General features: G+C 40.1%; 1 protein-coding gene across 3 annotated transcripts; it reads left to right on the top strand.

Annotated features, from left to right (window-relative positions):
- Positions 1-22123: 22123 nt before the first annotated feature.
- Positions 22124-64355, top strand: DCBLD2 (discoidin, CUB and LCCL domain containing 2). 3 transcript variants are annotated; one of them, XM_064721344.1, is made up of 16 exons: positions 22124-22426; positions 32597-32644; positions 39189-39416; positions 43122-43259; positions 44421-44472; positions 45834-45906; positions 48676-48809; positions 49463-49503; positions 51656-51871; positions 53090-53214; positions 56018-56165; positions 56566-56733; positions 57683-57776; positions 58152-58201; positions 59054-59191; positions 60281-64355. In XM_064721344.1, the coding sequence occupies exons 4-16, from the start codon at positions 43148-43150 to the stop codon at positions 60721-60723; spliced, it is 1794 nt and encodes a 597-aa protein (XP_064577414.1). In that variant the 5' UTR covers positions 22124-22426; positions 32597-32644; positions 39189-39416; positions 43122-43147; the 3' UTR covers positions 60724-64355. The 3 variants fall into 3 exon arrangements, with proteins under 3 accessions (XP_064577414.1, XP_064577409.1, XP_064577423.1); XM_064721339.1 differs by lacking the exon at positions 32597-32644; XM_064721353.1 differs by lacking the exons at positions 22124-22426; positions 32597-32644 and adding an exon at positions 26314-26353.
- Positions 64356-72089: the final 7734 nt, after the last annotated feature.

The raw sequence follows: 72089 nt of genomic DNA, 5'->3' as shown, positions 1-72089 counted from the left end.
CCAAGCTACAATCTCTTTTACTACAGTAGTCGTCTTTTTTGTTTCCCTTTAATATTAACAGAGTGTTTATTCCTTTACCCTCTTTAAACTCTGCCCAATCACAAAGCTGTTCCCCTAAAGGCTGCAGAGAAATCTGGAAAAATATGTGCGTTTTAATACTAGCTGTATGTCATCCAGGATCCCACTAGAGATGACACTATTACTTTTCAATGGCAAGAGCTGGTCACATGGGATGTTTTCATTATAATCAGCTGCAGAGAACTGGTTAGGGTGAGCTCATTTGCAGCTGAATATGTTTGAACTTTTGCCTTTCAGTACCTTTTTGTGAGCAGCACTCTCTCCAAGTGGATGTGTTAGGGAGTTAGGTTTCCTGTAAATGCCGAGATCTTAGAAAATGGCCACAGAAAATGAACATTGCAAAATAAAATAGAACTGAAGAATTATGATGGTGATTGAAGAAAAGTAGTTTCATCTGGGTTCTGTAGGAAAGGATTATTATGGTTTAAATATCTGATTTGATTTTAGTTTTCAATTCACAGAATTACTCAAAAGACTTCTTGAATCTAAGTCATATTACTCAAAGCAGATTCCACTTACACTGGCCGGCCATTATGCTGTGAGTCTCTTGGGAGATGCTGAGCACCCTTAACTCCTGTCTGAAGCTTCAAAAAATGGTCTTCTGTCACAGCTTTGAGAAACATATTACATCTGCTTCCCTGGAACAATTTCCAGACAATATGCATTTAACTGACTTTTGGTGAGGAATAAATGGAAATCTAGTGGCCTATCTGGTGCTGCCTTCAAATTAATTTACAGTGGTAAATAGATTTGCACTGGCACTCACTCACATGAAGAACCTGTCATGCAGCTCTTTGTTCACCCCACTAACTAGGCTATTAAACAATGTCTTTTGCCTTAATGCAGATTTTGCTGAAAAAACCATGACATTTTGCACATGGCTGGGCTTTAAGGTGGTTAATGGAATTAAAGCAAAGAACTCCCAGCACAGCAGGAAACCCAGATAACAGGAACAATTGTTTAGTCAGCACATTTCTGCTCCCACAGGAGCTGAGGCTATTTATCAGGGCCAAGGCATCCAGCATCCAGAGGCGTGAGAAGATGACAGCACAACAGCATTTCTCTGCACAACTGCCCTAGTCAAAGTTATTTACACATTCTGGAGAAACAATGCTTTTGAAACACATTTTCCCAATGCAGATGGGAAAATGTAGATAATGGATCCATGTAGTTGTCCTACTAAGCTTTCACAACAATTTGCAGTTTGGAAAGCAGCTGAGGCAGTTTATACAGTGCCATCCATATGGGTTGACCCTGGGTAATTTTGGAAAAGATGTATCAAAGGAAAAAAGAGGTTTACAGAGGGAAAGGATTCAAGTCTGGAAATTGTCTCTATGCAAAACAGATGCTTTCTTTCCCGCCTCCTCCCCCCTGCCACCCAAATTTAACAAAAAGTCAAATAACATTCCACAGTCATCAAAGCATGTTCTCTTATCAACAAGCTGGCTTTGAGTTAACAGCATACTTATTGATCTTTCTCTATTTCTTTACTAAACCAGGTCATAAAAGGTTAGAAATAACAGTTTTGTCTGAGTACTTTTATGAGTTAAAAGCATTATTTTGTGCTTAAGGCACTGGGCCAGATCTTTGAACATGTGGTTCAGATCCTGCTTTTCCTGTGTGACAATATATATTTGCATTTCAATTCCCCAGGTGCAAGGTGGGGATCATGTTGTTTTCTTGTTTTACAGAGGTGGTCAGTTCATGGAGTTATGTGAGTGCCTGCATGGCCCAGTTCAATGAAAATGTGACTTTAGGCTGTGTACAATGGTTGATTACTTAATGTTTTGATTATCCAGTCCCAGCTCTATCACTGTTTTCTGTGCCTTCAAATTATTTTTTCCAATATTGCCATTCATAATATGAGAAAAATGTTGCTTTCTTACTTCCAATGGCAGTTATTTGAATAAGTTGTTTACAGTGCTTCCAAAAACATGCTGTAAAGATGGAAATTATTTCAGTCATGTGAACTCCATCCACTAAGCTATCTTTTGGAAAGAGAGTCTGTTTTTTGCTGCTCCTGCTCATAGAGCTTCTTCCCTGTTGTTTCCTATACATGAAAAAGTCCATTCTGGCTTCACACATTACTATCCCCTAATTTTCAGATGTACAAATCCAGCTGCAACATCATGAAAGATGAGGAATGAGAAAATGATAGTTGCAGTCTGAAGTTGGCCAGAACTCAGCTAAGATTTTATCTTACCACTGCCTTTGGTGTCCAGGGAAAGGCACTGACCTGTGGGCCCTCTTCCAGCTCATGCCTAATTGGAGTGCTGGTCCTTGGCCAACAGCCCAGCAGAAAATCAAGTCATGAAACAGGAGAAGTTTTTGAGTCAGCTCCTGAAATAGGTGGAGCAGTCACAGGCAATGAAGTCTTTTTACCATCCACTCTGGGATACGTCTTTTCTTCCAAAGATTTCATTGTTTCTGTAGCTTCCTAACAGCTTTCCAGCAAGATTGCAATCTCAGTCTACAAAGCACCAGGAGATTGATTCTAGCTGAAAATTATCTGTGGTAAACAGACAAGTTTATGAGGACTCTACTTTTCTGTAAGGGAGCAGAGTTTTTTGAACAAATTCTGCAGACATCTCCTTTAGGCTGATCATTTCTGTTGAGAGTTAGTTGAGGGAAACCTACTAAATTGCTGCACAGGACCACAACTTTCCCAAATGTAAATATGCCGATTATCTGGTCCTGCTCTTATATCATAAGAATTTTTCCTTTCAATCTTTCACTGAAAATCACAGAATTATATTCTCAAAATTACAGATTCAAATGTTTTACAGTCTGTTTATAATGCAGTATTTCTGTAAACTGTGTGCTGGTTCTTTTACTGCCTCCTAACTGAAGGAGTGTGTTTTTCTGTGATGAGGGAATTCTTTTCACAGTAATGCAAGAAGGCTCAGCAAATTATGTTAATATCCTTCTTGAGACAAAAAAAAAAAAAAAAAAGGAAAGCAAGCAAGCAGGCTTTTGAAGAAGGATTCAGCTTTTCACTCCAGGATTCTAACTCAGAGCAATACACATTCTACAATTCCAGCCTTTTCCTGACAAATATAGAGCACACTGCTTTCTCTTGAACAAACATTCTCTAATAATTTATGCATGTCTATTTGCGTTGATTGAAATGATAAACTAGATGTTTTGAAAAATGCCTGGGATATCAAGAAATTGTATGCAGATCTGGTCATATGTTCTCTAGAAGAACAGCACAAGTTGTGGGGTTCCTCAGGATCCCACCCAAGGATAACTCAAAGTTTGTTCTGAAACAAGAAATGCTGAGGGATTTTTTCATGTTTCCCCTTATCCCTGGGGGAATAATTGCTAATAATTTTTTTGAGGTGAGTTTTGAAAGAAGATTATAAGATCATACAACACAACTGCTTATGTAGAACAGAATATAAATAGAAGACAACAGAGTGCAGCAGGGATTGGGAATGTGTGAATAAGTGCAGTGCATATTCAATAAGAGACAAAACTCCTTTCTCACCAGTCTAGAAATGTTTAGTAAACAATCAAGTGAGCAGTGCGGGGTGGGTCTAAGAAAAACCATTGCTTAGGAGCTGCTCTTAAGTACCACGCACAGTTTTTAGAAAGTCATGTCTTTCATCAAACTATCCAGAGGAAAACGTTTGTAATATGCAAACCAGTTTGGGTTTTGCTAGTTCTACCAGCTGGTCTAGAAAAAGGTCACTTCCTTTGTAGCCTATTGTAGCTACAGCAACACTGCTACATTTTAATGCTGTTAGGTACTCCTGAATCAGAAAGGGTATAAAGGACCGGCCTGTGAAATCTATGGACCTCCAGCAACTTCAGTGGAGTTTCTTTTTATTTACGTGAAGTAAATCAGGCCTGGGTCCTTCTTTGAGAGTACTGTTAAGGAGAGTTTCAGGAAGTTGTTTCAGAACATTGATCCAGATAGTTGTATAGATTTGAATGCATAAAAGTGGTGTGAAAGTATAATTAAAAACTAAGTATCTAGAAAGCTGATAAAAAGTAGATCAAGTAATAAAGTGTGGAGACAAATATTGTGAGCAGGCAGGACTTTTATATCAGAAATTCAGTGCAGAGAAGTTCATTCTCAAACATAGGTCAAATTTCATGATGCTTCCTGATAACATGGGAGGCAATCTGTGCCTGCATGCAATTCCTCACTTAGATAATACATAGGAAACACAATGATTTAAACTCCCAAGGCATCTGACCCTGTGTGCAGTTGTCTAGAAAAAAAATTATATACAAAATATTACCAGAGCCTTGTGTATATTGTGATTCCATAGCAATGGAATTTGCTGAAGATTTGTGGTCTTGACTCCTGCTTTTTATTAGTCATTATATAAAAGGGAATGGGAAGGAATTTGGAAGTTGTCAGGAAGTCTCTGTAGGGGGCACTTTGCAGACATCTAGTAAATGAACACAGATTCTAGAACAGGAACTGCACCTGAAGATGTAAATCATCATGCTAGATGCAACAGCTGTGATTAAAAGATAAAAAAATAAACCAACAAACACACACACACCTGAAAAGAAAAAAAAATAATAACCAAGAAAATGGGAGGTAATGACTTACAAAGTGAGTAACATTCAAGTGTGTATGAGTATTAAAATACCTTTAACAGTGCCAGCCAAGCATCATCAGTGTACTGAACTATGCTTTAGTGTTAACTGTGAGAAGAATGAGCTCTGATCATCTGGAAGGGATGGAAGGCAAATTTGGAAAGGAAAAATTCTCTTTAGAAATGGAACAATTAACCATCTCACTGCAGAGTAATCCTCTAACTCTGATTTGTAGTCATACTCATCCCATAAGCCCGGGCTGCCCCTGCAACCATTACAGAAGTTTATCCTGCAAACGTAACTGCCAACAGCTGAATATGAAAACAATATATTCTAATGAGTATGAAACTGAAGAGCTTCTTTGGACTATTTGAGTCAATGCTCAAAACATTTTTTGAGAAACTCTTACTCATCAAAATATAAATGAAAGAGTTGTGAGATTTCTAATATTCCAGAATGTTTCATACTGAGTTCTTAGGTACACATCTAACATGATGATTTTTAATTAATCAGATCTTACATTCTATTTAAATCTGACTTCTTTTAAAAGATTTATTTTAAATTTCAATTTGCAACTCTCATTTAGCATGTCTGAGATACATTCACTCTCCCTTCTGATAATATTTTGTGGTGTAAACAGAAGCCCAGATTGTTCTTTTCTCATTTTATTTTCATTTTGACATGTTTGTTGATTACCTTTACATAGTGGTTCCTCAGCTTGGGAAGAGACTTTAGAAACAGCATCCATGGCATCACGCCAGGGCGCATGTGCAGAGCCTGTGGGCCCAAGGAGGGGAAGATGAAGCCAACATAATGGAAGTAATCACTGTTAATCAAGCAGAGTTAATTACCAGCAGTCCAGTTGGTGAGCTTGGCACTGCACTTTACAAGGGCATGTCCTTCAATTACTTTCCCCATCTCTGCTGGAGGTTTTCTAAGAGTCAGTTTGTGATGTGTGGAAAGCACATTTGTGGATATGTCTCTGCCTTATTCTTCTAACCATGATTATAGGAATCTCAAATTTGACTGATGGCATTCCAGACTAGCACAGCTCCACTGAAGGAGCTGTCATTGTCTGGCCATGATTGGGTTAGTGTGTGTTTGGGGGACACTTGGCAGCTCTCAAAGTGAATACAGTTAGGTCAAGAAAGCTAAAACAGGGACCTGTTGCCTTGGGAAGGCAAAAGCCAAGGGAGCATCTGATATCATCAGTAGCCCATGTTCAGACACAGTCAGAGGATGTTGTAGAGTTTCCAAACTCACTCAAAATTGTGACTGAACACAGCCTAGACAAGAACTATTTGAGCCTCACCAGAAAAAGTTCAACTTAGATGAGAACTATAACAAGGAGTGGGAGTTCTACAGAACAATGCAAAGAGGTATTGAGGAGTCAAAGAACAAGTAATGAATTCACTAGAGCCCGAGGGGAAGCTAAACACTACTTACAGCTTTTTGAGGCCATAGAGAGTGTTTCAAACTGTCTGCATTTAAGTAGGCTCCTCAGTTCTAAACAGCAATGCCAATTTTAAAAATCTTTCTTCCTCTTTGCTTTTTTTGCTTTCCATTGGAAGAAAGTGAAGGGAAAAAATGTTGTGAGGTTCTATATAAAAACCTTGAGGTCCACAAAGTGCAATCACTTGCTATAGCAATAAGATTTATAAACAATATACATATAAATCTTATTTTATAATAAGATTTTATAAAAATCTACTCACAAACTGTTGACAGTCCTTTAAAAGCATAATTAATCTTCTTGCACCTTGTCCTGGTTTAGAGCAAATTTAGGAGAGAATCCCCAAAGGGGCTCCAGTAGGGAAGCAAATTCAATCGGCCCCTCCTCCCAACTGGTCCGGGAGAAAATACCTCCTTGGAGAAAAGTGGAAAAAACCTGCTTATTAAACAATAAAACCAAAACAATATTAAACAATAAAATCCCTTGCCACTCCAAAAGAGATGACAAACTGAGAAAACCCCATCCCCGGGTTGCAGCTCAGCTCACTCAGTCTCTGATCAGTCCCTCCAGCGCTGGAAATGTCACGGGCCAGGCCCGGCCTAGTGGGCCACAGATGCATCTGCCGGTGCTCCCCTGGGTGTTCAGTCCAGAGCAGGTTTCAAGAGGTCCAAAGAAAAGGGAAAAAACCACAGTCCAGGGAACTTCTTTGCCTCAGCTAGCTAAAAACTAACTAAAAAGCAAAAGAAGAGCTGTGTCCCGCTGTCTGTCCATCCGCAGACAACACAGTCCAGGAGCAGGAATATGGAGAGCGAGAGCAGTGTCTGGAAAAAAAATCTGTGCACTTCTTCTCTCCCCCCTTCACTCTTTGCAACAAGTCTTAAAGGTGCAAAACTTATTATTCAGCATAACAGAACAAGATGACTGAAGATAAAAGCATCAAACAGTCAACCCAGGACAGGAATATCAGAAATCCCGTTTGGTATGACTGCTCTGCTCTTTAGAAATCTTTTACCTCTGCTTTTCCCAGTACCATCTTGTGCAGTGAAGAACAAATTCCTCTTATCCATGACCTTAGATATTTGCTCATTTGAACATCACTCATTTAGGTACCTTATCCAGATAGGTTCTTCACAAATGTAGAATTCAGTCTCCTGAGCAGTCTAGGACCCCATCTCTGAAGGTGTTCTCTGTGTACCCAATTCAGATTAAGTTAATTCCTTTAATAATGGTGACCCATTCCAGGAGACATTTTATTATTTTAAATAAAATTAATTTAATATTTCTTCATCTCTGTTAAAATGTCTAATCTCTTAGCTGAGTAATACATTTGTCTTTTTCATATCTTCCTGTCAGTCATATCTCATAGTTAGGCCATTAACCTAACAAGCAGGTCATTGTCCCTGCCTTCAAATGATAAATTGCTAGCTTAAATGAGAAATACTTATTAGTCCTTTTAATTGTAGCTCATCACATTTCTATTACTCCAAGTTATAAAGCTCTCTTTCTTGTATGATCTTTTCCCGCTCCTTATACAACATTTTATCACTATACTGAAAATGCCTCCCTCTGTATCATCAGCAGATTTCATTAATTTTCTCCTATTCCTTGTGCCAAGACATCCATGAGAGTATTTTATAATACTGAGTTCCATAAACAGTCCTGGAAGATGGATCTCTGCAATCTTCCTTGAACTCTCAGTGATAAATCCTCATTCTCTCTTTCCCCTACTCTCCTTCCCAAATCCTCTTGCTATTACCATACTCATTTTTATTCACATAGTCAGGTAATTCCTATGCTATCTCATATCTTTTCCACTTTAATTTATGAGCTGTATGAGAATACTTTACAGAAGTCATGATAAATTTACTGTATTTTCTTTCCCTAAAAAAAGCTGATTGCTCTCTAAAACAATGGCAGCAGAATCCATTTCTTTCATAAACCCAAACTCTATTTTATCCTTGTAGAATATTTTCCTTTGCAACATGTTCTAAAGCCTTGTATACTATACTAAGTTTACAAGTGCATCAACGTGTACTTTCTGTATTCTTAAATTCAGAAGTTTGTTTCCTATACAAGATGGAAAAATAGCCCCCATTTTCTTTTGGTGTCTTCGGCAGATAATCATTCATTTCTGACTTACTAACATTGCACAGTGATCCATTTTTTAAACAAATAAAGTCTCCTTCCACCTCCCCTTTTTTTTTTTTTTTTTTATCTTTTGATAATTTGTACTTTGTTGCTATTTTTTCTCATCTCCAAGGCAGATTTTTTCTTAAGTTTTTGTTTATTTCTTGTTGTAATCTTCACCAGTTGTTGTAATCTTCACTGCAGTGTTGTTCTTGCCTCTCTGCTGGGGCTCTTCACCATTCTCTACAGCACAATTCTCAGGGACTCCTCCTGGGCTCTCGACCCAACCCTATTTATTCCAGTTCACAAGCTACAGCTGCTGCCCAACTAAGGACTTTGCAGCTGTAGCTCGTTTGGAGCAACTCAGACCCACACTACAATACAACATATATTCAGGCCCCCACAATTTCTAACATATTTTTTCAGGTAGCTGCTCATCCATTTACAGTAAGATCCCTTCTATAAGAGTTATGGAGGGTTTTTAAATTTCCTACTTACCAATCCTCCCAAACTTTCTCAACATTCAGGACTCCAAATTATTCTGTCCACCCTACTTCTCCAAATAGTTCTGTTTCTTTTATAAAATATCTTCCTTTTTTTTCCTAACACTTCTTTTTGGTTATCTACAATAATTTAATTTATATTGATCTGATGTAACTCATAGTCCTCAGACTCAAAATTATTTTATGCTACTGTTGTAGCATGTTGGAGCAAAGACACAATGCTTACTCAGCAGCATTTTTTTCAGTAAATTCTCAAACTTTTTCTTTCCTAAGCTAAATGAAAAAAATACAACAGAAAAGGAATGTATTTCTTCTATTAGAACAGCCCATCTTTCAGTTCATGTGATGGGCACTCTTTTTACCCAGTCTTTGATTTATAGTGAATAAGAGACTGATGCATTCAATATATAGTCTTTTCTCCACAATGAAAAAACATTATCTCAGTTTTCTTAAAGACATATTTTACCCATTCCAGTAATGCCCACTTTATTCTTTGAGGCTAGAGCCCTGCCACTTGAATAATCCTGATAATTTTCAATGGACTAAGTTTTGGGCATAATATTCTGAGAAGACATAAGAGAATCAGGTCCTAAAAAAAGGCAGTGATGGTTGCTGAGGGATGTGAATTTTTATTGTATTGCAAAGGAGTGTGCTAGTAATTATGGAAAGAAATTCAGGTTAAAAAAAGGATATCAGCAAAAAATATACTAAGACCAAAATAACTACAGTCTGGAGACATCTTCTGAAGGGAATCTTGAAACCAGAAAAGTCTTGGACTTTCAAAAGCAGGTTTGACAAAGCAATAGAATAGGGCCTATATTTTTAAGATGGCTAGCAGAGACTTTTTCCATCTGTAGCTTCCCTGTGTAGCTTCCATGTGTCTGTCTTCTCTTTCCCTGACAGATGTTCTACTCCTCATTAAATAACAAAGTATCAGTTCCTTTTACTGATTTTTCCTCAGTTTTCACTCATAATATAACCCCAGATTTAAATTGATGCTGCACTGCTTTGATCTATTCCACTGAAATTAATTCTAGGTAATTTTTCTCTCTGATGTACAGTTCCTCTCCATGGCCCAGCAAAGGAGGGAAAGGAAGAAAAAAATGCTACCTGCATTTTAACAGTTCTGTGAATGAAACCAACATACATTTAATCACAGCTTGCAGCCTGTGGATAGGACTCAAAACAAGGTGTTTTTTATTCATTGTGTTTAATGTCACACACAGAAGTTTGAGGCACCAATGGCAGGTGATCAATTTTTTCTAAACTACTTCCCATATCTCTAATTTCTTTATGATCTTTTTCTGTACATTGTCAGACTTACATGCATTGCCCCCTCAAATACAGGGCTGGAGTCGTTCATCTCTCAGGGTTAACTAATCCATCATTAGATGAACACATGCAGATCCACATGAAATATTTGGTTTGAAAGCCAAGATTTTACAACAGTTTTTGAAATTTTATTCACTTGGACAAGCTGATTAATGGTGTCAGCAGTGTTCATTTGCTTTGCAACACATACTGAGCAGATGTTATATCGGCTTGTTGGCCCACACTGAGCATGAAGGGGTAAATCCTTTGAGACCTTGCTTTTATTACTAGGTCACTTACCAAAAAGTTAATAAGTCTGTTTTATACATAAACATGATGTTGATTAAGCTATTTTGATTCAGTTCTTCTGGGAGCACTTTATATTAGAAGCACAGGGTCAAAACCTGGCATGTCAGACTAGGCAAAACATTGGCTCATTGTAAGGGTAATCTTTTCTGTGAAGGTTTCCTTGTTGAGCCAGTTGTGGGGTGCTGTCATTACAGTTTGCATTTTTTCTCTCAGGAGGCATGCAGGTAAATGCTGTAGGGAGAGGTAATGTCTTTTCATTAAGGAAGTAAGATGTAAAAAAATAAAGTTTTAGGCATGCAAATCCCTCTTTAGGTGTGAAATGGAAACGACAAACTTCAAGCTCAATAGAGAGTGAGAAGGAAAATGTTCTTCAAAAAAATCTGGGTAAGTAGACCTAGGAAGAAAACTAAATGTTAGCAAGAAAAGGAATAATAAGCCATACATAAGCATTTTTCTCCAACATGGGCTAAACTTCAGAAATTAATCCTCTGAAGGAGGACTACAGCTGGCAGAAGAGAATCAAGAGCATTGATATAAATGTCAGAAACATTGTGCCATGAATTTTAAGTCAGGTATGAAGTTTCCCAAGGCTCAGGATGTATTCAAAACCAGAGTTTTTACATTAAAAAATGGAGGCTGCATGCCTACATTATTTGTTGTCCTGGGAAAAAGATTCTGAATATGAATATACTCTCACAGATAGAAATAAAATTATTATCTCCTTATCTCCCTACCTTCTGAAAATTCAGTGGAGTTGTTAATTGTATTTAATTTACTAATGTATTAGTTTTATATGTATATATGCAAATATCAATACAACAATTTGTTAATTTGCATGTGGGATGTTTGTTTTTGTTTGTTTTTCCCCAGAATTCTTTCTTCATCCTTGCCAAAAAGAAGAAAGAAAATCAAAAATGCATGCATTAATCCCATACAGGTAAAACTGCATCTATTTCAGTGGATGCCAGATATGATTACTCTCAATGCTCTCAGATCTTACAGCCTTCCCTAAGGCTCAAGTCTTGCCTCCCAAGTGAATCTCTAACACCCAGTATTAAATCTCCAAAACAGATTTTATAAAACAATTTTTAGTATTTGTAATATTTAAATATCAGAAGTATTATACTATCATTTTTATGGCATACAATTTTGAATGTAAGCTACATCAGCTAGAATGACACAATTATATTTACATGGGTCTGCTGGTGGGGAAAAACTCTTACTTTACAGCTGTTTTTGTCTCACAAGTTCCTGGGAGCTTAGTTATTCAGCTTATGCTGAAGAGAATGGGTTCAGCCCTGGAGGTCCACAGTCATGTCTGCTTTTGAAGGTATGACTACGATTTTGTTCAATATTTTATTCCCATCTCTAGAAAGACAAATGTAAAACAACAATGACATATAAATATACCTGAACTATGGCCTATATTAAGTATATTTCCTGTTAATTACATGTAGACTGTGTTTCTTTCCCTAAGCATAGGTATCCAATTTACCTTCATGTTATTAAAATAAGCCTCTGTCTTAACAACCAATGCATTGCAACCTGTTTGCTTAAACTATTGAGAGTTTATATGCACTAAAAGCCTAAATGTAACAAGGCCTTTACTCATTGGACACCTTTAATATCAGTCTCAGTTGCGGCATTAAGTGGTTTCTAACATTTATCACCTTCCAGCTGACTGCATCCTTCCCCTTGAACAAGAACTTGCAGGCAAAATAGCTACTGAAAGGTCAAGAGATGAAGAAAAGCATCCCCATGAAGAGAATGGCATTTGTTCCTTCTGCCGCTTCAAACTGAGGTCTTCCTTGCTTCCGTGCTTCCATTTGCATAACAGAGTTGATCATCTGGCCTTTATTACAGAAGATTGAACACAAATCATTACTGAAACATAAAATACATCTGAGAGAACACTGCTCACTGACATAAAAATAAAGGTGCTATTGCTGTTAAAGGATACTGAAGGTGATAAAAGAAGCACTTCAATGTTGCTGATTGATTCTTGTTGTTACAGCTTGCATGGGAGGCTGCAGGAGATTTTCACGGTCATGCTGAAAGAAGGGCTTCTTTTAGTTCACCTCCTTTCTCCCATTGCTATGAAGCTGTTTAAAAGACTTCATATCTTAGTATATAACTTACCACCAACATCATCCCAATTTTGATAACCTCATGGACTTAACTGGGCTCCAAACAGGAAGATTTCATCTTACACTGAGATATAATCATGTACTTAATGGTCACCAACCTAACAAAAAGACCCTCCTGATCTGCAACATTTTATTGAGCCATTCTGCTTAAAATATGCTTACATATTTATGTATTTAATTTATATTTATTTTATAACTATATGTGTATGTATATAAAATTATATCTATTATTTTATATGATGTAAGATATATATTACATATATTATGTATATATTTTATATATTTATTTATATTTCTGTCTGGAAAGACACTTTTTTCCTTCTCAACATACAAGCAGCTGCAGGCTTTAATTCCTAACATTTAGAAATATACTGAGAAGTATAGGTTCCATACTTACTCAACCTTTTTGACAAGGATTCCCTAACTTTTACTTTTGCTAGAACAAGCTGGGTTGCCATGCTTCCTCTATCTGTGCATTAACAGAATTATTGCAGATACACACTCAGTCCAGGACTTCCCAGGAAAATATTGCATATGTGTGTTGCTGGGCCTCGTCTCAGGATGCCTGTGAGTTACTGCTCCAACCTTCTGGTATTCAACATGGTAACTCCTTCTCTTTATATTTGCCCATGAGATATGATATAGTGAACCATTTCCTTCCCATCTGCTGCAACTTGCTGTCCAAGTACTTCAGGAGTCTCTCCAAATCCATTTTCACTAACATTTGTATTACTCCTATCTCATTCACAGGAGAGATTGACCCTATGAGGTTGCAATCTCATCCAACAACTCACATCTTTATCACAAAGTCTCGCCCAAAGAGCACTTCAGGGCCTGTATTGGCAAAGAAGTTGTGGTGTTGCACCTCAAGAGGAGTGGGTGTCACTTGCCCCTTATGTCTGAAAATGCAAAGAGACAGGGGAACTGAGTATTGCCAGTCACAAATTTAAAAAAAAAACCGAAAAAACAACTAGGCTTGAAAAGACAATACTATTTAAAGAAGATGCAGGGCCAGGGAGTCTTTCTTCTATATTTTGTTTTTATCAAACATTGTGGTTGATTTTGAAATCTTTTAAAATTATTTTAACAATCAAAAGGACAAGAAACCTACCCTTTTGTAGCATCATTTATCTGTCTCTATCTCTCTTATTTTTTAATTTGGATTTTGACTCTTGAAATCCTTGCACAGTCATTGCTTACCAGCATCCAAGTGCTTGCAATTACAGAAAAAAAACCTCACAAGTTTCTGCGTTTTTTAGTAACTGGCCATGTGGTTCTTCAGAGAGAAGAACTAGCCCTGTGCAGAAAACTTGGATCTCACATAAAACAATCCTATTTCTTCTTCAAATTTGATCAAAAGCTCTAGTATTTCTGTATGTCTTTATTAGCAAAGTGTAATATTTTCTTTAAAGCTTTTAATATTTTCAGGCTTTCTTCCATTTAAAATGATAATTCTCTGCTATTTCAGTTAAATGCGACACAATTTGTTTGAGGTTGAGTCATTTTTGCCTGCAGTTCTAGCTCTGAATTTCACCAGCACCAGTAAGAGCTGTCCATCAGAGCACATTACTTAAATCTGCACAAAGGATATCAAGGTTTTCATCATTAATCTGGTCTTTCTAAAATATACTTTTACATTTTGATTCTCTTCTTTTCACTACAGTTTTACTCTTCACTGTGCTGATATGGTTGCAGCTCAGCTCAGTTAGTGGTTCTGCAACAAAAGATCAGACAAAATCAAGCTGCTCTCCAGTTTCTTTATCTGGAAGAGAAAGAGCTGATATCAACAATTTTATACTCCAAGTCACAATTTTAAGAACAGGCAAAGTACAAGTTCTTGAAACAAATTAATTTATTTGTTAAGGAAATGACCAATCTCATTTGCATCATTTTTGAAACAGAAAATTTGCTTGAAGCTCTTCCTTTTGGATCTCAGCTTCCAGACATTGTCTTCACAGGTCCCAGGTTGTTACAAGGTTCTGTTGGCATCTGAGGCTCCCCTGTAGACAGCATTAGGCAGAAATATATTACAACTAAACATTACATTGGTCTCTGAGAGTGATGAATGGACATAGTATTTCCTTTAGACTGGATACAAAGCCCTGAAACATGCCACACTTTATTCCTCTCTTTCACCTTCAAAAGAACAAAAGAAAGGGTGCTCTTAATTATTTTCCTCATCATAAATGTGATCTGTTCTCCTCAAGCATGTAAATGTATCAGTAAAAAGCTGCAGCATTGAGGAGCCCGACTCCTCAAAGAAAAAAAGCCCAAAGCTTTTCTATTTGCCACTGGCCAATGAGGTTGGAAGCAGAAATCAATGTAAATCAAATAATGATTCAACCTGGTATAGTGACTAAATCAATTCAGAGCTAATAACAAATAAGAATGCAGGCAGAGAAGACAGCTAGAACAATATAGACAAGATACAGAATTTGGAGCAGGTGCAAGTCATGAAAGATTGTTTCAAACTGGGCTTTGCATGCAAGAAGAAAAGCTAAAAGAACTAAACTAAAAGACAAAACTAAATCCTGACAAAAATGCAATACATTAAAGTGAATTTGAAGAGCAATCTCTTAACAGAGAGGAAATGTATGGAAATAATTGAAGTAGAAGATTCATAGTTCCTGATTAAGCAAAATAGATATAGACTTAGGTATGCTCTTAATTCCCACAGAAACTAAAGCCATGATTAAAATTTTACCTGTGCTTAAGTGCTTAATTAATCCTATAATAATTATAGGCTCCTCCTTCAGTTTTCACTGAGCCGCAGGATTCATTGTAGCATGAGAATTTAAATTGCTTGATGCTTTGAAATAGTGCTCTTGTTTAAATGTATAAGATTCACAGTTATAAGATAGAATTAGTCTTTCATATTCTTTTAACTGTTCTTGCTTGAAGGATCTTAGTAGTACTGGCCATTGATCTGATAAACATGAACGTGTTTGCGAGTAGAAGACAGTAAGAGATCCTTCCAAATATTTTCCTTCTCTATTTACAGTGTTTAAATAAGAAAAAAGAGTTTTTTTCTTATCGTCAGCATTCCTGAATTGTTTCATATAAAAAGTGCAGTAAAAATGTAAAAAAAAATAAATTATTCTTGGAATTTATGCTACTGTTTTCCCCAGATAATGACTTTCAGCACAGTAAAATTAAGAAGTTTCTTACTTAAATAATCCAGAACTAAACGTTAAGTGTTTATTCTATTTCAAAACCACAAACCACTCAGCAACCAAATAACTCTAGGGTGTCAAATAAATGTGTTTTATGTTCATTCATAAAGCTCCTATCTGAAGCGAATTAATAATGAACCTCGGGTAAATATGTAATGGTGGCTTTATAATTGTGTTTCTGAGGATGAGACTAATTACGTACATTGATGTGAGTCATATATAATCAATATGCATTTTTCTTTCTAAAAGGATTAATTTAAACCCCTTCTGCAACTAAGACTTTGTTGCTACTCCTAAAAAATAATTAGCATAATAGGCAATAAAAACTGGAGCAAAGAAAAAATGAGAGCAAAGAGAGGAGTAGAATGATTTTACTGAAAGCTATAATAAAACCTAGAAATTCCAAATGAGATTTAAAAAAGTTGCCAAAAGCAACAAAAGCTAGGTTCTAGAACATCTAGACCTGGAAGTATAGGACTTTCACCCATAGCACATCACTTGGTGCCTTAGAATCATACAGTCATAACAGGTCAGAAGGGACCTTCATGGGTATCTAGTTCAACTCCTTGCTCAAACAGCCAAATCAGATCAAGTTGATCAGGGCTAAGGGAGTCCTGAACATCTCTAAATATGGAGGTTCTACAACATCTTTGAGCAACCTAGTCCAGTGTTTGAGCATCCTCATAGTATGTTTTTTCCTTTTTACCTAGAATATGTAATTTACTGCGCTGCAATTTGTGTCTGTTGGCTCTTGTGCGATCGTGGTGCATCCATGAGAAGAGACTGGTTCCATTTTCCAGTCTTGTCCTGCAGTCAGGTAGTTGTAAGAAGCAAGAAAGTCTCCTTTTCTCCAAGCTGAAAATATGCAGCTCTATCAGCCTCTTCACATGCATCATGTTCTCCAGTGCCTGACTGTTTTGGAGGCCTTTTGATTGACTCTGTTCCATGTGTCAATATTGCTCTTGTACTGGAGGGAGCCTAAAACCAGTGACAGTACTGAGATGAGGTGTTATGAAAGATCATTCCCCTGGCCCTCTTGTTAATACAGCTCAAGATGCTGTGGCCACCTTGGCTGCAAGGGCACAGTGCTGACACACATTCAAACTGTCCTCTAGGACACAGAGGTCCTTTAATGCTTCCAAACAGCTCCCAGCCTGTACTACTGCATGGGGCTATTCCTTCCCAGATGCAAGACCTTGGAATTGCCTTGGTGGAGCTCTCTCTGAATAGCAGCCCTGCCCTCGAGCTGAATTCAGCTTTTGAAATGCAACAAAAGAATGTAAAATCTAGAGAGCTATGGTGGGAAAGAAGCCCAGCACTCAGAAGTTTCTTGAGGGAAATGAGAGAACCAGATGGAGATGACAGTTTCAGTTATCTCTAGAAGTTACTCACAATGGGAAGGAAACATTACAGAAATGCTTAGCTTGCTAAACATTTTTCTATCAGCACTAAGGAGTTGGTCTGGTCTTCTGTCTTGCCATATTAAAAAACCAGTATTTGTGCTAATTTCGTAAGAGGTACTGACAATTATTATGAGATTGATATCATATGTTATTATATTTGTGTTTGCTTCCCACAACATTTTAATTTTGTATCCATTTTGATTTGATGGCAGTGACAGTTCTAAGTCACCAACTGAAACCAAGTCTTTCTTACAAAATTTTTTGCCCCAGAGGAGCTGCCTGGGAACTCCCACAGACCAAAATATGCAGTACTGTGCAGATGGTGTACCTAAATTCATTTTGTGCTCTAATCTTCTCAGAAGGAAGATTCTGTAGTTACCATCTTGATTTATCAAATTCTTCAGACTGCTCTATTACATGTGTTATAAATGATCAATCGAAAGCCAAATTACCAAAAATGCTAAAAGATTTATTTATTTTTTTCTGCAACCAAAATACGGTCCTCAAAACCACCACAGCCAAAGAGACAGCATCAAGCCCAGGATCAGCACTGGGTGAACCTGGATCCGACCTCTATCGCAATAGGACCCCTGCCTCGTTCACAAGAGTCGCTTCTAGCAGGGATGTTTTATACAGTTTATTATGCCCGAGGCGACGGAGTCCAAGTTTCTTTTGTAACTCTGCATATTCATAGTTGGTTCTTTCAGACCTTGGACAATTGCCGTTTCCTGGTTGATAGCCAGCGTTGATTGTATCCTGGGAAGTCAAGTATTCACATGTATCTTTCTGGCGACTTCGACTTCGGCTATCACGATCAATGTTACCAACAGGGCGATGATCACTCTTAGGCGTCTTCCGATGACTCAGGATAACAGTGATCATTGCACTGGGTGCGTCTAATTATAAGCTAAATGCCGATCATTATCTGGTCGCCTTCAGGAATTTCGGAGTTTGAATAGACATCCGCCTCTCGGGCTGCTTGTGGCCAGAGACACATTTGGATTTCACAATCTTTATAAAATACATTCTTTTATAGCATGAATTATTTCTAACATACATGAAAACCATGTATTAAGACAAGTCTTTCAAACCATTGCATTGGTAATCCTTGGGCTCTGTAGATTCTATAAATCTTTGAGTCTTTTGAGGTGTATAACCTTTAATAGTTTATTATTGCTTCTGTCAGGATGGTGGTGTTCCCTTTGCAAAATATGTAAGCTAGGGTCCCCAAAAACCATTTGTAGTCAGGGAAAGTAGCTTTGGGATAAATTTCTAAGAATGATTAGGCAAATCTGGCCTTAATTTAGAATAGCTAAATCAAGTTCACAAAATACCTTTACAACAGAAGATAACACAGGAGGAAACCTCTGTCAGGTCCACTAGAACTGTTACTGAATTACATGTAACATGTTCAAATGCTCCTCTTAATGCATGGCACCATGAAATCATAAATTATTCAAGGAGTGATTTTTCCAGTACACAGCAAATACCACCAATGACTGGTGGTCTTAGGAATGTGATCCCTGTAGTACAGAAAGGATGTTATTGTAGTGATATAACTGCTTCGTGTGACCTGTTATGTTCGCCCAATCATCCCATCAAAAAAAAACCCCAAACAATATTTAAGGTAGCAACAATTTTAATTGAATAGTTTAGAAAATATATAAATAAGGGATAATTTGGTTCAAATAATAGCGCATAAGCAAAAACAACTGCGGGGTACGGAGGGCAGGGTTCTTGACCCTTGCCACTTCACGTACAAGCTTGCCAAGTAAAAGTCACCCCTTATATGCCATGTGTCAATTCCATCTCCTCCTATTTTCGGTTCGTCACTTTTCTGTCTCCGCCTTCATTACCACCTTTACCACGCATGCGCCACCACTCGGTTTGGTGGTCGCACAAGTCTTTGGGGGTCGTCACTGATGAAGGCCCTGTAGTCTTCTTCGTTGTCCTTTAATTCACCTTTGGGTTACACATGCGCACCAAGCCAGTACAATGTAAGCCAAGACTAACGTATCACTGCATCTACATATCAAAGCAATAAGTCCTTTATAATTAGCATTTTCTTGGACCCAACCAGGTTCTTGGTCATTTTTAGCAACTGTATCTTCAGCTTCTTTCCTGTGGTCCTTGAGAACATCTGCTGGGAAGGGGGGTGGGTGGAGCCCCTCCTTTCCCTCTCTTCTTTGGCATTACAACTTTTAACTATTAACTATTTTATTATTCTCAAATATTAATTACTGTATCAATATTGGTTACTGTTTCAATTTTTATCAGCATGAATCATACCTATTTACCACAGATCTATGGCATGAACTTCTGTGTCTGGTGAATGGAAGACAAAGCAACATATATAAATTATTTTTGATTCACCTTCCATTATGTGTTGCAGGATGTATTGGTGGCTATTACATCTTACAAGATGACTAAAAAGATTCATCTGTAATACACTTCCTTGACTTTGCTTTCGTTGCTGTCTCTTCCCATGTCATTAAAAGGTTTCAAAAGAGGAAAAATATAAAATGTTCTAAAATGCTCATGTTTCCTAAAAGGCTTATAATTCCTGAAATAAACAGGGCCAGGAGATTTCTTCTCCTTTTTAATGCCTTTATTAAAAGTCATCAGCTCAGGATTGGGCGGCTCAGCAGGGCTGCAGTCCCTGTCGTGTCTCTCAGGGCAACTCAGACGAGGAGAACATGCGCAGCTCTATCCACTAGGAGCAGAGCTGGGGGATCCGGTCCATCGTGGGAGCCTTTAGGGCATGATGTCCCCATCAGATCTTGGTGTCCCTGGTTCGGTCCTTCCTGGTCCCGCCGTCGGGACGACTCTCTGCTCAGGGCGAGAGGGGCTCCGCATCTCTGCAGGCTCAGCACTTGGCTCCTCACGTCTGGACATCACTTTAGTCTCTCAATTCTTAGGTGGCTCGTTGTTTTTAGGGTTTTCTCATTGCATTTTGGAGTCGAGGTCTCAAAGCATGCTGGTCTTTGGAGTCACTTTGCATAACCCCCCCACCCTCTCAGGTGTCTTCACTATGCTGGAAGAGAGCCCTGCCTTGGGGAAGGGCCATCACCCCACCCAGCCAGGGCTTTTACTAATACAAAAGAGGAGAAAGAGGAGATAAGCTACAACGACCCGTGATTACAATAACAAAGCACGAAGAACCCTGGCAGAAACAGAGATCTGGCTGCATCCCTGTAACTCTTTCTCACAAAAAAAAAATTAACCGAATTTTTGTTCATAACAATTCCCTAATTATATGAGAAGCCACCTTCCAGTAGCTGAAATAAACAGGGCCAGGAGACTTCTTCTCCTTTTTAATGCCTTTATTAAAAGTGATCATCTCAGGATTGAGCAGCTTGGCGGGGCTGCAGTCTCCCGTTGTCTCTCCCAGGGCAACTCAGAGGAGGAGGATATGTGCAGCTTTGTCCACTAAGGGCAAAGGTGGGGGTCAGGTCCTCGCAGGAGCCTTTAGGGTGTGGTGATCCCATCCGTTGTTACTTTTCCCGGCCCCATCCCCCTCAGTCTCGGTGCTGGGGACGACTCCTGGTCAGGGCGAGAGGGACTCCGAAGGTGTTCTGCATCTCTGCAGGCTCAGCACTCCGTTCCTCACGTCTAGACATCACTCCAGTCTCAACTCTTATTTTGCTCGTTGTTTTGGGGGTTTTCCTAGTACGTTTGGAGCCGTAATCCCCCACAGCATGCTGGTCCTGGAGTCACTTTGCATAAATCCTGTTATGAACAAAAATTCAGTTGATTTTTTTCTGTAAGAAAAAAGCTACGACTATTGCTGGGCTGCTGCTTATGTTATGGTAATTACGGGTCGTTTTTGTTAATGGTTGTTTTGGTCTTAGTAAAAGCCCTGGCTGGGGTGAGGTAATGGCCCTTCTCCGAGACAGTAACGGGTGGGGCACTTCCCAAACAGTGAGGAGAAGAGACCTGGAGGAGGGGGGTTATGCAAAGTGACTCCAGGACCAGCATGCTGTGGGGGACTACAGCTCCAAATGCACAGAGAAAACCCCAAAAACAACGAGCCAAATAAGAGTTGAGAGACTAAAGTGATGTCCAGACGTGAGGAGCCAAGTGCTGAGCCTGCAGAGATGCGGAGTCCCTCTCGCACTGACCACGGGAGTCGTCCCCAGAGCTGAGACTGAGGGGGACCGCGCTGAGAAATCAACATCTGACGGGGACATCACGCCCTAAAGGCTCCCACAAGGACTGGATCCCCCGGCTCTGCCCCTAGTGGCTAGAGCTGCACATATCCTTCTCCTCTGAGTTGCCCTGGGAGACGCGACGGGGACTGCAGCCCTGCCGAGCTGCCCAATCCTGAGCTGATCACTTTTAATAAAGGCTTTAGAAAGGAGAAGAAGTCTCCTGGCCCTGTTTATTTCAGTTAAGTTTTCAGCATCTTAATAAGGAATAGTAATGTTAAAACAATTACTAAACATAATCAAAATACTTCTTCAAGCAACTCTGTGGATTGGGTAAAACAGGCTCCTGAGACGATTTCCTGCCATTTTGGTGCGGCCAGCACTGGACACTTCTAGCCAGGAACCAGTATCTGTGATGAAGAGCTGTTTGGGAGAAGTGGAGAACAATTTCGTCCTAAAGTCCTACAGTGCAACAGCTGGAAAGCTCTCCAATCACACCGGTGTGTGCTCAAAAGCTGGGGGACAAGGGCTAAAGCTGCAATGGCTCACAGCCAAGCCCTCCCACATCTAGAGCTGAATTCACGTTAGCGTGTGGAGCACTATGATTATCCTTTCACAACAGCAATACCCGTGTTTCCAAGGGCTTTTGTTTGAGTTTTCCCCAGAAATTTTGTCTTAATCTCTACTTCTAGAAGGGAAAAAAGCTCAAAAAAGTGAAATATTCGTAGCCAGCTAGCAGAGGAGGTCGGATGTGGAACAGAGCGGGAATTCAGGCGCTGGGTCCCTGGGACTCGGTCTGGGGCCCTAAGCCCCGCGCAAGCGGCCCGGGAGGGCGCGGCTCAGGGCGGGAGCGGAAGGGGCCCCAGGCTCGGCGGGGCCGCGCCGCTGCCGCCGCCGCCGCCTGGGGCTCCGCGGCGCCTGGGCCCGGCCGTGTGGGGCGGAGGGGGCGGCAGGAAGGAGGGCGGTCCCGTGCGCCCCCGGAAGCGGTTGGGCGGCCGCAGGGGACGGGCGGGCTGGCAGGAGCGCAGCGCTCAGACGCGGTCCAGGGCGGCCGCCCCGCAGACGGGATGCCCTGGGACCGCTGGGCGCGCCGGCCACGCCGCGGGGCATGGTGAGCCCGGGGCGGCCGCTCCCTGCGGGGACCCGGCGGGCGGCCTCGCTGCTCCGCCCTAGCCTCCTCCTTCTGCTATTGCTGCTGGGCACCGAGGCGCAGAAAGGTGGGTGCGAGCGCGGCGGCGGGCGAGCCCCTCAGCTATGGCGGCCGGCGGAGGGAAAAACAGTCCTCCGGAGCTCTGCTGCTGGGAGGGGGCGCCTCTCGGCATGTGGCTCTTCACGCCGAACCTGTCCCCGGCCTGGCCCACAAAGGGCGAGAGAAGAGCCCTGTTTTGAAACAAAAAAACAAAACCAAAACTAAACAAGAAACATTTTTTTCCTGCCCGCTCCGGCACTGCCGCGGGAAGCTGGCGGAAGGAGGGCTTCCCCTGGGCGGGGCGTGACCGCGGCTCGGAGGAGAGCTGGGGCTGTGGAGGCAGCTCCGGGCACTGGGGCAGGACAGGGTTTGTGTGGGGTTGGCACGCCCGGCCCGCGGGTGACCCTCTCTGCCGGCTGTGGAGTGTTCGGTGTGAGCGAGGAGGCGGATAAAGGAAAGATTCTGCTTGTTGTGAAAAGAAACTTACGCTCGCCCAAGAAAATGCAAAGTATATAGGAGAGAAACGTGTGATAGAGTAGTAGGCGTTGTTGGGTTTTGCTATTTTGGCTTGGTTTTGGGGTTTTTTTTTTGGTTGGTTCGGGTTCTTTTGTTTGCTTGGTTTTTTGTTGTTGTTTTGTTGTTTTTTTTGGTGGGGGTTTTGTGGGTTTTTTTTGTGGGTTTGTTTTTGTTTGGGGGGGTTTGGTTTTTTTTTTTTGTTTGTTTTGGTTTTTTGTTTGTTTGTTTGTTTTAGTTTGGGGGTTTTTTGTCTAGAGAAATCGACGAGATTTCTCCTCGGTTGGAATTAATGACCAGGCTTTAGCACTGTAAAAATTACAAGGCCCAATTTGGTCACTTCATGGCAGAAGATCAGAGGATGCCACTGTGACTGTCACTTCGATCATGTGCTTGGGACATAGTGGTGGGAGTGAGTGTTTTAACAGCAGCTTGAAACTCACTTCTGGGTTTGGGAAGATCAGGTTTGTGGTTGTCAATTCCACTTGATTTTTGCACTGGTCTTGCATCGTTTCAGAAACGGATCTCCTCAGAAACTGTTTTGGCACATAACTTTTTCTTTCTGTCTCAGAGATGGAAATATGGTTGAATATCAGAAATGCTGCATTTAAATGCACAAAGAAAATAGGAACTATATGCACTTTACTGTTTATGCATCTAAATTAAACATTTAGTTAGTTAAAATTAATTAATTGAATGGGAGAAGCTCAGTGTTGCATCCATGGAGCAAGGTAGTTGTGTGGACCTTTTCCTCTTATTTCCAGATGATTGCATTTATGTTCCTATACACCTACAAAACAAATGCTTATTAGCATTTGACACAGCTGAGTTTGTTTTCCTGTAATTTATAATGGAGCTGGAGAAGACCCATTTGCTTTTGAGAGGAAATTGGACTGTTTTAATAGCCTGTCTTTTGAAGGTAGCTGCTGGATGAGACAAGCAGCAGCAAAGTGTTCGTTCATCGTGTAGGAGCATCATGCTTGTGCTGACCTGACACTTGTGTGACCTTTTGATAAGCAGACTGAGTTTGTTATTCTAGGAGAAGACTGAAATAGCTGTAGGGGTAGGGAAGAGTCATAATTTATGTGCAGATGATTGAATCAAACTGGCTCACTGATTAGTCAGGGATGTGTTAGAGGGGGTGGGACCATGCAGCAAGAAAAGGAGCTTGCGAGGACAGCAGGCTTTTAGGTATGTGTCAGACTTCATCTTTCTGTACTTCGGGTAACTGCTGAAGAGCTTCAAGTTGCAGTGTTAATGCTTAAAGTTAGCTCAGAAGTTTCACTTTTGAGTAGGAGGGGAACTTTTCTATTGACAAGCCTCATTTTATTTGCTAGCAAAAGCGGAGCTTGTTGTAAGGTGGGGGACTCTGGTATTGTTGAATTCAATGCTTCAATATGAGAAACTGCTAGAGTTTCGAAGAAGGGTTCTGCTGGTGAGGGACTGTTTCCTTGCCAAAATATTTTCATTTATCTTATTCTACAGAAGGTTGGAGAGCCCATGTCCTGTATCTCTAAATACTGGCATAATTCCAATTTGGGTAAGGAATCCCATATAGAAATGAAGCTGCTGTCTAGCTCTTGAAGGTCTGCACAAAGTTACTACTCAATTAGGGCATTAAATATGTGATCAGGCTTCTAAGAGAATATCTTGATTGACAATGAAAGTAACCGAGTATTGGGAAATTCCACAATTAAAATTGCTTTTCTTTTATAAAAGTACAGTGAGTGATACTATGTAGGAACCTAGCTTCATTCATTACCTTAGCAAGGCTGATCTTCTGTTACTAAGTAATTGTTCATTTTCTTTTCTACTGTTCAGCAGCTCTAAGCATCACATTAGACATGGTATTTAAATCTTTTTCTGAAGATAGTGTTTTCATTTCTCACATGCTTTTCTGCAGAGCACCTTTCTGGTGTGAACTGATGTAAAAATAGCATTATTTTGGTCAACATGAAACTTGTTTTTAATATTGGGTCAAATGGTGCTCCTCTCCTTCCAGACAGCAGCAAACTGAGAAATGAAAAAGTGCAGGCATTGCTGTGATGAATATATGTTTTTCACACTAGCCCACTGTATTATCTTGTAGGATTCAAGTGAAATTTTTTCAGTCTATCATTAAAATCATTATTTATGTAATTCAGAATTCCTTGTTCAAGGACTTGAACTTGAGTGTGTTGCTATCTTCGAAAACTGAGCATTTTGTATTAGCTCTAACACCTTCAAAAGTGCCTTGTGCTGCATTTCATAATCTTGTGCCTTGGGGACTGTCTAGCTGATGGCTGTGCAAGTCAGCTCTTGTGATTTTTGAAACAGTTGTGTAGTGATTCTTGATTCTGGTTGCAAGGAAATTGATATTTGAAAAGTACTTAGAGCATTTTTTTTGTTTTTCTTGTAATTAAGCAGGTGTGAATAAAAGCAAGTCAGCACATAAGCTTGCTGCTCTTTGTGGATTGAATTCTGAGAAAGTGTTCTTAGCAGATGTTTAGGTCTTGACATAAATTTGGTACGGTCTGTTCATTAACCTTTTTTAAATTTAGAGAAACACAGCTAGAGGAGGAAGGGCTGCTTAGCTTTCATCAAAGTAGAAGTTGAATAACGTGTCAGTAATTCTGAAGATATGAAGCTTGTAGGGTCTGTAGAGTAAGAACTTGGTTACCACACAAATTAGTTTGGTACCTATCTGTTGGGATTCCTAGTGGATACCAGTGTACCTATATAATGGGAAAAAATGCCTAAAGTTAGAAGGGGCCTTTTATTCTGAAGCTGATTCCCTAGTGGCTTTAAGCAGATTTATTTACTGTTTTGGTTTTTTTTTTAAATTAGCATTGAATGTTTGTTTTTGAATGAGATTCCCATATTTTATTCTAAACAAACAACAGCCCATCAGGGTGTTGTTATATTCTCAAGCTTTGTTGAAGAAAGTGCAAAGAACTGATTCACCACTGTAGCTTAAAAATGTTTGCTGCGGTGTAGCAGAGAAAAAGAATTTCTGAATGTCTGGTGCTGAGTTACCATCATCTGAAAAATGAATTGGAAGAATTAATGTCCCTGTGCACATTGAAATGGTTTTCCATGGCCTTGTGTTCAGGGACTCAGCCACAGTATTTGTGGATCATTTGTGTTTTCCTTGTGTCTCATCAGTTCCTTGGTGTGCTCTCCTCTCCACAGCGTTCCTGGTCTCACCTCTGCTTGTCCTTCCCATAGGGAATAGGCAGCGGTGGTTCAGGCTGTGGCCAGTCAGAACTGGGCAGGTGCTGATCCGTCAGCTGTCGTTTGGGGAGAAGCAATCAGGCAAAGAGAAGATGGCTCTAGCTACATATCCAGCGGCTGAGCAAGATGGAGGGAGACTGCAACTTCTCCCTCTGGGTCCTGGAAGAGATGATCTCCTGCTATGCCAGGGGCTGATGAGAGTTCCAGCTGCTGGGGCAGCCCATTGCAGGTGTGTCTTTTTCTGCTGCAGAGAGCTCTGGGCATGTGAATACAAAGCACTGCGACACAGCTGTCTGTCACATGAGCAATTGCCAAGTGCTGCCAAGCACACAAGTGCCAGTTTCTATTCTTGCTAAATTAGATTGGGTGGTGTCTCACTACTCTTTGTATCTGTTGTCCTTGGCTGGGCTCATCTGGAAGAAAGGGAGTCACAGCCAAACCCAAAAGGAATTATTTTGATTAAAAAGACCCTCAGATCTTTGCATGACAGATTTATTGTCCCTCAAATTAACATCAGATTAAGTGTTTTATGAGGAGGAGGGCAGTGCTCTAATGAACTGTTTTGCTTTTTTAATGGGACAGTTTTACTTAAGAGTGCAAAATGTTTTGAAGATGCAGTTGTGCAGTCTGAGGATTCAGGGATTGGTACCATTTAGGCAGGACTGCTGACCCAAATCCCTTTCATCCCTGTGTTGAGAAGTATGGAAGAATTTTTTCAAGACCAGGGCTCAAAGTTACAGTAGGCTTTTTCAGGTTTTCTGATGCTCTTTTTTAACTTCCCAGCATTGCACTTAGAAGATGGATTTAGAGAGGAGGAACAGTGCTGTAAAGAATTTTGTGGGGGAATGCACTTCCTGAAGGGAAGTAAGCCGGTACTGGAAGTATAGACCTAACAAGAGTGGATATTCTTTGCTCTTGAAAACAAGAATCTCAGTAACATTATTTTTCCCCCCTCCAGTTAATGAGCCTTATTTGAAGTGAGTGTGGGAATCTGGTGGGCAAAACGTGCACCCATGTGTTCTGCAGAGCATCTTTTTTGGGAGGGTGCCTCTCAGTACTGGCTTGGTTCAGCCCAGCTCATCTGGAAGCCTGTTGAGGTCATGCTAGCCTAGTTACTGTAAAGAATGCAGGAATCACCCTTTTGTGTAAGTACCCTTTGTAGCTCTCATGCTCAGGAGAACGTTCTGCAGTTTGGATATAAGCAGTATAGTGCATGTTGATTTTATATATATAACTATATGTCTGTGGCTATAAAAATCGAGCATCTGAGCTGGTGTTAAAAAAGCAGTGTAAGTGTTCTTTCAGAAGCTTGTATGCTGTTACTGTGTGCATCTCAAGCCAGTGACCTTCTAGCAAATTATTTTCCTGCTACTGGATGGAGATGTTCAGCTTTCAAGGTTTTCAGGAGTGTTTTCTTACGTTATTAATATAACAGAAAAATAAATATCTTGTTTCTCTGCAGTTCTGCCAGCCTGCTTTATGCTGTGGGAAATGATGCATTAGGTTTTTAATGCGATCACTGCTGCTCTGTGTAGTTTAAGTCATCAACTGGTTAAGGGCTGCCTTGAATGCATCAGCTTTTTTATATGTCAGATAGCAGTTCAAATGCAATCCTTGTTGGAATTGCTGCTCTGCATATTGTGAAATGTTTCTATATTGGTTATTTTATTCATATTTTGAAAGGCTTTAAAAAAACCTGTTGTTTGTCACCCCCTCTTTTATAACTGCACCCTGTGCTTTGGGAAAACCTGGAATTTGTTTTGTAATCAAAGTATTTCCTTCCCTCCTGCATTTTCTGACTGAGTTGCTGTTAGATTAATTTCTCTAAATCAAGTATTATGGAACATTCAGCATCCTTTCATTTAAAACAGTGTAGTTGAAACCACTGTCCAAGCACAGAGTGTGGATTTGTTACTAAACTGAAGTTCGGAGAGGTGGAGAGGGAGAGCAGAAATAATACTGATGTAGAAGGCCATGTGGTAACTTAGTATTAAGACAGAATTTTTAGTCCTGGGATTTTTTAATACAGAATGGTGGATTGTTATCTGTGAAGCTTGTTCATTAATGCAGTAATGAAATACCAAATTTTGCTAAACAGCATCCTTTGCCATCCATTACTGGAGGCAAACAGCTTGAGTTGTGCTATTTGTAGTCGGTTTGAGCTTGTTGCTTTATAACTGAACAATTTTTATTTGAAACAAAAAATATACCTGAAAATTTGATAGTGACTTGACCTTTGGACCACAGAATAAGACAGATTTTGAAAATGGTTTCTGGTTGATGCATTTTTTTTGTCTAGTGCATGCAAAAAAATCAAAAACCTGAACACCAGCCCTTGAATGGGTAAAAAGCGTTTAACCTATGCTTTCTTTTCTAGCATGTAACTTCTGGTGTTTCCCTGCATGCCCTCTTAGTTTCATTTGGTGAAGAGTTGAAAGAGGATAACATTTCTCTATGGTTACTAACTCTGCAAAAATTAAATTAAAGCAGATATTTGTACTTGTTTAGATATCCCACTATTTCAATCAATTGGATCATGGAATTGTAACACAGTCAGTTGGTACTGCTTATGGCATTTGCATGCTTCCTGTTGGCATTTCTTCAAAATCTCTGTGTTTGGAGTTTTCGCTTCTGTTTGGGTTATATGCTTTTTTTCTCTGTCAATATCAAAATAAAAATAATTTTCATTGAGTTAGCAGTCTGTACGGTTGAACCAGCACAACTGGTAGATACTGGTGAAGCTCAGTGATTAGTTGTCTCTTTGATTTTGGTGTGTTTAGTTGCATCCTGAAAATCAAACATATAAATGTTCATCTTTGCAGTAAGTGACAACTCATATTTTGTTGCAAGTTTGCGGTGAGACTGATTTGAGGTGACCTCTCTAGCTATAAAACAACTGGAATATGTTTGCAGTAGCAATGTGAAATGCAAGTCCACGAACCATTAGAAGTGCAAGGATTCTTAGCAGCCTTTGGCAGTTGCTTCTAAAAAAGTACATTCTTTAGAAGAAAAAGGATTGCTGGAAGCAGAAAATGTGTAAACGAGGGCTGACTATGTACATGTCAGGCATGCTTGTGTTTGGTGTTTGCTGATGTGAGGAAGATGCATTGGCCTGGTCCCTGTCTCTCTACAAGAGATGTTGTGCATTGTGATTCAGGTAATCATTATTTCCCTACAGTTAATTGACTGCTGATATTAATATAAATATATATATACTCTGTTATATTCTCTATCTTAAGATATATGTAAGTATACTCTGTTCTCAATACCTTACTAAAAATGCTAACTTCTGTCCTGTGAGTATCCCAACGCCTCTTGCTTTTGAGTGGTGTCACAACTGAGGTCCCAGTTCTGCACCACGGCTGCGATGGTTGTGTACATTGCTATCACATTAGTCAATGTTGTGGAAGCCAAACCAAGTTGGTGAGCTCAAACCAAGTTGGTGAGCTCAGTTGTGTCATTCCTAGCAATACCAGTAGATGTGTTTTTAAGAATGTCTTAGAAGCAGATAGGGTGGGGATGGGGGGTTGTTTTTGTATTTTATTTGTTTTCTTCTCCAGGTGTTTAAAGCATGGTAGCTTTAGAAATAGTTAAAAAGTCTTTTTTAGGATGCATTTGCTCAAGTCTGAAAACTTTCTGGAAAGAAATTTTATGCAACTTCCTGAATTCCCCTTAGTTAGAATAGTGACTAGCCAAATTTAAGTATTCAAGGTGTACAAACTTTCAAGGCCCTTTCTGTGCTTCAGTACATTATGAAACCATCATTGTGCAAAATTACTTATAAATTAGGATCACACAGGCTCAAACTTGATGCTTTTTTCTTTTTGAAAGTGTCTAGAGATTTTTTATTTGTGTAGTTCTTCAATGCTTCTTTTTCCTTTTTAATATTTCTCTGGCATTTTCTTTATGCCATAGTTTCTCTTTCATTGGCAAAAATGTATTACTTTTGGTAATTATAGTATTAAAGAAAAAAAAACAAAGGTTTTTTATTTTCTATGTGGGAATATTTGATTCTGTTAACATTTTTCATTGTTCAGTAAAAGTTTTAAATTAGTGTATAATGTTTTAACATTCTTCATTATGTAAAAACCCAATTCAACAAATCACAGGGGACTGCCTTATTAACCACATTCCATAGATCATGCATCATTTATGGGCTGAAAAGTGGAAATAAAATCAATGGTCAGACAATCTATATGCTTTATTGAGCACTCCCTTTTCCACTTCACTTCTTCACTAGTTAATCCCCCCTCTAAATCTCCCTCCCAGATGTTCAAGTTTTCTAAATATACTTTTAGCTCAAGGAAGAGGTTTTATTATCTAGGATTGGAATATTCCATCAGAATGACAATTCTTTCCAGCTACTCATCTTTGGCTTGTCAGTCTTGCAGGAATTTGATGGATTGTGCATGAGGTCACGTGGATTCTCTTTTAAATTTTTTCCCCCAAAATGGTTTTACTGATAGAACCACTTGTTTAAAGCAACTCCTCTCATTTTCTTGTTTCCTTACTTTAATTGCTGTCAGAGGTAATAATATGAGGTATCTTTGTGAATACTGCTAATGGTGGAAAAGGGAACTTGAAAAGCTTGACATGCTTCTGAGAATGGTTGTGAGCAGATAGTTCTTCTGTCATGGTTTCTAAACAGGAGAATGGTGTAAACACTTCCCAGAGTGATGCTGTCAGTCATCACACTAGTACTGTTTATTGTGACCTGGCATTTAATCAAGATTTGTGTATACATATTCTGTAAAATTATTCCAGATGTGCAAGAGGATAATTAATTTTCATCCCTAAGTACCCTTCTCTCCTCCTCTTCAGCGATCCGTTTGTGATTTTCCTAAACTTAGATCGGGCCATCATAAGACCTCAAATGTTGCTTAACTGCAAAGAGGAAATCTTTTCAGGTCTCTTAATTGCAAATTCTTGCAGTTTGGGGTAGAAGGAGTACCTGTTTCAGTGCCAGTTGCTGCTCTCGATGTTGAAGGATAACAATGAACCGTTTTAGCAGTTGTGTCACATCTCTCTTTAGTTTTACCCTGATATAAAATTAAAAATGCAAAAATAGAATGTGTAAAGTGTTTTAATTAGACTTGGCAAGACAAGCCACTTGTATAGCTATTTGCATGTAAACATGGAGGTTTTTCTGGAGAGAAACCTTACAGGAATGAGGCAGGTGGAAGATCCTCAGGATCTTGAGTGGAAAGAAGAATTAGTGGTGCAGTTTTGCATGGTTACTCCTCAGAGTTCAGAGCTTTAGCCTCTGAAAGGATAGTGCACTACAGAGCTATAGCATGTATGCTGAGTATGTTGTGCATGTATGGTTGCCTTCAGGACCACACAGGGTTTCACAGCTGGCAGCTGCTGCATCTTCAGCAGGACTGTAGCCAGTTAAAGCCCATATCTGGTTATTTTAACTTGGCTCCAGAATGGTTAAAATATGAAGAAAAACATCTTGCCTTGTTCAATGTGGTGCAAAGAAGCCACTGGTGCTCAGTTTTTCTTTTGCAAATCTGTGAGTTTTGTGATAAACCAAGAAGCCTTAAACCAAACTGTCTGTTAAATTCTATTTTATGGCAATTGTGTACAGGTGTCAAAATACATCTCATTATCACAAGGGTAGAAAGAGGAATGCATTAAATTGAATGTTTTTGAACACTTTTGTACTAAGTCTAGTGATGATCAGTTTTTGTCTTTTTCCTAAATATATTTGAAAATTTAAAATAAAGCGTTTCGATTACTTTATATCTTCATTTTTAAAGAGATGTTTTTAAAGAGAAGTTCTCCAGTCCTCCTACACTAAGCATCATTTCCTTCTTGCTAGGAAGAAGGTACAGCAAAGCTGATGGAGAAGTATAAAGTTCACAGACACTTTTTACTGACTGAGTTTTCACATACTGACCTCCTGCATGCTCTCACTATACTTTTTATGATAAACTTGGCACTTAAAAATTCAAATTTACTGCTATCTCCTAGTTCATAATCTTGTTAATCAGTAATACATAATGCTTATTTTATTGGTTGTATTCATAGAGGGTCAGAAGTGCGGCAACATCTTTGTTTTAATGGAATATCTACAGGGCAAAATTAGGAATGAAGTGCCTTTTAGAACAGATTGTGTATTAAACTTTATGATGCTAGAATGAAGCCAAGTAATTCAAAATGGGGAAACTCCAAATAGTCCCCGCTGTAATTTTGAAATTAGATTAGAAAATGAATGTTAGAAATCAAGATGATACTGTATGCCCCCTACACCAGGAGGAGCTGCTGGTGCACAGATGTGGATTGGGACTGTTTCATCAGTTGGATGACAACCTTTAAAGAGGATTAGAAATATATATAAAGTCTCTCTTCTTGGTGCAGCTGTGGGGTGCAAATAATGGCAACCGTGTTCTGAGGTTTTCAGTGACAACTGCGTTTTCAGATTTTTTTTGTTTGTTTGTTTGGTTTTTTTGTTTGTTTGTTTGTTCAGGTACCCAAACCAGGAGCTTCCTCCCTGACAACTTCTGTTGATTCCAAGGTACCAAAAGCTATTCTTACCTGTGGCTGCTGCTGTTTCTTCTCTCTCCTTACCTTGCATTCCCTGCGTTGCTCAGGCTCCACTGGCTTCTAGGCGATGCCCATCCTTGACCCAGGAAAGGGCAGCTGGGATGGGAACCTGGGCTGAGAACTGGGCTGCAGCCCAACAGGGGTACAGTGAGCACTAGCAGAGAGTGGGGCAGGGGAGGGGCAGCTGCTCCTGAGAGGTGAGATGGTGCTGCCATTTATGAACTGGAAAAGGAAGTAGGAGGTGTTGAGTGTAGTGTTAATTTAGCGTGTGAATTATTAGTATGATTGGACAATATTTTTGCCTCGTAGTTGAATTATGTGAGGCTTGTGAAATTTCATGTGGTCCTAGTGTGGGGAGGAGTTTGAAGAAGTTCCAGAAGGTTTGAAGCCCATCCTGACCATGACCATTGCTTATTGTCACAGTGTTTTTTGCATGACCGTCTGTGTGTTATTTTTCATTTATTCATAATCTGTTTCTGTTTTGTAGCACTTAAAGCACTGAAGCACAGCAGTGTTTATTTTTAAGAACGTGTTGGTGCAGATAGTAAAGTAAATGCTGTGTCTTGGGAAGTGGGCAACCTGCATGTGCCAGCCAAACAAAGACACAGAGCATGAGTTGTCATTGTGAATCAGCCTAGCCAGCAAATCAGAGGGGCTTCTGCATCATGTACCACTGAGCACACAGTCCTCCTACAGATTTCTCATGTAAATCACTTTTTGCTGTGCCTAGCCTGTCCTTGTAGCCTCCTTTTGCCAGCATACTATTTAAGCAAGTCATACCTGTCCCTGGGATCTTACTCACATAGTTTCCATGGCATCAGTAAGTGAAAGTCTTGCAGCACAGTCTTGCACAGCTGATGTCCCTACTGTTCTTTTAGTAGTTGTCAGTTTAGTTAGTACAGCACAGGAAACACATATCTTACCTGCTCTGACAACTTAATAATTTTAGATCATTATTTTAAAATGGTATCATATTTTGGATGCTAAATTTAGGATTCCTAAGTGTTACTCTTTTGTGTAAAATTCGGGGGCTGAAAGCTAAGACTGGAGTTCCAGAGAGGATGATTGTAAAGGTGGTTGTACAGATTAAAATAATAAAGTGCTAATTATCACTAGCCCAGCACGTGGCCTGTATTGTAAATAAAAACAGTAAAATTTTGTTGTAATGACATATTAAATTTTGTACTTTTGCTGTAAAAACAAGAATCAGCCTCTGTCTCCTCTCACCCTCTCCTGTCACCCCACTGAGCTGCCAACATTTTAAAAAACAAAATGCTTACTGTGCTTTTGTCCTGTTTCTGCCTTTTCCCATAATTTCATTAACTGTCTAAGGGTGCCCTACAGCAGATAAATCAATCCAAGCTGGGGGAGTAATAATTCCACCTGTCGTCCACTTCTTGCCCTGCCATTGGCAGTGGCACCAAGAGCTGCCTCAGAGAGCTGGGTTGATGCAACCCAGCACTGTGTGGTGGCAGTGGGCTGGGGGACATTCTGCAGCCAGCTTGTTCTTCGAGCCAGTGCACCACTCTGGTGTGACTGCTCTTCTCAGGGTTGGGATGGTTTCTACCTCTCTGGTTGGTGTTCAAGATTGTTTAAAATGCAAGCATGGGTTGTCAATGCTGATGAAAGAAGCAGTTGCTGGTGTTCCCCTACTGTCCTACCCCTCTGTCAAGGAAGGCACTGCTGCATATGCATACTCAAATAAATTTGGGGAGTGCTCTCGGTTAAAACCAACAGCTATTTTTATGCCAAGTCCCTGCTCTGGTTGGTCATGTGGTTTCGTAAATGTTTGCCTCCAGTACCAGGAAGGGTGTGAGAACGTGTGGCCAAAAGTGAGAGGTAGACAAGGCTTGCTTTTGTCTGTGGCTGTGCTAATTTAAAGTGCTTTCAAGTGTTTATTGAGCTGTGGCCTTGCTTGTGACAGTGTGGGCTATTTTATGTTGTGAAACGTCTGTAATGGAATGAAATTACCAAACCAGTGTGTTACCGAGGAAAGCAAATGGCATTAAGATCAAAGTGGACTGTGTGCTTCCTGGCTTGGTAAGAAAATTAATTCTGACAGTGGAACAGATTGCTTCCTGAAAAACATCACTCTGTGGAATTTGGTGGAAACAGCAGTGAGTTTGGAGGATGCAAATAAGGGCATTTGAAAGTACTTGAAAAAGCTATTTAGACTTTGATGTCTCTGTGATTCAATTCCTCAGTGTTTCTTATTCATGGAACTCTTTTGTCTCTGTGTAAACTTTCTTGCCCACATTGAGAAAAGCAAAAAGCATGTGCGTGTCTTTTAGTGGTATGCTGAGAAAAAGTAAGGAAATGCAGAGCACAGGAGCTGAACAGAACAGGGGAAATTATAGTAATGCATTGAATCAGAAAGAGTTGTGTATTTGAAGTTAAAATGAATGTTTTAAAATACCCTTTTTTGCTTACATGGCTCTTACAGATTTGGTTCTACCTTTGTTTAGTTAAACTTTCAATTACATCCAATATTTAGTCTCAAACATACAGAAAATAATAGCTTATATATGTAAAATCTTCTCAGGAAACCCTCTGGTTAAATTGAGTCTGTTCAAAAGCTAGTGCAATGTGTTAAAATTGAGATTGGTGTTTTGATATGCATCGGCTATTCTTTATAGGTTATAATATTGAACTGTCTAATGTCTTTATCATTCACTCTTCTCCAAGTAAAGAAAGGAAAAGTATTCACTGGTCTAAAAAATTATTTTAAACATGTTTTGATAGTGAGAAGAAGTTTAATGGTCACTAATAGCGACTGTTCTCCAGGAGGAAAAGCTCTGGTTGACTTCCACAACTAAAGAGTATAGTTAATTTTTTTTGGGTGGGTATTAATAACTTAGCACCCACTCCTGCATGTTCAGTATTCTTTCATTTTATTAAATTCCACATTTTCTTCAACTATCAAAATCCTTAGGATTTGTTATGTTTGTGTTGGTCTGACTCCTGTGTTTTGTTGATGTAAAGAACTTGGCTCTAAGAAATTGTTTTCAACCACTGGCATGTTGCATCAGACATCAGTGTGCCATGGCCCAGGGCTCATATGAGCTCTGTCAGGAGGGTCCATCCAGGCTGCATTCAGAGGTGCCTGGAGAACAGATGGATCCTTCTCCTGATGGCAGCAGTCTGCCTTCCTCTGCCAGCTGCTTAAGAGATGTCCATGTTTCTAACACAAGTTTTGGTGACGAGCTGAATTTTTCCTTTTTGCTGTGAACTTGGTCCCCGGGACATGTGAGATTGGATGCACATCTACAGCCCCTCCACATGTCAGGTGTGATGTGTGCACACCGTGCACACAGTGACCTGGTGCTCCCACAAAGGACTTAATCTATCCTGCAAGTGTGGGAGGCCTGTTGTGTGACAGAGAACTCTGAAAGAAAGCAGGAGACCTGTTCAGGTGTGTACTGACAACACAGGTTGTCAGCCCATCCAGGAATAATTGAGAAGGGGATTGATGTCTGTCTTCTGTGTGTTCTTAGGTATTCTACTCTCACAGGTTAACAGAAGCAAAAGATTCTGTGGCGCTTCATGACTTGCAAATGAATGAAGTGGCTACTGTCCTGTATGCTGCCATAGTGAAAAGAATTGCACTTTTTCTTGGAGAAATTGCTGAGTATTGCAGATTGCTCCCTTGAAGCTGGTTGTGTGTGTGTGTCTCTGGAATTCATCAGTGATGTATAAAGAAGTGTGGTAGAAATGATGAAGCGCCACGTTACACAGAGAGGCTCAAGAACTGTCCTTTTATAGTACCAATACAGCAGGATGTGGGTTCACGAATCTGCAAGTTTCACTGGAATTGTGCTTTTTAAAATTTTCCAAATAGCTTGTGTGTGATGCTGCTGCCCTTGGCAGACTGTATATGCCATGGTAATCTTCAGATTCTTCAGACATGAAGTGTCTGGCATTTCTAACCTAAGTGAAATACAATAAAAAGATTTAAAGTGTCCATTCAGAGTAAGCTACTTTAAAAAATCTGCTTTATAGCAAGATGCTGCAGTTCAGCACAACTGTTGTTCCTTTCCCTGATTTTCTGGTATGATTGGACAGCAGATTCTTTAATATGCATAGAGGAGTATTTTTTCTTTCATGTTTTTAAGAAAGCCTGCCACAAAAGGGAGGTTTGAGATTGATGTTTCCATTAAATTGTGTGAAGGAAATCAGAAAGTTTTTCTCTCTAGCCATGGGTAACAATACATTGTTCCAAACTACAAGACGTAATGTTGTCATTTTTTTATTGATGTGTCTTTAAAAGAAAAGTCACAATTTTTAAAACTTTAAATATTTTATTTGCATTTTCTCACCTAAATGTGTTTTGGAGTTCTTTTGCTTTTCTCATCAGAAAGCTGTGTACTGTTCATCATGAACATTTAAGAAATACTATTTGTGTGGTGACTGCATTGCAATAACAGGCCTATTGAGATGAGAAATAATTAACTTCTATGCATTATAGTTCATGCAAGGATTTTTATTTCTCTTAAAATGCATTCAGAACAGTGTATTTGCCCATACAGGTGAATGCTAGTATGATTTCATATTCAGAAGGCCACTGTGTCAGTGTATTTACACAGTATTTTCAATCTGTGAATGAATAAGCAATTGCTTACCCCATCACAGGAAAGGAAAAGGACAGAACTGGTTAACAGCTCATTGCTTTTGTTTAGGACATAGCCTAAAACTGACTGCTGCTTGTGTTGATAATTATTTTTATATCTGCAGTATAAAGAGTTTTGAAATGCTAATTCCATGTATCACCATGAATGTATTTGTTGATTTTTGTTGTTTATGTAAAAAAATTCCATGCACTTTATAGTGTGTGTATTTGCTTGTGAAAAGCCATTTTACTAGAAAAGGAGTCTTTTATTGTTAAGTGTTAGCGTATTAAGACTAATTAGAAATCTGACATTTGAATACATGGTAGCCTATAAACCAAGGCCATACAGACTCTGCATGATAAAGCTTTCAGTTTTCTTTGGTTTATAACATGCCTTTTGAAAGAAACCAGGATTATAGTGATATATAAAACATGCGGTGTAGGTTATCTCTTTGTAATGTTGAACAATGGTGTCTTGTGTTAGAAAAACTCTAACTTAGAAAAGTAATTGATCAGCTGTCATCCAAATAGAAATCATAGTTGCCATGAGATAGAACAAAGTGTTTTAAAGCAAATTGCATTATTGAAAATATGGCTGAAGAACAGCTTCACAAATACAAGTTTTGATTTTACTAAGCAGATATTCCAGTTAACTTTTCCAAGTATGTATAATTTTCATTCCAGACTGCTAGCAAGATAAACAGCTGCAGTTTACATCTGCATCCATTTATGATTCTGTGTATACTACCAGTACTTTAGCTTTTGTAACCTGCAGCTATCTTTCAATGTGCTCAGATTATAAGGAGAATAGTTTTTGTTAGCAAAAATTAGTTGTGTTTGCAAATAGATTAATCAGACCTAATTAACTTAATCACAGGGGTTTGTTTTTTCCACATTGCTTCAGTGCATTGGACTTAGTTTTCCACTCAGCCTTACATGTAATACATTTAAGAATTTTGAAATTTAGTTAAATTTCTTAAGTGTATGTACAGTTTTTGGACCTAAAGCTCAGCTTACCTTTTCATATTCAGTAGAGGAACTACATGTATTATTGTGTAATATTAAACACTTAACTGTCACAACAAATTTCTGTCAATAGGAATCATGCTGAGCATTGTGAACATTACTCTAAGAACATTCACATTTCTAAACCAGCACAGAAATTGCTCCTTTTGTGCTACATACCGGGTGAAATGCATGTCTAGCTGTTGAGTAATAGAATTTATCAGTTTGCTCTTTATAATTTAGTGTTGACAATACACAATTTGTGATATTGTTTTCCATTTGTTAAATTAGTTTTAGTACTGTTATTGGTGTTTAATACTCAAATATTAGGTAGAAGGCTCCAGGTTGGAGTCACAGGAAAATTCAAAAAAATTGAGTGTGTTCTCGAAATAGGACTGAATTGCAGGATTAAAATAGTGGTACAGTAAAAAACAACATATTTGCAGTTTGGTAGTAGTCAGAGCTTTATTTAATATGCTGTATTTTATTTGCTGTCCAATGGCTTTGTACTTCTTTTTCATAGTGTTGTGAGTACAGTAACTCAGAAAAACCAATGTGCTCTTGTTTTATTGTCAAGTTTCTGTGTCCTTTTCAGCACCTGTTTCCTTCTGTACTGAGGTGTTGAGGAAATACAAAATAGCAGGAACACTTCCTTTACTGTCCATGCTGTTTTGTAAGTCATTATGGATCACTTTCTATCTCATTGAGGATGTTGTAGCAGTTCTCTGGTTGCCTGTGATGATAAGCTAAGCAAAAGGCAATGGTAGTTGAGTGGTATTTGTCACCATTGCTGTGTCATTTGCGGGTGAGTTACCTTGGAGTTTTCTCACAATGTGGTTTGCATGGTGTGGTATGAGGCTTTGAAGATGAACATGGGAGCTGATTTCTGTCTGTTCTTTCCTAGGTGATGGGTGTGGACATACTGTGCTGGGCCCTGAGAGCGGGACCCTGGCCTCCATAAACTACCCCCAGACCTCTCCCAATAGCACTGTGTGTGAGTGGGAAATCCGTGTGAAGCCTGGGCAGCGAGTTCAGCTCAAGTTTGGTGATTTTGATATTGATGACTCCGATTCCTGTCATTCCAGTTACCTGAGAGTTCATAATGGCATTGGCCCCAACAGGACAGAAATAGGTAGGAGCTTTAATTGTCAGTATTTGAGAACTATTGTCTTGTAGAGAACTCAGGTGTATTTTGTTACTTTTGTTACTTTTTAACACCAGCTGCATCATAAATGCAACACAGATCCTGTAATAATCTTAGATTCTTGAGATTCTCAAAGGAAGCTCCACTGCAATGTGGGTTTTTTTTTCTCTTGACATTTCCTAGTAGATTGCAAAGTTCTTGTAAACAGTGAAGAGGGAACTGTAAAACTAGAAGCATCTTAATTAAAAAAAAAGGTGCAAATATCTATCTGTCTGTCTGTCTGTCTATCTATCTATCTATCTATCTATCTATCTTTATCTTACCTGAAAGGTCTTTCTTTTTAAATGGATTTACTCCAATTTGAGCTGTTTATCTTGGTGGTGTTAAAGGATGACAGGCTTCAAAAGGCATATAGTCCCAAATATCCTCCATCCTCTGATAATGTTTTTCGTTTTCTTCGGGATAATTTCACCACTAGAAGTCTGGGTTTTTTTTTTTTCAAATAGCGTGATGTTCTCATCTACATCAAGATGTATGTAGGGTGTTTAGACCCTAACAGTTACTTTGCATAAAACTGAAAATGAATTGTCATTCTTCTTTTTCTAAAATTAGCTATTATGCAGATGAACTTTATTTTCTTTCCTAAAGCTTTAATTTGGAGAGGGAGAAAAAGGTTTACTTCACTGAGACTGTTTTTGTGCAAATCAAATGCTGATCCCAGTAAATTGAGTCTTTTTCTAAAGAGGCTAGTGGAGTGTTAGGTTTATTAACCCTCTTTTCCGACTGTTACCTAGGTAAGTGTGTGTGAAAATAAGTATGTGTTTGGAGCTGGTGAGCCAGATTTGGTCTAAAATAGGAAACACTGAAAACCTTAAATGGCAAGGAATATCAAGTTCTGATAAGTCTATTACTTTTACAAGGGACTTAAGGGGTTCAAGTAAATTCCTGCTTTATTTGTTTCCCTTGCTTTTCAGCTGTGGCCTATTCGTGGAGCAGCGCAGCATGTTGGGAAATGTGTGTGTTCTGCTCTTAATTTATTAAGTCAAAGGACAGTGATGTTAACAGTGGCAAATGCAGATGAGGCAAGATTTGGGGTGTTTTTTTAATGTTTGAAGCAACAGACACTGGAGAGATTAAACAGTGACTTGAATTTTCTTGGGAAAATTCTGGACTTATCCTAAGTTTTTCCATTCAAGACTGTTGACATGGTCTACCATTAAAATACTTGTTTTACGTAAAATCTGAAATTCGGTCATACCTTTTTTAACCCAAAATGACTTAAAAGTTGGCTGGTTAGATTAAAAAATAAATTGTTAGTGGGTTCATTGATAAACAGAGAGGGTTTCTAATGAAACTTTTAAGGGCTAGTGCTTATTCCAAGCCTGTTGAGTATTTATAAAGAAATAAAAAGAAGATTCAAATGCTCAGTGTTGGGTTTGTCTCTAGTGTGAGATCTAGAGGAGTTTGTGAGATTTCAGTACAGTCAAATCACTGTGCATCTGCAGTCAGATGTACTTATTTAAGACATGAGAGTTTCCTCTCGTGCTGTATTGTAGCTATACAAAAGCACTCGGGATCCTTCAATGCGTAAGCACAGACAAAATAGCAATATTACATCTTCTGCACACACCTTCTGACAAAGGTGTTGCTGTCGTCATGCTTTGTCCATTCCTAGTGCTTGCTTTTTAAAAGATTGTAAAAAATCAGGCAAGAGGCCAGGGAAGAGTTAGAAAAATGATTTGTAGTCTCAAAAGTATGCCGTGCTATGAATCATGAAGAGCATCACTCTACAGTTTTTCAAAGGCTGTATGTCCATGGGGCAAGCAGCACTGGAGAGTTTATCCAAGCTGGATTTAAATGGCTTGCATTGTGTATTTGCCTGAAGAAGGGGTTTTAAGAGGAGTCTCATGATGGTCACTAATGTAACAAGATCCAGTGGCTGGAAACAAAACTTTAAAAGAAAGTTTTTTGTTTTTTTATTAGAAGATACCCTTGCTTTGTTAAAAAAAATCTGACTGAGCAACATCTAGAAAGCTCTGAATAATGACAGGAATTTGTATTTTAACTTTTAAATTTTTAAAAATTATTTTGATAGTGTTTGGGAGGGCAGTTCACTTTTTAAAGGAAATTGCCATACATCTTCTATTTATTTTGTATTATATTTGTTAAGAACTATTCCGGGAGGACTCTGTTACTCCACTTCCTCTACATTAGTATAGTAATTTGCCTTTATTTGAGGAAGGAGTCTTGCCTCTTTTTTTGCTATTTCTGCTATATGATAACATACTTATTATGAGGAAAGCAAGTGGAATGATGAGCTGAAACAGAGGCAGTGTCATTTACTGCTGGTGATTATCCACTTCGCTTATCCACTGCAGAATCTTAAATAGGGTTATAGATGGTTTCTACAATATCGAATGATCATGGTAGCCTGTAGAACAGAAGATTATTTTTTCTAAACAAGTTAATTGACTGGTCAGTATCTTTACTAAAGCTTCTAGTTAGTAGGACTGTAGAATTCCATATTGACTGGGGCGTGTTTAACAGCCATTCATCCATTAATGTGGTATCAATTCTAGAACTTCATAGGGCAAATACTGTCAATATCTGTGGACTCCAGCGGTTGAAATGGTTTTATTTTTGTTCATTTTTTATGACAAGAGAAGCACCCAGGTACAGAACCTTTGTTATGTATTGTCTCAGGCAGATCCCCGACCAGGGAGTAACGTGCATTGACTCCATGATTGCAGAAGGCTGAACAAATGCTTTATTAAGCTATACTATATTATACTACATACTACACTAATACTATACTATACTAAAGAAAAACCTGTGACCCTTACAGACAGTCACGACACAGCTTTGACCTAACTGGTCAGTCAATCCAAAACACCATCACCAGTGTCCAATTAATAAATCCCTTTTGGTAAACAATCTCCATAACACATTCCCCATGTGCCATACAACAGATGCAGCAAGTGAAAATAAGAACTATTTTTCTTCTTTGTCTGAGCTTTCTCACAGACTTTCAGCTTCCCAGGAAAATCCTGGGAGAGAGAATTATGTCTCTCTCTGTTCAAAGAATGTGTGAATACCACAGTTAGGTTTTTTAGGTGTGACAAAATCGAAAGTGAGCTAACTGGTAATTTATGTTGATGGTGCTTACCTGTGATATGATATATGTATGATACTGCTGAAATGCAGTGAGTTGTGCCTGCTGCTGTCCAGAATTAGGGAAAGTATGTGACAGAAGCCATGGAGGAGTCTATGAGGAGGAAATGCTTCAGCAGCTTTGGGAAAAGGAGGACTTTTTTCTCATTTGCTTTGATAGATGCTTCTCATTGTCCTAACTTGATCCTTTTCCTTGTGAGATTCCTCATGTTCTTTGAAGCTCTGAGTGTGGAGGTTATGCATGGCTAGAGATGAATGGGACAAGGTCACATTTATCTGCAGATATTGGGGTATGCCAGACCTTTGACAGTGACAAAACAAATGTGGAATGCACAGTCTGCCATTTGCTTTAAATGACTACTAAGCATTATTTAGTATCATTCTCATGTATTTGCTTTTGAATATACACCAGAAGTAATGTGAGCCTACACTGCAGATGAAATAAGAGGCTGGAAATTGCATAAGATGCCTATTACATGTGTTGTTTTGGGTCAATATTTGTTCTCCTCCTTCTCTCCACAGGAAAATACTGTGGATTTGGCTTTCAAATGGTTGGTTTAATTACTTCAAAAAGTAATGAAATCACAGTACAGTTCATGAGTGGAATTCACACTTCTGGACGTGGATTTCTTGCAGCTTATTCAACCACTGGCAAATTAGGTATTTATGATTATTCGGTGATTTTTCTCTGCTGGCAGAATTAGAGCTGTCTAGTAAAAACAGAACCAGTTCATTTACTCCCACATTCTTACAAATTAACTTCTAAAAATTTAGTACATTCTTCATGATACCTCTGTGTAGGAAATTTGACTGCCTACCTAAAAGTTGCTGTAGTTCTAAAGAAATGTTAAAAAAGCTTACCTTGAATAGCAGAGGAAAAATGTCAGTTGTCTGTTATAAATGAAAGGACTGCTTCAGATTCAGGACAAAAATGCATTTTTTCAGATAGTAGTCAAGGTGGCAGATAGCTTACAAGTTTTCTTATCAAACTGTATATATTTTACACAGACTAACCTCGTGGAAATTTTTATTTCAGTAGCAGCATCCTGTAATCCTTTAACTTTCATGTCATAATCTGTGGACTTAATTTTTTGTCTTTTTCTTGGGTTTTTTCCCCCTGGTTTTGGTTCTTCTAAGCCTCTGAAAGAGGCTGCTGCATTTGTTTTGCATCTCCTCCCACTCATTGTAAAGGTGAGTGATAACACGTGGTCTGCAAGGAAATGAAGGAGCAGCAACAACTGCCTCAGGAGGCAAAAAACCCTATCTGGAAGTTATTTTAAAAAGAGCAGATAAAGAGTCTCAGTTTTTAATTTTGTAGAGTATTTGATGCTTTCCTCTCTGTATTTTGGACTGTATGTTGATACACAGCAGACAAAACCAAGAAATTTGTGGTATCAGTCATGAATGCCAGTAACACAGCATTCTAACATTTGTTCTCTATGGTGCTTGTGTTCAGCACTGCAGAACCATTAAATGGTGAAAACACAGGCCTCTTTATCTTATTAATTTAATTTTATGAAAAGAACATATGTTTCTGTTTCAGATTTGTCTCTGAAATATAGCTATAAATTAAAATTAAGCTACACAGAAAATGAATTTTGTAGTAGTCATAGTCTCAGTAGATTTCCCAGTTACTCAGACAATTAGCAAGGTTCTACTGTGATACAAAATCTGTTGCAAGAAAATTTAGTAGGAATGTGTTTTTTCATTCTGAGACTTTGTTAAGCCTCAGAGGCTCAAATGTATGTATTCGTGCAGTTTAAAAAGCATATTCAACCTTTTGTCTTTTTCACCCTTTTGACTTACATTTTTTCTTTCCAGACTTAATTACCTGTTTAGACAATGCAAGTCACTTTTCCGACCCAGAATTCAAGTAAGACTGATTTTTACCTTTTTTCCTCCCAGTCTCTTTAATGAAGTAATTTAAGTGTTTCTACTTTGCTTTGTCACATATTCTGATGCAGCTTGAAAATTGGCCATCCAGAGAACTTGAGACACAAACTAATTAGGGGTTAGAGCTGAAGAATTTTGACATTTGCACTCCTCCTTCCTCCTCCTGTCTCTCCCATTTGTGTTATTTACATGCAGTATACAGTAGAACCTTGTTAATTTGCACTAACACATAGGAGCTAATATCTCATTTTCATAGAAAGAGTATTGCTTTTATAAATACATTTTAGCAGGTACACGACTTCATTACTGAAATTTGTATTACAGTTACCTACAGTTACCTAATGTCACCATTTAATGATGACACGTGTTAGAAATTGCAGAACCATTTCAGAGTTTGGTGCTCATTAATGAGGTTCCGTGGAGACACGGAATGCTCTACGTTCTGAAGGGGAACGTTTTCCTGTTGTCTCCTTCCCTGTTTCCATCTAATGCAAGGCCAGTCTGTTTAAAGCTGCAGACTACTGTGAAGTATCAAAGCTTAACTTTTGGAGAACTTAAGCTGTGGCAACCTGGAACATTTCAAAGTACAACCTTTGCATTTCTCCTTCATTTTCCCAGGTTCCAGAATAGGGCTGTTATTGTAGGTTGTGGCCTTAGTCAATGTGTGACAAAGTCTCTGAATCCCCCTATTTTCATGGAACCTACAGCATTGCTTCAGTTGTTGCTGAGTTGGGTGAACATGTTGATGTGTTTGCTCCACTTTACTTTTAGCTCTTGAAGATGTAATAATTTTCATGTGTGCAGTATGAAATGGTCCTAGAACATGAACACAGGCCTCCTCCAGAGGTGCTGGTGTTTTGCCTTGTGCTTTTTATGCGCTAGCGGTAATTTGGCCAGTGTTTATGATCTAAGCATTGCCAAAAGCTGTTACTAAATAGCATTACTTTTTAGATGCTTTATTTAAGGGTGCAAAACAAATAGATATGAAGGCCTCTAGTTCATAAAATAAAATTCTTTAATATTTTTAGTTATATGACTTTGAATTTACAGGAGCCACATAGTATTCATAATATAAAATGCTGGCCTTATTAGTTCATCATATTGAGACTGGAACTGTACTTTCAGCTGGGACTTATTTTAAAACATTTTCAAACGTCTGTCCTCCTGTTATGTACTTGTGAGTATTTTTGGTCTGACTTGATAGATCTTTAGTTAGAAGATATCATTACATAGTGATACATGAATAGCAGAGTCTTGTAAATCAAAACCACAACTTTTTTATAACTGTAAGGGAGTTGTAGGTGCATGCCTATCCTGACTTGATAGTTTGTTCTCTTTCAGTAAGTACTGTCCAGCTGGATGTGTGATTCCTTTTGCTGATATTTCAGGCACTATTCCTCATGGATACAGAGATGTAAGTGAAAATACCATGGGCTCAAATGAATTTTCATAAAACACATGGTGGATAATGCAAGTCAGTTGTAGTTGTTTGCATTGGTTGTGCTTCCTGTATGCTGGGATTTGTGCGTCCTAAAAGTGAATAACATGGTACTCATTTTTTAGCACTGGTGCTAAATGACAGGTGCTTCAGATGTTGCCATCTCCAAGAAGTGGAGTAGTGTAGTGGAGTCTCAAATACTTTCATAAGTCCTGCAGAGAAGGGTGGATCAATCAAAAGATTGGGTTTTTTCTACTTCCTGTTATCTTTTCGTTGGTTTTCTTAGGCTGGGAAATTGAGATTTATAAAGAAAGAACCAGTTATTTTAATTATGTCATTTTATTTTTGATACTGTAATGCCTCTTTCAGTAGTGTCTTAGTGGTGATCTTAATTTTTGTTACACTTTAGAGATGAAATACTGTTTATGCTCAGCAGCTATAAAATAATTTGCAAAACAAATTTAATACTGTAAGAGTATTTCTGTAAATTGGTAATTAACATCTTTAATAATGTATTGTTTGCTTAAAACAATGCAAAACCCCGTACAGTATTATTCTAATGTAAGCCTTTGCCGGTCAATTAATGAACTTGCCATAGGATGGGAGGATGTTGGCTTTGTTTATTATAAGTGATTATAATTTTACTAGCAGCCTACTAAAAATTACATTAAATCCTTGGTTTTTATTTTAAAATACTCTTTTAATAAGCCCTTAGATGTAGCACAGAGGTAAGACAATGTAAAAATGTTAGTAACCAAAGATTTTAGTATTAAATACAAACTTAAAATGTGCCTGTTTCTTTTCTTCCCCAAATAGTTGTAAATCCCAGGCTACTTGCTTAATCACTCCCATGTAAAAATGTCACCACAGTGTAACTGTGTTATATGTTCTGGTCCCCAGTGAGTCCTCACTAAGTGGCTGCAAGGTAATTTTTGTAGCAAATAACAATATTAAATTGATTCTTTGCCTCACAAATTTGCAGTATCTGCAGGAGTTCTGCTTGTTGGGACTTTTTTTACAAAATCTGGAATAATTGTTTTCTGTGGAGGAAAACGAAACCTTTTCATAAGGAAACTTAAGGAAAGAAATGCCCTATGATTTTATTTTTGTGTACTTTATCAATGAAAAAAGGCTGTGAATTTCCCTTTTCAGGAAAATTCAGGCTGTGTGGAAAAAAATGAAATTTTCCAGCACTTTAGACCAAGTTTCAGGTTGAGGTTTCTTATGCATCTCTTTCAAATGTATGGGAACTGTTTGCTGCTTTAAAAAATACACAAAATCTTGATTCCTTTCTGTGTGACCCTAATGTTCGGAATCTTTGAGGGCTTGGAGCTCTCACTGCTGACATCTGGTGAGCAGGGAGGAGAGAGCTGCATCTCCTACTAAATCCCATGCTCTTACTTTAATGGAGAGGGGAGCTATGTTGATCCTAGACCTCTTGGGTGTGAGCTTACTCTGGGCAAGCCTGACGGACTTAGTGTGATAAGTGCTGCTCACTGTGGCACCTGTAGCCTGCAAGCCAGGGAAGTGTCACTATGACGTTTGTTAGTAGATTCTGTCATCCAAGGAAAAAAGGCAAGAACATGATACCCTATGTCTTGGTTTGACACTGGCGCAACACCAGTGCCCCCATGAAAATATATTCTCCCCAGTGGCTGCTGTGAGATGTGACCAGCAATAGATCAAAGCAGGCTCCAGCTTAGGAATAAAGGAAAAAACTTTATTAACTTACAATATGTAAAAAGGAACACACAGAACTCAGAATAAAAACCTTCCCAAAACATTGCTCCTCCTCCCCCCAGTTTCCACCACAGCACAGTGAGATAAAACTTTATATTCTCAATCCAGTTGCCACCCCTCAGATAATCAACTCTCAGTTCATCACCACCCCTCAGCCAGGGTGCATGGCTTCCCCCACCCCCACCCAGCTACTGGGGAGGGGAGGTGAAACTACTTCACCACTGGAACCAAGAAGAGAAAGTTCCCCTGGGAGTGCTCTGCTTTAACCCCTGTTTTCTCAGAGGCAGTCATGTCTTCAATGGCCACACCAGGTGCCAATATTCAAATCTTACCACTGATTGGTTTAGCCACAACCTCCCTGTCAAGAACTCATTTCCCTGTCAACCCACATCACCCTGCAAAAACATTTTTTATTACTTGTCTCCACTGACTTGTACAACATAGGTAATTGACTTGTTTAGGATGAGTTGTATGCATGTATTACTGTGGCTTTACATGGATCAGTGCTGGATGGTTAAACCATGTTTAACCGCAAGATATAATTAAAAACCCCTTGGCTGAAAGCTGCAAAATCTGCAGTGTCTCACCCCTTAATTGTGAGAAAATAAACAAACATACTCTCAATGTTCTATTAAAATTTTTTCTATGTGTTTACATGTTTTGTTGTCAAATATAATTTATTATAGGCTGAGCCTGGCTGTCTGGCTTTTTCAGAGTGATTCACCTTGGTGTTGGTTTGAGGTCATTTAATTACAACAGTTACATTCTAAATGCAGCTGGGTGAGGACACAGTGAAATGTAGGGCCTTCTTCTTGTGTTTTTATAAATTCAGTAATAAAGATGAGTGCTTTCTAAATAACCAAGATAACACTTAACTAAGAATAGTATTTTAATGTAATAATAACAAAAGCTGTAGCTGGACAGTGTAGCATTTACAATATATGGTGTGGTGTTTAATTTATTCACTTAGTAGTATGAAATTTTTCTTTCCCTTCCTTCTTCAAGTCGTCATCACTTTGTATGGCCGGTGTTCACGCAGGTGTCGTGTCAAATACTCTGGGTGGTCAAATTAATGTTGTAATCAGCAAGGGCATTCCATACTATGAAGGCTCCTTGGCTAACAATGTCACCTCAAAAGCGTAAGTGTATTTCCTTATCTTTAGCACCTTAGGTCTTGGTAGTGTCTCATTGTGGGATTAATTTCAGCTCATGGAGCTATATGTTCCCTGGACAGGTTCTCTTTAAGTTTCTCAGACTTTTGCTGTAGTGTAATTGTTTTACCAAATTGTTTTACCAATTGTTTAATCTCTAGACCAGGAATTTTCATTTTCCGAATTCTGCAAGGAGTTTTTACCTTCTTGGCTATAAATTCCTACTGGTTTGCAGGAAAACAGTAATTTAATTGCAGCTTTTGATTTTTAGGAAAAGACTGTGGCTTGTCATTGTATCTCAAGACCCACAAATGAAAGCAATCACAGGAGATTGATTTGTGTTACTATGATTAGCTTAATTTGAAAAGAAAGCATTTTAATGAAGTCTTGCATTTTGCTGGGTAGATGTTTGTTTGAAAGTATTTAACCCAGTATCTCTGGATTTGATTTCATTAGAGAAGGTGTTTGTACTGAAAGTGCTGCAACTTGCTGGCAGGATGTGTTAATCATTAAGTGCTTGTTCAGGCACATGTAGTATACATTTCAGTGGCAAACAGTCAGACAAGAAAAATAAATTGAAGACAGTTTGATTCAGTTTTTCTCACTGGGTACTGCAAAACATCATCTTTTCTTCTCTGCAGGGGACCCTTGTCTACAAGTCTCTTCACCTTTAAGACAAGTGGTAAGCGGTATCACGTGTTACTTGTTACTACTTTCATACAAAGTTTGTGGATAGAAGTGGGTGTGCAGATATTTGATTTCTTAATTTTTGTTCTCATTTGTGAGACCTTTCCTTACTGTATTCTTCAATAAAAAAAAATTATGTCTATTTTTGTATTGTTTTACTATCTCAACTTGATGATTAATCATCACTAATTTATAGGTACAGCAGTGTTTCAAGTAAGCCTTGCTTATGTATAGAAAGAGATTCTTTCAGTCTAATTAAATAAATTGGCTGTAGTTTTCTTAGTGCAAGCTAGTTTTTCTGTAAGTCACTTTAAATGCCATCTTTGAGTGGATGCTGGAAATACTGTGAAGACAGTGGCCTTTCTTTAGTCTCTTTAACTGTTTTAATAACAATTTAAAAACCATAAAACCATCACATCTGGTTTTCATAAAGATAAAAAAAGAAAGGGAGGGGGAATCATGCACATACTTCTCAAAATAAATAAATGCTTTTCCTAATGCATAAATCAGAGGCACAGTGAAGGAGGATATAAAGACAGGAATCTGATGGGAAGGAGTGTTTGGTGATGGAAGTGTATAAATAAACAAAAGTTAGAAAATACAGTGCACATATTAATAATTAATAAAAAATTTAAAATTATTTCTCTCTCAGGTATCTGCAAGAGCTGAGAGAAGGAATTACAGGTCTAGTGTCCTTATGCATAAAGAATATTAAACACAGTGATCCAGGCAGGGGTTGCTGGGTTTTTTTGTCTTTAACAATGTGATCTGATAGTGTGTATGAAAGTAATTAAATGGCCTGGAAATTGGAAGAGAGAGGAAAAAATGCTGATCTAGACTTTGTGAACTTCAGTGACACGTGAGAAATTATTGAATAAGCTAGAGGCAAGATGCAACTCTAGATTAAAATGTCTGTAGTTGGGTTGTCTAGGAGTTAGGTGAGGGGAAAAGAAACCCTGTAGTATGCTCAAATGAGGTTTATCAGACTGTGGTGAAGGTCTTAGTGTGTTCCTGCTGTTGCAGTTGGTTTTATGACTTGGTATGAAGTAGAGGAGTGTGTTATTAAGGCTAGAGGCATGGTCAGTGCAGAGGAAGATGAGTCTGCTTATACAGGAAAAACTGCCTGACTTTGAGAGTCGATAGAAATTAACTGAAGCATCACAGAGCAAAGAGTGGAATGTAGCAGGTATTTAGAGACTGAGGCATTTTTGCTGCCACGTGGCAGCATGTTAGATGGAAAATGACTGATGAGGGAAAGAATTCCCTTAGTGAAGTGATCCTGTGCTGTGGCAGGTGACATACATTCAGCAGAGACAGTAAACTACTAATGCCATCTCTCAGGACATGGGCAAGACTTTCTCTGGTGTTCAGTCACATTTGGGCTCTGCCACCTGTGCCTTCCTTAAAGGATGAGTGCCCCCCTTGGTAGAGAGGGGAAGTTCACAGGAGAAGGGAAACTAGCCTGGGTTGTTCAGCCTGCCTGACTGAAGGTACAGATTGCTCTCTGCCGATACTTCTGGGGACTGTGCATGGGAGAGAGATAGTATTACAAGAACAAGAAATCTAGCCCTGAATTTAGGAAATGTTTTTCAGCTACCCGCAGAGGGCAACATGGGAAGAAACATTTAATAAGAATGGTAACCAGAAAAATGTAACTAATTTCAAGGATGTGTTTGAGCTCAAAGCCAGGATTATGAGGTGACTTCCTACATGCTTTGGTTTTGTTCAAATTAACACTGTGATGCTGGGGTTGATTTGAAAACTCAAGAAGTTCTACAGACACACGAAAGGAACTAATGAACCAGTAGCCTGTTTCCCATTCCTGCAGCAACCAGAGATACTCTTAGTCCATGAAGGTTCCCCAGTGCTTCTCCTTGAGTGCTCTGTGTGAGTGAGAGAATGACTCTCTCTGAGGGAGGTGACTGAGAGAATATCCATATTACCCTTGGAGCAAGCACAAATCATGGCATTCTCATGACTGGTTTAGTTCTAGTATCCCTGTTAGAAAGCAAAAGACAGTGTGTTTTGTTGGTATTGTTGTTATGGAATAAATTAAGATGGCTGTTAATATTTGCATATAAAGTCTTGAAATCCAAGCAGCATAACTTCAGTTCTCATTTGCAATCCTCACCTTTTCTGTTGCTCAGGTTGCTATGGGACACTGGGGATGGAGTCTGGGGTGATTCCTGATTCCCATATCACATCATCATCAATTCTCGAGTGGCCTAACCAAACAGGACAAGTAAACATTTGGAAACCTGAAAATGCCAGACTAAAAAGGATTGGACCTCCTTGGGCTGCTTTTATCAGTGATGAACATCAGTGGTTGCAGATTGACTTGAATAAAGAAAAGAAAATAACAGGTAAGTGAATCTGATGTGACTTCTCAGCAGCATTCAAAATTTTTGGTTACTGATATCCTTTTTTCCTGTGTTGGGCCTTAGATAAAGCTCAGGTGTCACTTAATTACCATTACACTTAATTTGCTTCCATGTCCTAGCTAACACACTGAGGAGCCTGGAGCTGAAGAGATGTAGTTTCATAGATATTTCTTCCCTCAGAATTTGTTGAAGTGTTTCCTGTGATTTTATTGGATTCTTGATTCTTCCCTTTTCCTGCTCATTGACTCCTTGGAGATGCTGATCAAAATCCAGTCAGCTTAGCCCACTGGTACCTCTGATGCAGGTGTAGTGACTTGTTTCTTAGATTTTCCCTAGTGCCTGTCATGACCACAGTGAATCCAATATCAACACTGAGGTATTGGCATTTTGGGTTTAATCTCCAGGGTAGCTGTGCAGCAGTTGTACCTGCAGTGCCAGTGTTACTGTTTTCTGGTTTAATCTTTCAGTGATTTGCTGTTGTTAATGGGCATGTTTGTCATCTGATGTAAATCAAAATAAATTGGATTTAGGTTGAGTGCTTCATAGAGTCCAGGGCTTTAAGGCTATTGTGAAACATGTTCCACTGATCAGTTTGTGTTTGTCTCTTTCCAAAATGCCTGAGTTGGTCTCTGTAACCTCAGCTGCATACTTTGCTATCAGCAGCGTGGCTTGCTATCATTAAGCATCTTGGATTTACCAGTGGCCTTTGTTATTTCCTCCCTGGAGACTCTTTGGATTTTGCATTACTCCTCTAATTCTTGTGCTAACAAGCCTTTCCAAAAAAGCTTTACTGTGTGAGTTGTGCTGCAGAGCTGCAGTGTCAGTTGTAGCAAGCTGCAGTTTTTTCAATGTTGCCTTTAGGTTGGCAGTACAAGAGCAGGGAAAAGCTGTGTCAGCAGCTGGAGACAGGAGTGAGCTGTGATCAAATGAAGGGGCTGTTTCCATCAAGAAGTGGGGTGTGGGGGGAAGGGCTTAGCAAGGTTATACCATGAAAATTAAAATACAAAGTAAATAAAATGAGTTGACTAAGTTTCAGTCACTGTGGAAGCTTCACACCCTGGCCCTTTGGATAAACTTCTTGAAGTTAACTGGACCAGTTAAGACTCTACATTATACAGCTCTGGATTCAAAAACCAATCTGTTAATTTTTACGAAGTGGCACCTGTTTTTTGTCCTTACTGGGTGCCTCAATTTTCACAGGTATTATAACTACTGGATCAACTTTAGCAGAGCACTTCTATTATGTCTCAGCCTACAGAATTTTATATAGTGATGATGCACAGAAATGGACAGCATACAGAGAACCTGGCATGGGTAAAGATAAGGTAAAAATACCATATACTTTCTAGGTATGTTCTAAGGAGATTTCACAATTGTAAATATAAGTCAATTTCGGTATGGTGAGGAATCATTAAATAACTTTCACTTTCAGTGTTATTTTGAATCATAAAGAGCAGATAAGCAGAGGAAAACATGACAATATGCAAATATGTAAGGATTTTGAACAGTTCTAAAATTCAGATGTAATTTTTATTAGTATTTGGGGTGGGAACATTCTATACAAGAAACTTCTGTTGCCACTGGTAGATTTTCTGGTACTGCATCTCTTCAAGAATAATTCTATTTCTTTTAAAATAGGTTATATGTTTTAAAATTAAGCTTTACGTTCTTATCCTCTTATGGTTAAAATAAATGTAATGAGTTTTTTCTCTTTCAAGATAGCAGATTTTCTCTCTGCCATCACCTCGCTTGATACAGATTTACTTTTGAATGCATCTGCTTGCAGGGTTCTCCCTTTTAGCTTGCCAGACTAGCTGGGAGGTGCTAGTCCCTGTTTTTTTGAAACATGTTTGGAATTCCTAACATTTTTCAGGAGACTAGAAGCTTTTCCAAGCCTTTCCTGTAGTCTTTTTTTGCAAATACCTTTTAGAGATTTGGCAGTACTCAAGAAAAATTTTTCTTAATTTTTCATGGATTAAAAAAAGAGTAAATGCTTGCATTGGAGAAGAAGGACAAATGAGAGTTGCAGTATTGGAAAAGCTTTGTTTAACAGCACAGAGAGAAGTGGAAAGAGTTTCATAATAAAAAGACTATGAAAGTGATTTCTCATTAAAAAGTGCTGTATTGAGCTCAGAAGCAAATTATTTTTTAATGCAAAAGTTAGGGTAACAAAAAATTCAGAGCTGCAGGTATGGTTAAGTTACTTCTGTAACACTGGATGTCAAAAGCTTGACTGATAAAAGCCTGGAGTAAAGATCTTTACTGTTAATCTTTCTTGAAGGTAAGAGTTGGTGTTGATTCTTTTTGCCGTTGCGGTTACATGCTCAGCCTCAGAAACCTGACATGAGATTCAGCTTTCAGAGTTGTGTCCCTGCTCTGTAACATCTGCATATATTGCTTGGGCAGCCAGATGTGCCTTCTTTTGGTGCTGGCAGGCATAGCACGAGCAAGGATACAGTACAGCAATTCAGTCTGGGTGCATCCCCTCAGGAAGTCACCTCCCTTATTTTGCTTCTCACTTGCATCCTTACCAAAACAAGAAAATTGTTTTGATAAGGATGCTACAAGCCTGTCATTGAAAAAAAAAAATAATCAAAAAACCAAACCAAAACAAACTAGTAAGGGAGAAGTGGCTGCAAATTAGAACCCAGTCTGCTGTGGGCACATGAACTTCAACTACTTGGTGTTATTTATTTCCAAAATAGCATCATAGGCTTGTCCCTGCATTTACTGTGTCTTCATTTGTTGCTACTGAATATATTTAAGAACAGGAAGCTTAAATTCAGAGCAGGCACTTGTTCTGAATGGATAGTTTCCTGGAATAATTATTTCACGCCTCTTGGGATATTCTAGTCATTTTTTTCAAAAACTCAGCAGTGCAATACAAAAATGTCTTCTCTCGTGTATCAAGATTGAAACAGCAGTGATAACAGAGATGTGCTAAAAGCTCTCGACTGCTCCATGTTATGCAGACACATAATCTATTGCACAATGCAGTGCTTGTCTTTAAGAATGGCACGGTGCTTTATTCCTTACCAAGTTGTGTGAGTGAGAAGAAAACTCCTTGTAATACTGACTTTTTTCAGGCAAGTGCCATAATTGTGTTTTGCATTGTGTCCACCATGATTTGCAGTGTCAGTATCAGTGCTTCAAATGAAATAACTTGTTCACTGTCATCCCAGTGGTGACCTGTGTTGCAACAGCACCACAGAGCTGCATGTGCAGGACCAAAGCCTCGCTGCTGTGCATGAACATGGAGAGGCAGCTCACTTCCTACCAAAAGACATGGTGCCAAACCAGTCTTCCGGAAGGAGGGGGAGGGTTGGAGTACTGGGCCAAGCTGCTGTATTGTTTTAAGCAGCTCAGGAGTGGCAAACCCACAGTTGGCTGTAAATCTGTCAGTGTGCTTACACTGCATCTCACAGGGAACTCTGCTGCTTTTAAACTTCAGCCAGACTCATTGTGTGTTGTCACATTTTGATGAGTTCTTTGTATGCAAGGATAGCAGTGAAGGACCAGCTTGAGCTCATCCTTCACACAAAGTCTGTGCTCTTCTCTTGCAGAACTTCATGGTTTGAGACTGAGGAGAGCTTTCACATTCTGAACCCAATTCTTCAGTTTTGTTGTGGCTCAGCACTTGCAGGCAACAGCCACGGGAAGACAGTGTGGTTCCACACTTGAGGGTGCCCCCCAGTGCTTTCTAAGGAATACCATCCTCAGGCTGTGCTGAACTGCTGGCCTGTGTGAAGGCACCATTTAATTCCAACTTGCAGTGTCACAAGTCTTTGCTATCCATGTATATTTGAAGACTAAGCGTAAAATACCAAGAGGGAGTTAGAATGACTTAGTGCCATAAACGTGTGTAACAGCAGGCTGTGCCTGGGGAGCATCAGTAGGATATTCCATGGTACCTTTACTCTGAACTGTGTAGCTGTGTGCATATACACCTTTCTTTGTTTTATTTAGTTGTAAACATAATGGGGCAGGCAGTAGTGCTGTTCTGGGGTGAATTGAATCCTTCACTGTTTATTCTTCCTCAATAAAACATCAAAATTGGTAGTACTTACTCAATTACTATTGTATTTGTAGAACGTAATGTATCTCTCTTTTTTTCTCCTTCTTTTCTAGATATTTCAAGGGAATACTGAATTGTACCAGGAAGTTCGCAATAATTTCATTCCACCTATAATTGCACGTTTTTTTAGGATTAACCCCTTAAAATGGCACCAGAAAATTGCAATGAAAGTAGAATTGCTAGGATGTCAGTTTACTATAGGTAAGACAACTGAAAACTTTCAACTGTGCAAGACAAGAAGTGAAACTATTAAGGTTGTACATGAAATTACTAAAATTAAAAGTTACATCATGGGTATATTTTTGATAAGTACTTCTTGACTGTGTAATCCTTCTTTCATTGGTATTTAAAGGTTATCCAAAAGTTACCTTAACCAGAAAAATACTGAATTTAGGTGTACACAAGGTAATTTACAAAATAAGTGTGTCATAAGATGCCAATCACTTGCTTTTCATGTCATTGATTCCTGGTAGGGGTTTTCCTCGTTATATGACATGAACAAAAGCTTTCTAGCAAACTGTTCCAGCTGTCTTCTCCTGAAAATGAGATATGGAAAACTAGCACTCAAAGAACTTGCCTTATAAATCCTTTTCTTCTGAAGGTCGTGCTCCTAAAATCACTTTGCCAGCACCACCTCAGAACAAGAATGATAAGAATGCTGACTTCATGGATGACTTCATTCATTCAGTGAAGACTTCGCTGCAGACAGATAAAACAACTTTCACACCAGAAATAAAAAACACTACAGTGACTCCAAGTGTAACCAAAGGTATCCAGTGTTAAACGGTGAAAATGTTTGGAGCTCCTTATAGTGCTTTGACGTATACCAAATGTGCTTTCTGCATTGAAATTTTCTCAAAACAAGAAATTACAGCAGGTTGTCAATATTTTATTTCTAGTATTTACCAGTTATTAAATACACAAATGATAAAAGATGTGCAGTTGTATGCTGCATGAGGAAACAAAACCAATCTGCCAAGTAATATATATATAATATAAATGTATATAAAATATATATTTTATAGATATATAATAGTTCCATCTTCCAGAGCTTGTTCAAGCAGTGTTCAGCTTTTTATCACTGAACAAACTTTGTCAGAAGGAAAAGTTGTAACTTGGACTTCCCTTCTGAATTAATCAAGTGTAGCTGTTCTAATTTCTTAGAACAAAATACCTTTGATATAGCAAATCTTCTCTGGAGCAATTTTTTTGACATGAAATTTGAAAAATGTCACCTGGCATAATCATTTTGTTTATCAAAGAAAATGGTCAGAAAAGGGAGCAAAGTCACTGCAGATGTGGGCACTGCTGAAGTGTCCTTTGGATGGTAGGGGACAGGATCACACACAGATCCAGCACTGACTGATTGGGATTAACTGTTAAGGTACTGTAGAATTTACTTCTTAAAGGAAGTTTGAACTTATATGGTGACATTAAGGGATTTTCTGCATAAATAATAGAATACATTATTGTAACAGAAAAACCATATATTAAAACAAACTGATTTTGATGAAAAACCCTGCAAAGCCACCAGCTTTGCATGCATGTTAATTGAAGTTGCGCTGTGGGAGCATCCAGCAGAGTAGCTTAGCTGGGGGATCTGGTGTGATGGACACTAAACGTTAAAACTGTGTGCTCTACTCAAGTAATTTTCAAATCAAAAACTGATTTATGAGAAGCTCTTTCTGTCTGACACCACTTAATTTAATGGCTTTCAGATGTGGCATTTGCAGCAGTTCTGGTTCCAGTGCTGGTGATGGTCTTCACTACCCTGATTCTTATCTTAGTTTGTGCGTGGCATTGGAGAAACCGGTAAATTAATAGATGGATGAAAGTGCTTTGAATGTCTGTTAGCCTGGTGTGTGGGAATGAAATGCTGCATGTATTGCTGTGGGAACTCTGTGGTCTGCACTTGTAGAAAGAATTGCATTCTTTCTGAGAAAAAAATCACTTGACTAGCGAGGACAAAACAGCTTTTTGTAACTTTTTTCATTGGAAATGCTTTGACTGAAAACTGATTTCTCTGGTAGCAGCAGACTGGTGACGGGAAGCCAGGTTACTGGTGCTAATACATTAAATTTGAGGACCAGTTACAGCCAAGGTGATAGTTGCTGAGCATTACTTATTGCATCTTTTGATAAGCAGACTAGTTAAAATAACACTTTTTTGCTTTTTTTTTTCTCACAGCAAGAAAAAAACTGAGGACACATATGATCTACCTTACTGGAATCGCGCAGGTAACAAGATGGTTTTATGAAGCCATTTGTTCAGTGGTTTTTTGTTTGATGTTTATTTCAGATTGCAGTTACAGAAACTCTAATGCTATCTGAGGGAGGCATAACAAACAGAATTTCTTCTGTGGACCAACTAAATTGTACTGCTTCTTTCTCTGATTTCTTTTTTTTAAAAAATAGTAAATGTCATGTCTCCTGTTAGATCTCACCACTTCAGGGTTTTTTGTGAACGAAGTAGAAAACCTTTTAATTATGCAACACAAGGAGAAAAATTAATTTATAAGGAATGTCTCTATACATTTGATAACCATTTATTTGGTACTTTTTTCTCCTGGAAAAAATCTTTCATCTTAGCGTATAAGTTGGGTCAAAAATGTTGTTTTCATTGCCCTAGTAAGCACGTGGGATTTAGGTACATCTTCTAGCCAACTGTCTTGTGCCTCATCAACTTAAGATCAGACAATTGCACCAGGCAGCTCTTTGCAATGGTCCTGAAACCACCTGTGCCCCAGGTGCAAAGGGCAGCTGCGGCTGTTGGGTTGGTACTTCTGTGTGACTGTGCTTTGCTTCTCCAGCCTCTGTTGAAAACTTGCACACCTGTGTGTCTGCTCACTGGCAGTCTTAAGTATGTCTTACGCTTTAGACAAGGTACCTTTTAATCTCTTTCATTTGCTACGTATCTGTTTCTGATAGCTCACAGCTCTGATGTCTTAGGATATTACTTAAAATCGTGGTAATTGAGTTATTTACCTATTTCAACAAAATACAACTTTGTGAAAAGTATTTTAGTAGCTTAAAATACAGTGTATATGCAATCTTGTGTGGGTTTTTTTGCTTTTTTAAATTCATGTGAAGGATGGTGGAAAGGGGTGAAGCAGTTTTTCCCGATCAAATCAGCAGAACATGAAGAAACTCCTGTATGCTACAGCAGCAGTGAAATCAGTCACCTAAGACCAAGAGAAGTCCCAACAATGTTGCAAACAGAGTCTACAGGTACTTTGTGGGCCATGTTTATATATATATACATACATATATATATATACACATATGTTCGTATGTATATGAATGACATACCAAAAATGTCACGAATCTGGCTACATTTAGTTATTTCCTGGTTTTGGAGGGGGACAGAGGAGACATGAGTCATTCTGTGGATAAGCATATCTCTTAAAATGCAGGCTTTTTTGTGTCTGCTCTCTCATTTCATGTGCTATAGATAGCCACTTGCCCAAGTTAATGCAGTAGCTGAAAGGTTCCTTACTTGTTTTTAAACCTCATAAAGGGTGAAAGAATTCTTTTGGTTTTATTTTCATGCACTGGAAATAATTTTGTCACAATATTTTTATGCACAAATTTGAAATATGGCACTTGATTCTCTATCTTTACTCTATGGGTTAAATCACACTTGGGATCTGGAAAAGGAGAGTTTATGGATAGCTCCAAATACCCTTTCCCTGGTGAGCTAGTCATGGGAGGAGGATGACTGAATGTGCCTTTGGTTCTGCACTTACCTGCTGATGGCAGAATTTGGCAGATGTGCAAGAATTACAGCTTCACTGCAGGCAGAATTAGCTTTCTTGTTTTGCTGCTTGTCTGTTTTACCCCAGCTACTCAGGCTTTTCACCTCCAGCTTTTGTAGCTCAGATTATCTGTTGAGCTAAAATATCTCAGACTACATGCAGGTTTCCCCTCAAAGGACAAACGCTCCACCCCAAGGACCACTTCTTATCGAGACCTAGACAGAACAATTTTATTTAAACCTAATGTAAATAGAAGAACACTTCAGTCCGTTTCGTTTTCAGGCAGATTTGCAGCATGGGAAGTTGCAGCTCACTTGGGAAGAAGTATAAATCTGAGAAGTGGGGATGTTTTGGTTTTGGCTATCTCAATGACTTTACCTGTTGGGTGGAAAGGAATCCTTTTCCAAAGCAATTGGCACTGGTGGACAGAGATGGACCACTGGTTTGATGTCGGATAGTGATCTCTGGCAGACTATTGACAGGCTATATTTAATGTGATGCCACTATAAAACAACCCCAGTAAGTGCATTTATTTTTTGTTTTGTTGGGGCTTGCAACACAGAATATGCTCAGCCTCTGGTAGGGAGAATTGTGGGCACACTTCACCAGAGATCAACCTTCAAACCAGAGGAAGGAAAAGAAGCCAGTTATGCTGACTTGGACCCTTACAATTCCCCCATCCAAGAAGTTTACCACACCTATGCCAAGCCACTGCCTGTAACCGGACCTGAGTATGCAACTCCAATAATCATGGACGTGTCCAGCCATCCCAGCACCCCTCTCGGCGCTCCTTCCGTTTCCACCTTCAAAGCTGCTGGAAATCAAGCTCCTCCACTGGTTGGAATGTGCAATAAACTGTTATTCAGGACAGACAGTGCATCCTCAGCACAGGCACTGTACGATATACCAAAGGGGCAGCCAGGGCCTGGCAGTGCCGACCAGCTTGTGTACCAGGTGCCACAGAGCATGGCCCATCCCACTGTGAGTAAGGATGAACAAAGTTAGTAGGGTGGAATGATGGCTTGTTTCTAAAAGCCAGTTCCATAAAGCTTACAGCTTCAATTTTTTAATTCCATTGTTTTGGTATTGTTATTCTTAAATAATACAACATTGAACCAAAAGACTTGCAAAAGACGAGGTCTGGGAAAACTCTAATTCTGCTTTTCCTTAAGCTGTATGGACAATTAACAGCTTGTCTCCTGCAAAACTGTGGACTTTTTTATTACTACAGACAATTTTGTACAATTGTCTGTCAGACATGAGAGAAGAACTCTTCATGATTAGCTCCAGTAATTCATAGATGTGATAAATTAGGAGAAACAATTTAAGTACAAAAGCCAGTTATTTCTTCCCAATGGTACTATTTTTTGGTGGGGTGGAGCCCACCTCAATACCCAAAGCTCTTAATTTCTGTGCAAGCACTACAGCTTCTAAAATTCCTCTTTTCATTGTAAAATGTCTGCACAACTTTGGACTTGACAAGCTGCTATCAGAACTGATGGCAAAAATCCCTTTAGCTTCCATGGCATAAAATAGTTTTGATTCTGAATTACATTATTTCAGCTTTTGTTAACAGAATTGGCAATTTTCAGCTAGCTGTGTGTTCCTCAGAAGGTTCCTGCCTTTTTGGTTAGGTTAGCCTTCCAAAACTAGAAGCTGCTGTCTTGTATAATCTCTTTTCTGCCTCTTCACCTTAAGCCACTCAGTCATATTTTTTCCTAGGCAACCAGGAGGCACAGACTGACAAAGCAAACTACCTGGGAAATGCTTTTACATTGTTCCCTACGCTTGTGAGGGCCACTTGAATATCATCTGCCTCCAAGTCAGACTTCCCTAATGCTCTGTGCAAGAAGCATTCAGATCTTGGAGGTGACTTGCATTGAGAAAGACCCTGCCCTGCCTTCCCCTCCCCCAGAGTATCCATTATTCTGTGTTCAGGTGTGAGCTTATACAAAAAAGATCTGTACATACTTTTGTGAGTGCTTAAGGAAGCACGCAAATATTCTAATGGTGCACAGTTTGTGTTAGACATGCATTTAGCATGTATGGTATGTTTTAGCACAACTGCGAAATTTAGCCTTGGGGCTTTTTTTATGATTGTTCTTATTAGAAGCATGAAAGATTCCAAAACTTTTGCAAATGAATGAGTACTATTCCAAAGAGTCCATTTCAAACTTAATTATTGAAATTTGTATCCTTTGACTGTTCCAGTGTTCTGTACCATGAAAATATCCTAATCAGTCATTTACTGGGGTAATGTAGACTCATTTTAGCTAGGTTATCACAAAATGAAAACAGTCTGAATGACATATTTGCCATTTTTTATCTTGTTAGGAAAAAACCCCACAGCTTTCTCACCTAAGTAGGAGAAAACTCCACTGTGAAAATGCTCTATTTGTATTCTAACAGCACTATTGGAAGGATGCTGAATCAACTCATACATGTGGACCCCCTCCCTACACAGTAGCCCAGTTTTATGGACTTCAGGTGTTACTGTTTGTTTGTGATGAAATTCAAAGCGTTGTTTACTGTCCAGGTCCTTAAATGCTGTGGACGACGTCTGAAAGGAACCTGCAGTGCTGTTCAAGGGGCTGCCACCATGCCTTATCACCAGTAAAGTATCCTCACTTACCCCTGAAAATCTGTTTGTAGAGGGGCTGTATATAAACTCTGGAGTCAAAAATCACTTGTGGCCTGTTCAGCATCTAAAATATGATCTTATGTAGAATCATAGAATGGCTGGGGTTGGAGACCTTAAAGATCATCTACTTCCAATCCCCTGCCATGGGCAAGGACACCTTTCACTAGATCAGAGCTCCACTAAACCTGGTCTTGAACACTTCCAGGGATGGGGGTATGCATAATTTCTCTGAGCAACCTGTTCCAGTGTCTCACCATCCTCACAGTAAAGAATTTCTTCCTTTTATCTAACCGAAACTTCCCCTCTTTCAGTCTGTACTTATTTCCCCTTATCCTGCCACTGCAGTTCGTAACAAGGAGTCCCTCTCCAGCTTCCCTATGGGTCCCTTCAGGTACTGGAAGGTTGTAATGAGGTTGCAACACAATCTCCTTTTCTCCAGGCTGAGCAGCCCCAACCTTTCCAGTCTGTCTCCACAGGGGAGGTGGTCCCGTCCTCTTACCAACCTCATGGCCTCCTCTGGACTTGCTCTAGTAGTGCCATGTCCTTATATTGGGGGCACCAGAGCTGGGTGCAGCACTCCAGGTAAGGTCTCACCTGAGCAGAGGAGAATCCCTCACCCTTCTGTCCGTGCTCCTCTTGATGCAGCCCAAGATCCCATTGGCTTTCTGGGCTGTGAGAGCACGTTGCTGGCTCATGTTGAGTTTTTCATCAACCATCACCCCCGTCCTTCTCTACAGGGCTCCTCTCAGTCACTTCTCTGCCCAAGCTGTCTGTGAGCCTGGGGTTGCCCTGACTCAAGTGTAGGACATTACCTTTTTCAGCTCCAGGAGGTGCCACCTCTCAGGGCTGTCCAGTCCCTCTGGATGGCATCCCTTCCCTCCAGCATGTTGATGGCGCCTCACAGTTTGGTGCTGTGGGCAAACTCACTGAAGGTGTGCTCAATCCCACTGTCCCTGTCACCAACAAAGATGCTGAACGTTCTCTGTGCTACCTTGAAGCCCAGTTGTAGAATTTCTGATCATTCATTCTCATTAATTGAGAATGACATTTTTTAGTTATTTGTTTTAGAGCTCCGTGTCTTAAGCCTAAATGTGAATGTAAGGATGGTAAATAAGACCCATTTGTGAACAGCAAATTCCTGCCTATGGTTGTACTTTTTTGTTACTGCAACTTTTTCTGGCTGATGAAACTAGTCTGCAATCTTTGTAGTTTTGCTTAAACAGGTAAGTAACTGTTCCTAGCTATTAGCAGCAACTATGACTGAAATTATCTGAGCTGGTTTTATTTCAAGGGGTGGGAAGTTCTTACTTTCCACTAAGATGTGACAGTACAGTTACAGCCAAGTTAAGAATCTTTTCCATTCTCAACCTGTACCAGTTTAGGCTTAGAAAAATTAATCTATCATAAAAATAAATGGATGTGTCCAAGTCAGTATAAATAACACACCTGGATTTGATTTTTACTGCAGACCAGGAATGGTAGAACTGTGGATAGCTGAAGGCTAAGGTGTTGTAAGAATTATGCTGTTTCTCTGCAGTTGGTTATTTTTTAAGCAAACATAATGCAATTTCATTCTCTGAGGAGCATAAGCTGTTAAAGAAATGGATGTTTTTAAAATGCAAGCCCCTTTTTGGAAGGAATTTGGTCCTAGGTTTTGCTCCTACTTCAGACTTTGGACATGTTTTCTGCTAGGGGCAAGATACATTTGAACATGTAACAGTTGGGTTTAAATTGCGTGGCACACAAAGACTAGAATTTCCCTGTGTACAATAAAGGAAAGGTACATTTCATGGATCTCTCTTACATGTGAAGACATGTATATAAAATGTATTTCAATCTTGTTTGGCTTGAATATTCTCCCAGAATGTATGTTCTTACCTCAGCATGTATTGTAGTTGCTCAGTATCTGTATATGTTGCTAGGACTTAGACTGTATAAATAGTGAGGGAATTTTATATGTTAAAAAGTATTTTAAATAAATTGTACGTACCTATTACTCAGTCTGTTTGCTGTTAACCCCCACCTTGTATCTGATTCATCTGCAGTCTGGAAATGCCAGGGTTGTTTGTGAGTTACATGGGATCATGCTCTGTCTCCAACAGTTTCTTGGCAGCAGGTGGGCTGGTCCCTGTCCCCAGTCAGCCCAACCCCTCTGCACTGCTGGAGAGGCTGCTGGTTCAGTCTTCAACCGACCATGGCTATTGCCAGTTACTGAGTAAAGCTGATGCTGCTTGTGGTTTTTCATCTTCTTCATATGAATTCCAGTACTGCAGTGCCTCATACAAAGAACTCAGTCATAATTACTCTTTGACGAGTAAATGTAGTTTGAGTTTGCAATATCTCATCTTCTGCACCACCTGCGCCAGAAACCACCTAAGATAAAGAAAACAATGACAACAAGTAGTAGCCCCCCAGTGAGTGGAGATTCTAAAAGAGGGATACCCATCCAGATTATTTCAGCAGACAGTCTGTGGATAGGTACGTGTGGCTTGTCCTGGTGTCAATGCACTGGCTGCTGCTCCAGACCACTCCTGTGGAGTGGTCTGTCAGTTAGAGCCTGCTGTCCTTCTTTTCCAGTTGAGATATCCAAATCTCTGGGGCCTTAGAGACCTTGATCTTAGAGTGTGATGGATTCAGCTGTCTTGATGGCTGTTTCTGTAGTCAGTAACACTTGGAAAGTTCCATGCCACTTTGGCACCATTGGTGCATCTTTCCACTCCTTAAGCAGGACTAAATCCCCTGGTTGGATATTATGAACAGACAAAGTCCAAAGGCAGGGACTATACCAGCTGAGCTTCCGGTTGAAGGGATTTCACGAGAGACGGTATCCTGGCCACATGTTCTTTTAAATATACATCACTTACCTCTACATCCCGATAGGTTGAGAATTACCTGGGTGAGGAATTCCAAACAGTAATTCAAAGGAAGAGAACTGATTCTCTCTTCTGGGTCTGGCCTTCATTCTTGCCAAAGCCAATGGAAAAAGCCCTACCCATGGCATCTTGGTGCCTATTACCAGCTTCAAAAGGTGTTTCTTAATTTCGCTCTTCATTTTTTTCTACCTGACACAAGCTCTGTGCCAGGGAATATGGAAGATCCATTGTTTTCCTGAAGTAGCCATAACCCCTTGAAGGAACTTTCCTATAAAATTAGCTCCCCTGAGTCTGTTGCTTCTACAATCCTGTACCTTGGAATAATTTGTTCCAAAAATACCATAATGATGTGACGCTGTAGCTGCAGAAGGAGTTGGGAATGCTTCTGGCCACCTTGTTAGCTGATAATACTATTATCAGAAGATATTTAATCCTTCCCACTTGGGACATCTTGGTAAAATCCACATGGCATTTTTAGAAGGGGCATACAGCCCGAGGCCTCCCTCCCCTGGCAGCTTTCTTGGTAACCCTGTCACTGGCTTCCGCACAAATCAAGCAAACTTCAGCAACTGCTTTTGCCAGACTAAAAAGATCCACAGCAAAATACATATTGAGGAAGGCTTTTGCAAATCCTCGAGAACTCTAATGATTCCCTTCATGAAGTTGTTATAATATTTGTATGGCCAGAGCTTCTGGTCTCCATTGTTTGCCATCCCTTGTAAACCAATTTTTCCCTTTTTCTCTCTGCCTCACTCTTTTTAAATATCTCCAGCTCCTCTGGTGGAAGACAGTTTCTCTGGCAGTGATTGAGTCACTGGGAGCAAAGAGAGGGTCTTTGAGAGTTCTGGCAAAAGTATTCCTTTCTGAGTTTCTTCATCCACCAGTCAATTGCCTATTGCCTGCTCCAAGTACCTTGCCTGATGTCCCCTAATGTACATCATTGCCCCTCTTTTTGGTAAATTCACCAGCTCCAAGAGAGGAGTAATTAAGCTGTCATGCACTAATATTTTTTCCCCTGCAAGTTAAACCTCTTTCCTCCCACAGATTTCTAAATGTGTATGCCACTCCACATGCAAGCTTAGAATCAGTATGAATGTTAGTTAATTCACAGCAACATCCTCCCTTCTTCTAATTCCCTTCCCTTGATAACAGTGTTTCCTGTAACTCACTTGCCTACCTGTGAAAGCTCATTAGTAAACACATTTCCTCCCTTAAGCCAGGGGGTTGTCTCCTAAATCAAGTCGGGAGATCTATCATTTGAATGCAGTCATGATTTCTTCCCGGACCCCCTCTCAAGGACTGTTCAAAGTCCTTGTTTAACAGGAGACTGGGTTAAACCCTCCCCCACTTCTAAATCTTTTTGTTCCATTCAGTAAATTTTAGACTGTATTAACCAAGCCCTGGACATCTACTTAGAGGCTTTTTCAGTTCACAAAATTTTAATTTGATGTGAGACTTATGTAAGTCTCATGAAACATTCTCCTGTCATCAGTTTTTGGGCTTTGGTTTCTACTAAAGCCATAGCTGCACAATTCTGCCGACGATGAGGCCAGCTCCTGACCGGAGTGTGGGTTGTGCCGAAAGACTCCCAGGACAAGTGCATAGCTTCGGAGAACTTTGTAACTTCTTCTTTAGCGTCTCCTCTTGCCGATATTTAAGTAAAAAGCTTTTTCATTATGTCTCGCAAGGAGAAACTGTGCCTGTTCAGAAAACATCTCCAATTGTGTTGTAGAGGTTGCAGGCATGTCTGCAGAGTGTTGTGCAAGAAGCAGAAGAAAGTTGTCCAAAATGCCTTGCATTCGAATGTTAATGTGTTTGGAAAAGGCAGGAGAGTGGCAAAGTGCTGTTTTCTATCATTTTGCAAGCTGCGCACACACAATCCCGGTGTTGTGCGGCTTCGTTGTTCACTTTTCAGAAGCTGCCGGTCTCTCCGTCTCGCGGAGGCGAAGAAGCGGCTTCTTCGCGTGAAGAGCATTGTGCCGGTCGCAGAGCATGGTCTCGGTTGCTGTGTGCTCCGGAGCGCGGGTTCTGCCTAAAGACGCCCGGGACAAGCGCATAGCTTTGGAGAGCTCCGTATCTTTATCTTTAGCATCTCCTGTCGCATATATATAGGAAACAGATTTTCCACTGTGCCTCGCCACTGTGCCGGCTTAGAAAACATCTCTGATCGTGCTCTAGAGGTTGCCCGCAGGTCTGCAGAGTGTTTTGCAAAAAGCAAAAGAAAGTTGTTTAAAAACTCCTTCTGTTCGAATGTTAATGTGTTTGGAAAAGGCAGGAGAGTGGCAAGGTACTGTTTTCTTAAGTTTAGTGACTGCGCACACAATCTCAGTGTTGTGTGGCTCCGTTATTCGCTTTTCAGAAGCTGCTAGTCTCTCAGTCTCCCAGAGGCAAAGATGTGGCTTATTCGCGTGAAGAGCATTGTGCTGCTCAAAGAGCATGGTGCCGGTCGCAGAGCATGGTGCCGGTCGTGGTGTGCTCCTGCAAGCGGCTTCTGCCAAAAGATGCCCGGGACAAGCGCTTAGCTTCAGAGAGCTCCATATCTTTGTCTTTAGTGTCTCCTGTTGCATGCATATAAGCCCACAGCTTTTCCACTATGTCTCGCAAGGAGAAACTGTGCCTGTTCAGAAAACATCTCCGATCGTCTTGTAGAGGTTGCACTCAGGTCTGCAGAGTGTTTTTAAAGAAAAAAAAGAGAGTTCTTTAAAACTCCTTCCATTCGAATGTTAAAGTGTTTGGAAAAGGCAGGAGTATGGCAAGGTACTGTTTTCTTAAGCTTAGTGACTGTGCACACAATCTAAGTGTTGTGCAGCTCTGTTATTCGCTTTTCGAATGCTGCCTCTCTGTCCGTCTCCTGAGGCGCACAAGCGGCTTCTTCTCACGAATAACATTGCGTCTGTCGCAATGTCGGTTGTGGTGCGCTCTGCCTCGCAAGGTGATATTGTGCCTGTTCAGAAAACATCTCCGATTGTCTTGTAGAGGTTGCAGGCAGGTCTGCAGAGTGTTTTGCAAGAAGCAAAAGAGAGTTCTTTAAAATTCCTTCCATTCGAATGTTAATGTGTTTGGAAAGCGCAGGAGAGTGGCCATCTACAGTTTTCTATCATTTTGCAAGCTGCGCACACAATCTCAGTGTTGTGCGGCTTCATTGGTCACATTTCAGAAGCTGCCACTCTCTCCGTCTCACAGACGCGAAGATGCGGCTTCTTCGCGTGAAGAGCATTGTGCCAGTTGCAAAGCATGGTGCCAGTCGTGGTGCGCTCCTGCAAGCGGCTTCTGCTGAAAGACACCCTGGACAAGCGCATAGCTTCAGAGAGCTCCTTATCTTCGTCTTTCGTGTTTCTAGTCGCTTATATCTAAGGAAAAACTTTTCCACTGTGTCTCGCAAGGAGAAACTCTGCTTGTTCAGGAAAAAACATCTCGGATTGTGTTCCAGAGGTTGCATGCAGGTCTGCAGTTTGCTTCGTAAGGAGCAAAAGAAAAGTTGTCCAAAACTCTTTCATACGAATATTAACGTGAATGAAAAAGGCAGTAGAGTGGCAAGGTACTGTTGGTAGCTGAGCACAGAATCTCAGTGATGTGCGACTTTGTTGTTCGCCTTTCGGAAGCTAACGCTATCTCCATCTCCCAGAGGAGAATTGGCCGGCTTCTTGCTCAAAGAGCATTTTGCCAGCTGTAGGGCATGGCGATGGTCATGGTGCTCTTGGAAAGTCCTGAAATATGCCATCAACAACCGGGCCAAGCAAAATTAGTTTGCCAGGAAAGAGGAGCACGGTTTTTATTCAGGGGCCTGTGGCTGGAACGGCCTGCTGCCTCCTGAAATTCCACAATACGCAGAATGGTTCCCAGACCCAAGCTGGCACCAGTGCCAAGTGGCTCCTGCAGTCTGCCATCAAGATACAGGGCAGATGAGTTCTGTTTGCCAGGAAAAAGAAGTGAGGTGTTTATCTGGGGGCCTGTGGCTGGAGTGGCCACATGGCTCCAGAAATTCCACCATACGCAGCATGGTTCCCAGACCCAAGCTGGCAGCAGTGCCAAGTCAGGCTGGTTTGACAGTGCCAAGTGACTCCTGCAATCTTCCATCAAAACTGGGGCAGGTGAATTTTGTTTGCCACGGAAAAGGAGCGAGGTTTTTAGTCCGTGGCCTGTGGCCGGAGTTTCAAGCTGTCGCCTGAAATTCCGCAATACGTAGGATGGTTCCCGACCCAAGCTGGCACCAGTTACATGTCGGACTGGTTTGACAGTGCTAAGTGGCTCCTGCAATCTGCCATCGAGGACCGGTGCAGGTGAGTTTTATTTGCCAGGAAAAATGATTCAGCATTTCTGTTTGGAGGCCTATGGTCTAGAGTGACCAGCTTTCTCCTGAAAATCCACAATATGCAGTATGGTTCCCAGACCAAAGCTGGCACCAGAGGCAAGTTGGGCTGGTTTGACAGTGCCCAGTGGCTCATGTAATTGGCCATCAAAAACCGGGGCAGGTGAGTTTTCAAAAGAAGATGGCCGAGGTTTGACTTCAGGGGCCTGTGGCTGAGTGGCCGGCTGGCTCCTGAAATTCCGCATTACGCAGGCTGCTTCACAGATATAACCTATCAGCAATGAAAAGTCAAGCTGGTTTGGTAGTACCAAGTAAACTACTGCCGTCTCCCACTAAGAACTGCAGCAGGTGAGTTTTGTTTGCCAGTGAAAAGGTGCGAGGTTTTTATTCAGGGGCATGTGGCAGGAGTGGCCAGCTGGCTGATGAAATTCCGCAGTAGGTGGGATGGTTCTCAGACCCAAGCTGGCGCCAGTTGTAACTGGAGCCAGTTGGATAATGCCAAGTGACTCCTGCAGTCTGCCATCAAACACAGGGGACGGTGAGTTTTGTTTGCCTGGGAAAAGAGGCGAGGTTTTTTTCGGGGCCTAAGGCTGGGGTGGCCAGCTGGCTCCACAATACGCAGAATGGTTCCTAGACCCAAGCAGGCAGCAGTTGCACCTCGGGCTGGTTTGACAGTGCCAAGTGGCTCCTGCAATTTTCCATCAAGAACCGGGCTCTGGTGAGTTTAGTTTTCCAGAGAAAATGGGCAAGTATTTATTTTTGGGCACCTGTGGCCGGAGTCACGGGCTGGCTCCTGAAATTCTACAATATGCATGAGAGTTCCCAGACCCAAGCTGGCACCAGTACCCAGTCGGTCTGGTTTGACAGTGCCAAGTGGCTCCTGCAATCCTGCCATCAAGAAGCGGAGCAGGTGAGTTTTGTTTGCCATGGAAAAGGAGTGAGGCTTTTAGTCCGTGGCCTGTGGCCGGAGTTTCAAGCTGGCACTAGAAATTCTGCAATACATAGGATTGTTCCCGACCCGAGCTGGCACCAGTTGCACGTCAGACTGGTTTGACAGTGCCAAGTGGCTCCTGCAATCTGCCATCAAGAACCGGGTCAGGTGACTTTTTTTTTGCAAGGGAAAATGTGTGAGGCATTTATTTGGGGGCCTCTGGTGAGATTGGCCGGCTGTCTCCAGAAATTCCACGATACACAGCATGGTTCCCAGACGCAAACTGACAGCAGTGCCCAGTTAATCTGGTTTGACAGTGCCAAGTGGCTCCTGCCATCTGCCATCAAGAACCGGAGATGGTGAGCTCAGTTTTCCTGGGAAAAGGACATATGTTTTCTTTTGGTTCCAGCAGCCGACTGGCTCCTGAATTGCCACAATACACCAGGATGTTTCCCAGAACCAAGATGGAACCAGTTGCAACGCGGTCTGGTTTGAAAGCGCAAAATGGCGCCTGCAATCTGCCATCAAGAACCAGAGCAGGTGGGTTATGTTGCCAGCAAAAATGATTCAGCATTTCTGTTTGGAGGCCTATGGCCTAGAGTGACTGGCTGTCTCCTGAAATTCCACAATATGCAGTATGGTTCCCAAACCAAAGCTGGCACCAGAGGCAAGTTGGGCTGGTTTGACAGTGCCCAGTGGCTCGTGTAATTGGCCATCAAAAACCGCGGCAGGTGAGTTTTCAAAGGGAGATGGCCAAGGTTTGACTTCAGGGGCCTATGGCTGAGAGTGGCCGGATGGCCCCTGAAATTCTATGATACGCACGATGGTTCCCAGACCCAAGCTGGCACCAGTGCCAAGTCAGGCTGATTGGACAGTGCGAAGTGGCTTCTGTAATCTGCCGTTCTGAACGATATTTTGATTCGGGTGCCTGTGGCTGGGAGTGGCCGGCTAGTTCCTAAAATTCCACGATACGCCAGATGGTTCTCTTACCCAAGCTGGCACCAGTGCCATCTTAGGCTAGTTTGACAATGCCAAGTGGCTCCTTCAATCTACCATACAGACGCAGGGCAGGTGAGTTTTGTTTACCAGGGAAACGGAATGAGGTTTGTGCTCGAAAGTATGTGGCCGGCTGGCTCGTGAAATTCCATGATACCCCGGATAGTTCCCAGACCAGAGGTGGCACAAGTGCCAAGTCCGGCTGGTTTGACAGTGCCCAGTGGCTCCTGCAATCTTCCATCCAGAAGTGGGGCAGGTGAGTTTTGTTTGCCACGAAATGGGGCTGAGGTTTGTGTTTGGGCGCCTGTGGCTGGGAGTGGCTGGCTGGCTCCTGAAATTCCACGAGAAGCAGGATGGTTCCCAGGCCCAAGCTGGCACCAGTGCGAGTTGGGCTGGTTTGACAGTGGCAAGTGTCTCCTGCAATCTGCCATCCAGAACCGCAGCAGGTGAGTTTTGTTTCCCAGGGAAAAGGCAAGGCATTTGTCTTCGGTGGCCTGTGTCCTGGAGTGGCCGGCTCGCTCCTGAAGTTCCACGAGAAGCAGGATGATTCCCAGACCCAAGCTGGCACCAGTGCCATCTCAGGCTGGTTTGACAGTGCCAAGTGGCTTCTGTAATCTGCCG

The sequence above is a fragment of the Zonotrichia leucophrys genome, chromosome 1 (assembly GCF_028769735.1).
Source record: "Zonotrichia leucophrys gambelii isolate GWCS_2022_RI chromosome 1, RI_Zleu_2.0, whole genome shotgun sequence".
NCBI lineage: Eukaryota > Metazoa > Chordata > Aves > Passeriformes > Passerellidae > Zonotrichia > Zonotrichia leucophrys.
This window is presented reverse-complemented; position numbering and strand designations above follow the sequence as displayed.

Coding starts and splice junctions, on each gene's coding strand:
- DCBLD2 (XM_064721339.1), top strand. CDS start 22,318: ATGGTGAGCCCGGGGCGGCCGCTCCCTGCGGGGACCCGGCGGGCGGCC. Junction 43,260..44,420: donor TTCAACCACTGGCAAATTAG/GTATTTATGATT, acceptor TTTTCTTTCCAG/ACTTAATTACCTGTTTAGAC. Junction 59,192..60,280: donor GTTGCAAACAGAGTCTACAG/GTACTTTGTGGG, acceptor CTTGCAACACAG/AATATGCTCAGCCTCTGGTA.